Genomic DNA, 61079 nt, shown 5'->3' with positions numbered 1-61079 from the left:
AGAATAACATTTTAACGATATTCAGTAATTCGAAAGTATGAAAAATCATTTTAATTTTAAGATAAAAAAAATCCGAAATAAAAAATTAAAAAATATAATTTATGAATGAAATGAACTGATTGAGTAATAATAATTTTTTGATGGAAGCAAGTCAACATAATCCTAGGAAAGCAGAGGAGATCGTGAGATGAAGAACCAAAGCAGCTGGATGACTCACCGTTCATCATGGTTATAATGTGACAATTACTAACTGCCATATGCAATCAATCTCAGGCTCACTAATGAAAGAGTTACTTTTGAAGAAAACCGTGTTATGTTGAAACGTCAGGGCTTTTTTATAAGAAATTTGATAAGGCATAAAAAAGTTCTTCTTACATTTTCATTTACATTTGAAAATTTCCCATAAAAACGTCATTCAGCGATCGTCGAGTCATTCATTATCAAGATATACAAAAATTCGAAAGTTTTTGGAGGGTCAAATATCATGAGATCAGAGGAGGTCTTCAGAATTCCTCTAGTAAATTCGAAAAAATTGAGAAGAATCGTATCTCGCTCAATTAAGTTCTGATTGCGAAGAGATGCAGATAAAGTCGAGAAAAGCTATGGAAACTTTTTTCCTAACACTTTTCTCCTAGCATTTTGCTACGTAATTTTTCTGGAATAACTATTTTTGCAAAAACCAAATTGATTTTCAATAGAAAGTCGTTAGTTTTAAGAAGATCCAATGAAGATACTCCAATACACGAAAAATTCAGTGGATAAATCTGAAGATTTTCAATTCGAAATACCTAATAACTTCGGCAGAGAATTGCATTAACTGCTGTGAGTAATTTTCATTGTTTTAGAACACTTCTCCAAGTACAAAATTATTTATCCTATCCTCTTTCGGAATCACTTATGACCACGATAATCTTCATGATACTTCCCGTGAATGAAGGGAAGAAATTGCACAACAAAGAAGTAACAGGACTGCAGAATGCTCGTTACTAATTTTCTTACTGTCATCAGCCACAACATTCGGATCTTTTCCACGTTCAGTAAAATCATCATACATTCAATTGTCCAAAAAATGAGACAATAAATTAGGTACCGTGGAGACGTCCCATTGTCTTCACTAAATAAATTGAGATTAACCATTGACATAGCATACCCTAAACGCATTTTTAAAAAATAAGTTTGCTTATCCACAATTTTCTTTGATTTTGAATTCAACAAATGAAAGAATTTCTGGATTGAGTACTTTTACTATTTTCATTGTCGACAATTTTGTATTTTTTCATAATTAATGATTTATGATTGTTCCATTACATTGAGTATTAATTTAGTACTCAGCATAGTAGTGTGTTTAGTATGTACGAAACCATTTAATTGAAAGAGTTCTACTGAACTGTTCGTAGCGTTTCTATCGTAACGTTCAATAGAACAAGACAATAGGTCAGACGGAAGATGGGGTAAAATGGGTAAGATAAAAATTGAGAAAATCCCCAACACCCCATTTGTATTTATAGGAAAAAACTACATGGTGTGGGAGAAATTTTTCCGAGATTAATCAGAGGCTTTAGGGGTATGGAACAAAGACGGTCTTATGCGGGGAACCACCGGAATTAGTAAATAAAAACACGAGAGGTATTGGATCGTGGCGACGCAGTTCGGCACTTGATCGTCAAAACAAATGACGAATACAGCGTCAAAGATCTTCACTAGGAAAAAGATCGAGTCAGTTCGCCCAGCAACGCGGGCGAGAGCACTCCGCACATAAGCTTTCGATTATTCATTGAGATTATTAATTAATGTTTGCTTAAACATAACAATTATTTGTGTAGCAGTTTCCCAATATATCAAGGATTATTCTGAAATGAAGGAATTATTTAGTGAAGTTATTACAATTACTTTCCCACACAATTAAAATATTTACTACAATGGGAACACGATTTCGTTAGTAATGCACGGATTCTCCCACTCTCCTCATGGTCACCAATTAAGAAAAATCACGGGGCAAAATGGCTATGTTAAACATTTAGTAAACTCTCCCTATTTCATTTTTCATCGCAAAAAACGTTGAAAAATGGATTGGTTATTAATTTACGGCTTGCTATGTCCTCCCAGACGTTACCACGAAAACTGCGCCAAAAATTAAAAGGTAGGGATTGTTAGCAACTGAAGTCCGGATGGGCAATCCAACGAAGTCCTTATGTTGAATAGTCTTTTTGCAGAAGCTCAGATGGGTCAACTCCGGAGATTGTAATCCTTTGAATTGTAGCCATTTAACTGATGCGTTGAATAAAACGCTGATAAGGAGTTTTAATTCAAAATGAAGTTTAAAATGAATGAAGTGCATATTTCGGGAAAGGACAAAACTATTCCTTCATCCTCTAATCTAACCAAGGCTACGTGCGAATTTTCCACAATCATCACATCTCAACTAAAACACCTTACCATCTTGACTTAAATTGGAGAGTGGTTAGGTGACGTTGGGACGACCTCACCATTGCCTAATTCCTTGATTTTGTCCTGTAAAACAATTTTGAGTCTTACAAAATACAAAGACCATAAAGGAGCTTCACAACCAGTCACGGAATTTTGGCGAAACCTAAACACATCCAATTTATGATGTTTCTGGGGACGAGAGGAAATTAACAGTCGCCTAGCCTACATTTGGAATAAACAACTGTATCGTGCAGTTGTTTATTCCAAATCTATGAAATACTCGAGAGAATTGATGAATGAAATGCTGTTATAAGTCAAAATGCTGGTGTTTTGCACTCCAACAAAACACGGATTATATGCGGAAGCCGATACACGGCATCCCTAGTTGAGAGACGCTGTTGGGTACTCGCCTTTATCCTCTCTCTCTTGCTCCCTCTAGTAGTCGTCCGTAGTAGAGTGGGGTCACGTGGTCACCAGCCTGCGCGGATATGTCTGCGCCTTTTGTCATAGAGGACCTCTCAGCGGCAAAATTTCAACCGGGATGCCGTGTATCGGCTTCCGCATATAACCCGTGTTTTGTTGGAGTGCAAAACACCAGCATTATATGCTATTGGCCGATACACGGCATCCCTAGATGAGAGTGTTGTTTGATTTCTGCTGGTGACCACTCAACGCTATGTGATTGGAAGAAAGTATTATTTATTCTATGAAGGTGTTTAAACTATTTGAACCTTAGATGAAGGGTTACGACGTTTGTAAAACTTAGTTTTTGGTTAAGAAAATACATATTTGTCAATTTTTCAAATAGGAACAAAATTTTTGGATACTAGACTAGTTCTTTCTATCTTTGGAGTGTCTATCGTCCTGCAGTAATGCCTTCTAAATGTTTCTGCGCATTTCCAATTTCCGCGGGCCAGGATCTCTTCTAGAGGTAGGTTGTCCAGCCAGGCTCTAGATGCGACCGCTGACCGAATGCTTCCCGCAGGGGCTTGTACGCCTGCATTTTTGAGAGCAGAGCAGACCCATCCACCAAACATGGATCTTGAGGCCGGCTGCAGAGGTCTTTTGAGAGAGATGAAGAGTGCGTCGCACTCTCCAGTGCTACGCCGAGGTTCTGAACGCTTCAGCATTGCTCTGATCATGGTCACTGGGCACAACCAACGATTGGGATGTTTTAAGAGGCGCCACCCTGATTGCCTAAATGTGGACCGATCAGTCTTAGATCCGAAAGACGGCCAAAAGATCATTTCTTCACCCATGTTGATAACTGACTCCTTGGCAATTGACAGGAGGGTCAAGTCGTGGAACCTCCGACCTGATGCTAAAAGAAGCAGTGTTGTCGTACGTCTTGAGAGCTCAAACAAGGTTAGGTCTGGCGTTCCACGAGACTACCAGTTCATCACGATCTCCGCGTCCCAGATAGGAGACCTGATCTCCGGAGGTCTTCTGATGTTGATGGCTTTTAGGACCTGCCGTACCAGAAAATGTGAGGTTAAATCTTCAGATGATTTGCCGGCACAGAATGTTGTTACTGCCGAGCGATGCAACAGAATGGTATTGTAAGCCAACTTTTCTCTGAGGAAGAGGCCAGCTAAAAACCTGGCCTGCTGTGGAGCCTTCGGCGAGGTGGGATTAATGTCCGCGCTCTCGCACCATTTTAACCATCTCTGAATAGGGGTACGATAGGTACCGATGGTGGATTGGCGCCAGCTGGTAGACAGTAATTGTCTCTCTGGAGAGGACCAGTCGTTGGTTAGCGAGGTCCAGCCCCAATTTTCCACACTTGAAGACAGATTTTTTCCACCTGTGATGGGGAGAGTCCCGTGGTCAGGTCTAGTAGAGTTTCCTTCAGATTCTGAATTTTTATTGGCGGTGAAATCGCTCTGCTGGCCAGATCTGCCCTGCAGAATGTCTGTTCCCCCTCGGGGGCTATTACTAGATAGGTTCCCTGACACTTGTTGAGGTGTGCTAACGTTCTGGGTAGTAGACTGGGAGGAGGGAAGACCCAGGCTAGATTGAACCGCCATGGCCGACTGAAGGTGTCGTGAATGGATGCGGATTGATCGGTCGAGTTCAGTTAGACGTAGTAAGTGACTACTGCTGACCTTCTGCTTGCGAAGAGGTCGATTTCTGGGACCCACCATTGTTTGAATATCTGTTCGGTGGCTGCTGGAAGGAGGTGCTATTCTGGGAGTGGCTTTCCTCTGGAGAGGCCGTCGGCAATCCCGTTGTACCTTCCGGGGAGATACGACGCGGATAAGTTGATTTGGAAATTGTCGACAAGCTGAAGGAGACGATAGGTTAGCTCTAGGAGATTGAAGGACTTTGTTCCACCTTCTTTCCTTATGTATGGCGCTAGCGACCTGTTGTCTGTTTGTAACATGACGTGCGAGCCCTGAATTTGAAGGGCTATCTCGCGTAACGCTGAGAGAGCTGCAAACATCTCCTTCTTGATGGAGTGCCAGTCTCTCTGCTCGTTTGTCCAGGTCCCTGCCATATGATGAGATCCTAACTGGGCTCCCCAGCCGCTGTCCGCTGCGTCCGTCGTCAATAAGAATTGGACTGGTGGCTTGTGGAGTGGGGAGTTCAGGTGAACTGCCTCCGACCACCATTTTAGCTCGTTTTTGCTGTTGTGGTGATATGGAGTTTTTGGCGAGGTCTCCTCTGGTTGAAGTTCGTTAAAAAGATATGTAGGTAACGAGAGTGGAGGCGCCCTCTGGGTATCACGTAATCGGCGAAGTTGAGATGCCCCAATAGTGTTTTGAGTTGCTTTAGAGAGCAGACTCCACTGGCCTTGAGTTCTTCTGATAAAAGGTGGATCTTGAGTGCCTTTTTTACTGGCAGAGACATGCGGTTCTCCACAGTATTCCAGGTTAAACCTAGGAAATCCAGTTCTTGGCAGGGCTCCAGGATGCATTTCTTTAGGTTGACGTGCGAGGCCAAACACTCTAGTCTTTTCATTGCTTGGATGGCTTGAGAGTATACTGTGGTTCGGTTCTAGGAGGCCAGCAGGAACTCGTCTAGGTAGACGACGACCCTCACACCTTGTGCTCGAAGGGTCTCCGCAACCCAATTCGATACCATCGCAAAGGTGTGAGGGGCAGATGAGAGGCCAAAGGGCAAGTTCGTCATCTGGTAGAGCTCCCCGTTGTAAGACAGACGGAGGAGCGACCGGTGGCTCTGCACCACTGGTATGTGATAATATGCGTTTGATAAATCGATTCTTACCAACCAATCTCCGTCCTGGAGAAAGTCTGGGATCTTGTGATGTGAGATCAACTTGAACTTTTTAGTCCTTACGTGTTGATTTAGTCCCCTCAGGTCGAAAATTGGTCGAAACTCTCCGTTGTTCTTCGTTATTAGGAACATGCGGGAGATGAAGCTTGGACCAGGGTTGTAAGGTCGCTCTAGAACATTCTGAGACAACAATAACTGAATTTGGTTTGACATGGCTGCTGATACCTTTGTTTTGAAGGGAGAGGAGTGCCAATTTGGGGTGAGAGTCTGTTTTGAGCACAGGGGGATTCGTGATGTTGAGATAATCTTTAAAATAGACCGTGGGGCTCCCACCTCCTCCCAACGCTGTACAAAAGCTGACAACTGGCCTCCTGAGAACGGCTGAGCCGTCGGGTAGTCATTTATCCTCTGGCTTACGAAAGGAATCATTTGACCTCGGCCTGGGCTGAACTTTCTTAGTGTCACTGCTTGGTTTAAAGCCCTGGTTACGCGCCACAGGACCCGGCCTCGTGGTGTTACCTGAGGATGTACCTTTCCCTATACCCCTTTGAAATTCACGTTTGAATGTTGGCCTTTTGATTGCGTAAGATGGGGTACCGAGCCAATTCTGAGGTCCTCCTAACGATTGAATCAGGGGATTCAGACTGTCCTTGCCAAAGAGGTAATCCACACTCGGTGGGATTTTCCTCATGGCGCCCTGGACGTTTTTACTCTGGACTTCTGTTAACAGGCGCTCTCGCCTGATCTCCACACGTTCGGCCCTCTTTCCGCAGATGATCTGGAGCATTTGCGTAAAATTTGACGCCATCTTTGATTCCGGGCCGAAGGTTGAAGCCAGTTTATGGAACAGCGCGTTTGGGTTGAACTCAGTAAGGTTGTTGGACGTCCAATTGACCACTTCCCGAAGACCCTCCTGCAATAATTCCTTCTGTTCGAGAACGGCATTTGCCAAACTTGCGAGGACTCGTTCTGTTGGGGCGACTGAATCCTTCCTCTTGTCGAGATGGCAGAGCTCCTCGTTTATTTTCAAGTCGGTAGGCTTGAAAATACCTAAGGGCTTTAAAGAACCTCACCTCCTTCCAAACAGGGGTGTTAAAACGTTGTAGTGAGGCCAATGTCTCGAGACGTTTCGTCACTGCGGGTTTGATTGCCTTGTTTTCATCAACGTCTGTTTTCAACTCACCAAACTCTAGTACTCTGGGTTGCACGGGCCTCGTGAGGAAGTTTTCCTGCGCTAGATAAGGTTCATTTTCTCTTTTCTGTTGATCCTGGGGGAGAACCATTGATGCCAGGAAGTTTATCTGGTTCTGGAGGTCTGACAGTACCTTGTCATCATAACGGCTTCGTTTTGCGGCCGGGAGAATTTGATTGATTGGAGAATTTTCGGGGTTTTCCAAGTCTCTGTCGTCCTGGACCACACTTTCGATATCACAATCACGCTCCTGTGACCTTTCGGGAATGGTTGGGAGCGTAGGAAAGAGAAATAATACACTTCTAAAAATTACGACGATGTCGAGCAAAAGTTTTTTGGCGTGTTAACACGGCGAAAGTACTCAACCCTATGACGAAAGGTGCAGACATATCCGCGCAGGCTGGTGACCACGTGACCCCACTCTACTACGGTTGACGACTAGAGGGAGCAAGAGAGGGAGGATAAAGGCGAGTACCCAACAGCGTCTCTCATCTAGCGATGACGTGTATCGGCCAATAGCATATAATAAAAGAATCTTAAAACTTTCATTTCACATTGAACCGCCAGGTAGACAAAATGCCATCTGGTGGTCAATGGTCATGTCGCGTATGTTATGTCCTAACCAAAGAGGATTACAAAGAGGATTGATTGAAGTAGAGGCTCAGTTTTGGGATTTGGAGTGACGCTAGTGACATCATTGTACCTTACCCCAGAAAAGGCAGGGCGCCACACGCAATGCTGGGGTATTAAGGAATGATTTAGGGAGGTATTGTGAACCTTTGAGGTCGCCGACACGAAAACAGGGGACAAGTACCTCCGGAAAGCCTGCGCAGCGCTGTACACCCTCTTCCCCTCATGCACGTTCCGTCCCCCGCCCCTCGGCAATTTCTGCGGTGGAGCGTTCAAATCTCAGCGAAGGTGCTCAATTTTTTTTGCAGTTTCTTCCAAAAAATGGTTGGCATGCAAATCGGAAAATTATAAAGCAAAACATGGATAAAAAAAAGGATAAATGATGATTTTTTTAAGAATCTATTCATCACTTCATACATTCTCGCTCACAATTTTCCATTTTCGCACGAATAACGTATTTACAGGGAGACTCCTTCCACGTCACCCAAGAGGTAGAGTCATCGACGCGTTTTATTTAAAGTGGTATCCCTCGTACCGGGACGTAAAGCCGGACGGAAGCGTAAAGAAATAAATAACGTGAAAAACATAAACCGATAACTGTCCCTCGATGAGTTTTTAGAATTCACAATTGAACAAGATTTTACCATTTTCACAGATTCAATTCGCACACGATATGTAAATCGATTTCTACAGGTTTCGATAGGATAAAACAATGGGCGATCGCGAATCGTAAACAAATCTTCCCACACTCCAACGCCCCTTCGTGAAAAGACATTTTGATTTGTAGGTGAATCAATGAATTTACTTACATTATTTTGAATTTTACTAGTATCCCATTATTCGTAATCAATAGAAAAATAGACTATATATTAGGGTGGCCCAAAAAAGGAAAACTTTGAAATTTACATTTAAAGTTTTGTCTTCTGATGGGATAGCTGATGAAATATTAGTGTGAATTTTTTCAGGATTTTGAAATTGTTTTTTGAGGCGGCAAAGGGTTCTCGGAATTTCACATAATATAGATACGTAGAGAAACGAAAAAAGTTCATATTTATTATTATACCTGGAAATTATACGAATTTCGCAATTCTCTTCTCCAGCATGCATCACGAGAAGCCTAAGAATATTAGTATTATTTTTTGCAATTTCTATACTTATTTTTCATGGCATAAAAAAGTACGAAATTAGCTGAAAATCAAGGTTTTGGATGGCTTGTAAAAGCGTTCCAAATTATCCGATTTCCTTTCCGATTCGCCTGCATGGTTATCCAACTATTGTACTATCATCTCAACTAGAAAACTAATATTTTTCTACATTGTGAATCAAGGAAAACTGCATTGGAAAATTTTAAAATTTCTGGAAACGGCAGGTGCTCGGATTATCTGGTGCTCCTAATGAGAGCTGTAAAATGAAATGGAGAGGGTCAGGTAACCGTCTGACCCTTCACTGGCACGGGACAAAATCTTTTACTACAGCCAATAAATAAAAGTGTACCCTTCATTGCCCATGAGTGAATTTTTAATTTTTCAATGATTTCGATTAAAAATTTACATAGTGGAATGCTTCATATCATGACGAATCTAATGAAATTTGATTCGTAGGAATAGCTTCATTTGAAGTAAGCTTACTATATTTCAATCCTTATGAAATTTCAATAAATATCGATAATTACAAAGTTTTGTCACTCTATCGGGGAAATATTTCATGATATACGGTAAATGAGAGTTTCTGATCAGTTGAGCCCAATGTTCTAGGTGAAAGACATAAAAAACCAAAATCGTTATGCAAATTGCAATGAAACTTCCTCTGAAATACAATATTGATATTTTTTCGTATTTGTCAATCGGTTGCCAGCCTTTAATATGAAATAATTCATAAAAAAATACTATTAAAAAAATTGAGTCAAAAAAAGACGAATGTATTTTCCATTTGGAAAAAATTGTTATTTCAATTCATTATTAAGTGAATCCGTCACTAACGTTCAAGAAAAAATTCCACAGGGCTCGTTTTACATAGCTTTACCTTATGTTTGTCGAAAATTCAGTGGAATGGATAGGCAAAGGTTTTTTTGGGGTACCTGGAAGATGTCCCGTGCACCGACTGAACACTTTTATGACATACCTAGCGAGAACCGCCATAAAGTAATTTGACTTGTCATCAAACTTAGTGACTGCAAACTGCCAGTAGGTCAAACATTTTCTTCAAACTTTGAATAGCGTTTGCGGTGGTTAAAAACATTTAAAAAATTTTGAAAAAATTCACATAAATGTTTTATAAGCTACCCTATCAGAATAGAACACTGTAAATGCAGATATTTAAACTACACTTTTCATGGGCCACCCTACTATATATATATATTTTCTTTGGTGTTACAGTACAGTTTTACACCTCCCCCTCTCTTACTCCATACTTACACTATATAAAATTTTCTTAAATTGTAATATTGGTATTGTCATATGACTCTTTGAGGTGATTTCTGCTTTATCATAGTATCGTACAATATTTCGGTCCTATACCCTTTTAACACAACATAATATTTTAATGAGTATTGCCCGCGGCCCCCCTCTCCCCAGTTCTTTTTTAATCTTTAAATTTCAGTCTTCTCAGTTGTTCCTCCTGGCACTCACTCCTTTCTTTTTCTCGTTCGATCAGTCTCTTCTCGATTTCCATCAGCCTTGTACAGCCATGCTCCAGACGGATTGTTCTTCAGGATGTCCAACAACGCTTCCAGTCTGATTTCGTCCTCTTTTTCTTTCCCCCAGTTTTTCCACCAATTGCAACTTTCCTCCCCCATTCTCCCCTCAATCCTTTTACAGACTGTTACATGTTCGAGTGTTTCCCTTTCCTTCCAACAACCTCTGCATGGTTGATCTACGAATCCTTTCTTCCCCTCTCTCGTTACATTGCCACATCTACATCTTGCCCACCCTGTCTTTTGCCATACCTTTAGTTTATTATCTCTCCAGTAGCTTTGTAATTCTGTGTCCCCTTTAATCTCGCGATAGTAGTTGCAGAAGCTCGATCGTTCCACGTTCTCCCAATCTGTCTGTATGTCCTGCTGTTTACAGATCTCCGTAATTTGATTCATTCTTTCCAGCCACCTTTTTTCCTCTGTGTTCGTTCTCAGCATCTCCAGCCATTCTCCATTTCCTGCCCCGTGCATCGTCTGTTGTATCATCTTTCCCCAGGCAGTCAGATATGAAGAGTGAAAAGCGAATGGGATTAAACTCTATCTTCACCATCGAATGCAAGAAGTGCGACAAAGTGACAATTGTACCCACTGGAAAAATACATAATACTGACAATTCTCATCAGCACGCTGATGTCAATACCAAAGCAGTTTTGGGTAAGTGATCAACCTTTTTATGATCATTTTTATCTCAGAATACCTGGAAATCTCATCAAAAATTTACTTTCCCAGGTACTCTCCATGCTGGAATGGGATGTCCGGCTCTGAATAATTTACTCGCGTGTATGAATGTACCAACAATTTCGACTGATTTATCCAAACGGTATGAGAGAGAAATAGGCCCTGCGCTCGAACAATGTACCAAGGAAAGCTGTAGAAGTGCTGCCGAAGAGGAAAAACAATTAGTAAGCGACAATATCGATAAACTCTGCAAGGAATTGTGCGATTCAGTTGTTATTAATTTATTTATTCGTATTTCCGTACGAATGAGTTATATAGAATTTTAACGGATCGAAATGGGTCTTCATTGTTCTTTTATTTGTACTTTTCTATGGTTTATGTTGTAATATTGGTAATTACTAGTATTTTGTCATTTTTACGAGATCACTAATTCATTCGTACTTTGATACGAGTTTTTTTCTTAATTGATTGTGTATTCTTAAACCTAGAATCAATTTTTCCTGAAATAGGGTATACACTGTCAGATATATGTTGCAAATTCAGTTATAATTTCACTTGAATTTTCCATGTTAAAAATTCGCAATCAATTTCAGATTCAACTGTCCATATAGTTAGTTTAAACAATATATTACTAGCAGTGTAATCTTTTTTCAAAAATCAATCTATTATGCTATATTAATCTATATTATATATATATATATATTGATTTTATTGACTTTATTGCCGTTAGACGGCCCTCATAAGTCTAGAGGTGTAATCAGCCTTCCGGTCATTTTACACCCTGCCTCTAGGCAGCCGTCTAGTCGCTGGTCTCAAGTATCTGTGCCCTACGCGCTAACTCATAGAGTCCCCTTGATACCGTCCCTGTCGACATGTATATCTATGCATGCAGACCCAAAAACGTCCCATCTGACTTCATCGAGCCCGCTGCATCTTGTGCATAGGTGAAGAGGATCCTCCTCCGTCAACCCGCATCTTTTGCATAGGGGGTCAGTCCCTTTGCCTATCCTCGATAAATACAGAGCCAGGGGCCAGTGTCCAGTGATAAGCCCCACTATAGATCGGAGCTTAGCTCTGTTCAGGCCTAACAAAGCTTCTGCAATCTTCCTAGTGGGTCTTTCCAAGAGGGATTTCGTGTGTCTGGCGCCCGTTTCCGAGCCCCACCTAACCACAATCCTCCTGTCCCCACGCTTCTTGACCAAGTCCTTCACAAAGTCGGTGTGCACGCCTACGCCCTCCACTTCCCCCTGAGAGGCCCTTCCATTCTTAGCTAGCTCATCGGCTTTCTCATTGCCTCTGATGCCAGCGTGGCCCGGAATCCAAGCCACCTCTAGCCGATTGTTGATGGCAATTTCCTCCATCAGCTCTACGCATTCACCCACTAGTTTTGAACAACACTAATATTTGAGTATTGCCCTCAGCGCGCGTCTGCTGTCTGAGTAGATGAAGATCTTCTTACCCTTGTCCCCTCTCTCCAGGATCATCCTGGCGCAGGTCCTCTGGGCAGCCAGCTCTGTCTGGAGCACGGTTGCGTGCGAGTGCAGCCCGATGGCCTTCGCTATTGCGGGCCCCTCAGACCAGACCCCCGCTCGTCCGCTCACCCCAGATCCATCTGTATAACAGACTAACCCCTGGGGCGGCGTCCAGTCCGCGTCCTTTCCTGACGGGGATTCGCCCTATCTAAGGTTGACAGAGAAGTTCCTGTGAAAGTGCCATCTGGGTCTGCAGGCGTCAGCACCGCGCGACAGTAGCCCTTCCAGCTCTCTGTCTGTGCGGAGGACACTAGCATGCCGATTCCTGGCTCCCTTCCACATTCCCTCCAGCCGCAGTCTTGCAGCCGCTTGTGTCGCCTCATCCCTTATAATTAGGTGTGGCGGTTGCATGAAAAGCAGGGCCTCCAATGCTGAGCTCGGGGTCGTTCGAAGGGCCCCTGTTATGCCCAGCATCGCAAGCCTGCCTACTCTGTCCACCGCTTTCCTGGGGCAGGCCTTATTCAAGGCCGACCACCACACTACGGCTGCGTGTGTAAGCTGTAGGGTCATTATGGCCGTGTACATCCATTTGACCATCCTCGGCCTTAGACCCCATGTGCTTCCGAACATTGGCCTGCATGCCCAGTATGTCATACTCACCTTATTGGTTTGCACGGCGATATGCTTTTTCCAGCTGAGCTTCTTGTCGAGCCGGATACCTAGGTATTTGACTTCCCCAGAGAATTTCAGTTCTGTGTTGTAAATGGAGGGGGGTTTGACGGCACCCCTCCTTTTGCTTGTGAAGTGCACCATCTCCGTCTTGCCTGGGTTTACCCTCAGGCCCTTCGATGTGCACCACTGCTGAATATAATTCAGCGCTTTCTGCATTTTGCTATGTAACGTGCTCGCGTTCCTGCTAGTTACCAGCAGTGCCACATCATCTGCATATGGGACTGTCCTTACCCCCAGCTCCTCGAGTCCAGTGAGGAGGCCGTCGATAACGAGGAGCCATAGCAGCAGGGAGTTACCCCCCCCTGCGGGCAGCCCCTCCCCGTCACAGCCCTTACCGCACTGTCCCCAAGGGTGGAGTGGACAACTCTAGTTCCGAGCATGACGGCTATCCATTTGGTGACCGACTCCTCAATCCCAAAAGATGCCGCCGCTCTCTCCATCGTATCAAAGGAGGTGTTCTCGAAGGCCCCTTCGATGTCTATAAAGACACCAAGGGTGTCCTCCCCTCTCTCCTTTGCATTTTCTATTGTGTCTACCAAGTGGTACAGCGCAGTCTCAGTAGATCTGCCAGCTTGGTAAGCATGTTGTGAGGAGCAAATCTGGCTAGACTTCAGTGCCCCCTCCTTAATGTGCCTGTCGACCAGCCTTTCCAGCGTCTTCAACAGGAAGGAGCTTAGACTGATTGGTCTGTAGGCTTTCGCATTGTCATAGCTGCATTTACCCGGTTTGGGGATAAAGACAACCCTGACTTCCCGCCACCTGCCGGGCACATGGCCCAGTGCTAGACAGGCCCTAAATACGGGTATCAGTCTGCGCAGCAGCAATGGACCCCCTCTTCGCAAGAGGGCCGGATGTATTCCATCCGGACCCCGACTCTTGTACATTTCGAAGGAGTTCACCGCCCATTGCAGCCTGTCCAGCGTTACTATTTTTGCGGCTAGCTCCCAGTCGGGTGCGCCGCTTCCTGTTCGCGTCCAGTCTGTCTCAGGGCACTCTCCTGGGTGCTCTATAATAGAGTCCGGAAAGTGCGCGCGAACCAGATGCTCAAGGACCTTTCGCGGCTCTGTGATGGTCTCTCCGCTTGTCAGCGTGATTCCACCCAGCCTTTGTGCAGGGCCCCCCGAGAAGACCCTGCGACGCCTGGAGATGCTTGAAAGCGCCTCCAGTTCCTCACAGTATGTTCTCCAGGTGAGCTCCTTTGATTGTTTTATGAGCCTCTTGTACTCCCTCTGCACATTTCTGTACAGAGTCCAGTCTTCGGCTCTCTTTGCTTTGTGCGCTCGATTCCCGAGTTTCCTGGGCTGGCTTCTCAGCCTGTCCAGCTCGCGACTCCACCAAGGCACTTTGTTTCCTTGTCTGCATCGTTTAGCCGGGCATGCCATCTGGAAGGAGTCGGTTAGGGCAACGTGGATTCTCTCCACCTCGTCCTCCAACCTGTCCCTCCTGCAGGGCCTTACGCGTCCTACCCTGAGCCTTTCCTCCAGGTTCCTCTCAAAGGAATCCCAGTCGGTGGCCGTTGGGTTTCTGCGCAGGCGGTCCTGCTGTAGTTTGGCACAGCCCTTAATGCTCAATCTAATGCGTCAATGGTCGGAGAGTGTGTCCTCCGGGTCCACTCTCCAGTCCCTGCATCGCCCCGCCAGCCGGCGGCTGCACATGGTTACGTCTATGATACACTGACAGCGAGACGTGACAAACGTAGGCCTCGAGCCCCTATTTAGGATCTCCAGGTCCACGTCTGCCATAAATTCCAGGAGAGCAGTGCCCCTGTCATTACATCTTTCACTGCCCCACACCACGTTCTGCGCATTTGCGTCGCACCCTATGATGAGAGGCAGCTTTTTGGCTCTGCAGTGATTCACCAAGTCACGCAGTTCCCTAGTGGGTGGTGGTGTAGGCGAGTCATACGGGAAGTAAGCCGAGCAGAACACAATGTCCTCCGCGTCGTCCTCCCCCCGAAGTCTCACGACAACCGCCACCAAATCTCTGTGGCAGAAGTTAGCCATTCCTCTGGCTCCGCACGCTCTTTTGACAGCAATGCAGGCCCTGGGGCCCAAGTCGCCCCGGGCATAGAATAGCTCCACCTCGCCACCAGATAAGCCTTTAACCGAGCCTGCGTGTTGCCAGGGCTCTTGTTTAAGACATATGTCTCTGTGCTCTACCGCGAGGCTGCGACTCAGCAGGGCAGTCGCAGCCTTGCAGTGCTGCAAGTTAATCTGGGAGCAGTGGACTAGCAGTGAGACAGCCGTCTCCCCGCATCTCGTCCTCTGCTCCTTCTCCCCTCGTCCGCCTGGCCATTGGTAGGCCTTTAGGAAGGTTCGCCCGTAGGCCCCCTTCCCTGCCCCGAGCGAGATGAGCTCGGCAGGGCCCAGTTGAGGGTCCCTTGAGACCCCCTTCCAGTTCCCGCTGGGCCCCCCCTCACCAGAGGCGGCCTTCCTCTACGGCCCTTGGTACGTCCGCACAGCGGAGGTCGTACAACAGCGACGGGGTCCCTCTGTAAGAGGGAGCCTTCCTCGCTCTCCTGCGCCCCACCCTCGCGGCCGCCTTCCCCGGCAGTTACAGGGGCACCCTCCGGACCCTCTGGTCCAGTTGACGCTCCCTCCCGCCCACCCCCACCACCTGCAGTCCCTGACCCACTTTGGTCAGTGACCGCTTTCCCAGAGTCCCGTTGTGCCTGGGGCGCCTTTCCACCCGCCGCTCTCCGCTGGGTCTCGTATAAACAAGCCCGGCCGAGGCAGTAGAAGGGGGCCATCCCCAGACCCTTCAGGACCTCTAGGGACTTAGGGTCCACACCCAACACTAGGTTGAGTCCTTCATACCCGTTTCAGCAGTCCCAGACTCTCCACTTACCAGTGGAGAGGGTCCGGTTCTGCAGTCCGAGCCTCTCAAGGGCCACAGCCGCTCCCACGGGTTTTCCCGGGAGAAAGGCCGTAACCCTAATTAGCTTTTGGAGCGCTTCCTTATACACTCGGATAAGGGAGGCCCCTTCCCAGGGTACCAGGGTGGGCACCACAGTCTTCAGCCAGTCTTTCGACTGACTATCCGTGCATGCCACCCACAGCACGCCATCATCAAACCAGTGGCCATCAAAGCTCGGAAGCTGACCGTCTAGGTCAGCCCCGAACAGTGCTGTCACCAGCGCCTCCTGGACCAGATTGGCCTGCTCCCTTGTCAGGGACAGCTCGGGATGGCCAGTTGGCACTACGGCCACCCTGCCTCCACCCTTCGCCGCCTCTCTGAAGGAAACTGCTCCCAGTCCTTCCATCGCCCGCGCTCTCTTCGCGGGCATGGCCACATCCGTGGGAGTGGAACCGGAGGACCTGGGCCTCTTGGGCCCTGTCCCCTGTTCCTCCTTACCCTCAGACGCGGTCATTACCTGCGGGGATTGCTGATCCCGCGATGCCTCGGTTTTCAGCCTAGCCTGGCGGGCTCTGTGCTTCTCCGCGCCCGTCCTACCCTTTCTTCTCTTCCCCTGGGTAGGGTCAGCGACAGCGGGCCCACCACTGGTAGGCCCCTCTGAGGCTGGCTCCCCCTCTACCTCCATCTGCGCTTGTTCCCTTTCCGGGGCCCTAGCGCAGATCATCAGCTCCTCTGCCCTACAAGCCTCTGTCGTTCCCTCAGAGAGGGCACTGTCATCGGCGTTAAAATTTTTATTAGTATTTGGGTCCATGTTATTCCCACGAGTATCCAGGAAGAGAAAGTCCACCCCCGCAGAGCCTGGATGCGGGAGTAAGGCATGGATACAATGGGGTGCTGCCAGGTTCCCCAAGGGTATCGTTCCAGACACTGTACCCCAGTGCCATTCAGCCCTCGGCACGATTACATCCACCTTTGCTTGGGGAGTCTGGTCCGCGGCGATGCCTTGGGTCTTCCTGACGGGTCTTTACTCCCGTAGGTCGACGTTATAGCCGTCGCTAGCCGGTATCTGAAGTGTGCCCCAGAAATCCAGATTCAGGTGCTCTTTTCAGCCTCCTGTCTCTGGTCCCGAGGTGCCACTCATACTCCGGCTTTCCCCCTATCCGCCACCTGGCGACGCGCTCAGTAGGTGACTCAAACCGTCTCCTTCGTCTCGTTTATAGAGCGGTCCGGGGCTGAGAAAATTAAGATAATTATTGCATTTCGTTATTTCTGCCTTGTTTCATTAATATGTAAGGATATAATATAATATATGTATATATAAACAAATATTTAATTTAATTCGTCATAAAGATCCATTCGGCATCGCCACAAAAACAATATAAATTAAGGCCCGCGCGGACTATCTAACGAACGTCAACTTTTGGAAAAATTTTATCTTTTTAACTTAAAATACATTAACGTTTGGGACTAATTTTGCGTTGTGGGAACCACTTGAATGGACATGAAAAATAATGAAAAAAAAAGAGAAAACTTTATGGAAGGGCGCTAAAGAGCGATATTATTTTAAAGGGATCTACCAAGTTTACTAAACAATTATTAAAAATATGTAGCTTACTACTGCATCCAGTTATCACTCAATCTCCTGGAGAGCATTTCAACCCTGAATCTTCATTATTTTAAAAGGAACACGGCGGGAAACATGCTGACAAGGGTGAAAATCATGGAGATTTCACTCTCCAATCGCCGACTCGCCGTTTACAAATTCATAACTTCTCCCCTAATTTATATGAAGGGATGAAACCAAGGGCATTCGCTGGGGAATGTAATTTCCCGTCGATTGATAGCGATTTCAGCCCCTAATCTTCAGTTTTTCAATAAAAAAACCGCCGCTCATAAATAAATAAGTTCTCCCACAACAAACCTTTTACCCTGCCAAAAAATTTGAAAAATGATAATTAAAAAACCTCGTGTTACACATTTGATAAATTATAATATGAACTTTATTAAAAATAGTATGTTTAACCATTGCTAAAAAAACCTTATTCAGGTCCGTTACTAAATATACTATTTCGTACTGTTTTCAATTTTAATTCTATACATTTGCCATCCATTCCTTCTGGCATAATTTTGGGTCAGCAGAAGCTGAGCCAGGTCATTCGCTGACAGGCATCGGAATAATCTTGCGGCTCCTTTTCTGGCACTTCGAGGGAAATGATTATTGTTGTCTACTGCATGTAGATTGAACAAATAAAAATATTGGCGAGTACAATTGGGATTTTGTGGAGAAATGATATAAGCAACCGTTTTGCCTTCCGAAATATATAAAAACCCTGTCCGCTCAAGTTCGTGCTGAGAAACAGCGGCATTTGACGAGATACTTTCACTGATCTCGTGTAGGGTAGTTTCTGAAGACAGAAACCCTTGAGAATTCAAATAAACACCGATGGTAAACGCGTGACCACATGCCGTGAATCTGTTTTGGAGATCTTCTGGTGATAGAGGTTGATAAACGATGCTTCTCTCAGTTCGTGAGTCAACATAAAGTCTGTCACCATCTATCAAGATCTGATCCAGAAGATCTCGTGTAACATTAACTTGGGATCCAAGTAGCACTGCTATCGCCACCACCGCATTTGGTGTCCACTGGGAATTTCTGCGCTCTACCGGAAAACGTTCGTGGGCCTGGTGAAATCTGGCAGACTGGTGAAGTAATACCCCATTCATCGATGTTGCCAATTCTACAACTCCTTTTCTGTCCATCAATGAGGACCAGTGAGGTCTTCGATCTTTTTCTGGATCTGGTATTCGTACCAGCACAGAATCCGTGATGGCTCTTGACGGCCTGCTGCATTCCATCCCGACTTCATTAACTTTTTGAGATTCCTTGAAACAAAATATATTCACCCTTCCGCTTTAATCGGTATTCCCAAATGTCACTATGTTATAGGCATCAAGGGCCGAAATTTCATTTAAAATCTGAGAGGTTACGCGAGCTCACATAATCTAAACTCCTCGGGGAACAATTTGTCGAATCCGATGGAGGAATCGCAGGTAATACAGAATGGTCTGCGGAATCAGTTTCCATCTGAATACCTGCTACCATGTCTTCATCACTTTGGGGTGGATCTGCCAGCTGAAATAGTGATTTTCATCACAATCACGTGAATGTTTCTCTCACAATATTTCTTTTATTGAATGGATTCCTCGATAGATACCATTTCCGATTCAAACGCAGTTAACAAGGATCGACGAACCGATCCCAGATTCATCTCCAAAGAAGCTGAATTATAAATCCGTGAATCAAGGTCGACGGTCACTTGCATTCCGGTGAAATTATCTGCGTCAGCACCATCTTCACCATCGTCATCACCATTGTCATCGTCATCCTCATCACAAACAATTTGGATCTGATAGGCTTCTCTATTACAGTCATCTGATACCTCTCGAGCATAGTCCTCCAAGATTCTGGTTCCAGTATAACGGCAATAGTTTTCCCATTGCTCTACAGAAACGCATGCCAATGCCTCTGCCCAGATCGTTTCAGCCATTTTGTGTGAATAATCATTGTTGCGACCAATATTCTTATCATAATATCGCTTCATTTGTGACCAAACCATTTCAATCGGATTATAGATTGAATGGTATGGAGGCAAACGAACAATCTCATGATCAGTATATTTCGCAACATAATCATCCAGTTGGTAACGAACTTCAGGCTTGTTGAGTTGAACAATGACCAATAACTCCTTTTTGGTAGTCCCTGGTTCATAACTAATGTTATGATCATCCAACCACTTCTGGATCTGGGCAATTGTCCATTTTTGCGTAGGATTTTGATGTACCTGCAAAGGAAACAAGGAGCGGAAAATAAACAAAATTGTCGCATTCTTTAATCTCGGTAACAAAGGCAGCAATCAATACAGGTTGTCTCAAAACCCAACGTCTAAACTTCGAAACAAAGATGAGGATGGAATTCTGAATCGAAAAGTTATGAGCAACTTGAAGATCAGACTCACCCTCTTCAACTTATTCGGGGTTGAAGTTCAACGAATCAGGGGCGCGGAATCACCAGACGCACGACGGTGAGTTGAATAGGCGGGTGATGCTTCTCCCCTAATTAATATTAAGTGATGAAACCAAAGGCATTCGCTGGGGAATTAAATTCCACATCGATTGATACCCATTTCATCCCCTAATCGTCATTATTTCACAAGAAAAACCACGGGTCACATGCCGACAAGGACGAAAATTGTGGAGATTTCAATCTCCATTCGCCGGCTCGCCACTTAAAAATAGATAACTGCTCCCCTAATTAATATTAAGTAATGACACCAAGGGCATTCGTTGGGGAAGTAAATCCTCCGTCGATCGTCCTTGGTTTTACCCCTTAATATTGATAAAGGGAGGAGGGACACATTCCTGCTGTATTCACCGTCGTGCGTTCTGGTTTCTCGCACTCCTAATTGGTCAAAATCATCCCCCAAAATATTGAAGAGGGCGCGGCTGATCGCAAAGTTGCTCGGGAGCTTTCGATCCAGAACGCCACCCCCAAGTTCGAGGTAACATTTAGACGCTGAATTTCCGGACACCGTGAATAATACATACTGACCTCCGATGATTCGGGCTGGTATTAAAATTGCTCTCTCTCCTTGTAATTATCATGAAGGATTGAACTTAAGCTGCTCTATGGAGAATCAAATTCTCCATCGACCAACACCTGTTCCATTTCTTTATTTCATTATCTACAAAATCTTGCGCGCCGTAAAAATAGACCTACTCGTTGGAAGTGATACGATGCATTGTCCATGACGATTATCGATGGCTCCCGTATGTTGGGGACAAGTCTTTCCTTGAACCATTTCTGGAATAGTCCTCCATTCATGTCACCATGATAATCGTCATCTGGTCTTGGTTTGACAGCTGTACGGTAGAATAGCGAGCATTCCGGAACCAAACCACTCCTCCCGCCAGCATGACAGATCAGGTACCGGTCACCAGTCGAATCATTCCTGACTGAGATTTTTTCATTCCTGGCTCCAGACATCACTGTCCTGCCACTCTTTCGACTTCCCTGTTCCTCGTCGATATGTCCAAGTCTCATCTTGGTAGACAATCGGCTTGCCTTCGTCAATGAGATGCTTCATTTTTGATGTGAAACATCTATAGGCGCACCCCTAAACTGAATCGTTGGCCTGGCGATACTTGCCGTGGCGAGCATTCGCCAGGCTATACTAAGGTATGCCTATCTATATTCTGTGTAGTAGAGTGTACGGCGTGGCTTCTCACTCAGTTCGACGTTGTTGTTTACTACGGTACACATAACCTGCGTTTTATTTAATTTTTCATTTTAATTTTTGACAATAAAATATGTGTGACAGTGATAACTCAGAAGATCAAAGTGATCAACCTTGTGCAAAGAAAGTGAAACTACACTATGGTATACTACCAAGTCATCAGTAAGTAGATCGTATTTTTCAAGTCTCCATAAATGTAATTATTATATTTTTATATTTAATTAATTATATTCATATTAATCATATTAATAATTTATATAAATTATATTAATATTATCTTCAATTAAGGATTCTTTTATTATTCATGAAGGAATTAATATAGAAAAATTTATTAATAAAATTTATACTTGCAAATCTTTAGTCATATATTGCAATAATTAACTAAGATTTGAGTTCATGAGTATATTGAAGCCACACTTAAATTTTTTTTTTTTGTGTATTTCAATATCATATTGTTTTAAATATTTCAGTTCCCAACAATCATCAGAAGGATCACAAAATATTATTATTGAAACTGGACGTCACCCTGATCAGTTAAACACAAGGCATACTATCAATGTTGTGTCAGACTTTATTAATCGAATAGTACCAGACTATTTTAAACTATTGCATCTATTGGAAATGTGTGTTCTTCACATGTTAAACTACAAGACGGAAGTGAATTAATTATGATTGTAATATACATTTCACCTAATAACAAAATGGATCATCTCATTTCATTTTTACATGAAAGGTTATTTCCTTATAGTCAAACAGGTTCAATAATTCTTAAAGCGAATAAACATAAACTACCATTATTTTTAGCTGCATATTTCAGTGTAAATTTTGCAAGAGCTGAATCAATGCCATTAATGACATTTCTTCAAAAAGAATTTCAATGGCAAATCAATAACGATCCAAAAGAATCTACTACCAAATATGGAACAACAATAGATGCTGTATTTGTGAGATATCTTGATGGTGTTTCATCCAATACTTTTGTAACGTACTTTAGTTATCATCGACCAATCGTCACAGTAATACCGGCAGAGGAAAAATCGAATATAACTATTATTGAAGCCACAGATGAAAATATTTAAATTGTGGCAACTTGATACTAATATCGAATTTTTATATCATGTAAATAAATGTTTATTAAATAAAGTTACCATTTACTGTAAGAATCTCGTAATACTTCATTTTTTCATTAGGCTATATTTAATTCCTGTAATAATATTATCTTTTATGCATATTACTTGTACACACACGATGTTTCACATCTGCCAGGCGTCCCATGACGGCTCATTTTTTTTTTGAGGAACTGGATCCTTCTGTAAGCGATGTATGGCTGTTCTTTGAGGTACCTAGTACCATCACGCTTACAGTAGGTGAACCCAATCTGATGAAGGACTTTTTTCAGCGTCATTTTTTCTCCGGTAAAAGCGATTTCCTTCGATCTTGAAAATAAAGTTTATGATACTACTATGCTCATTCAAATTTCAAAAGATCAACTAATAAATGAAGGAGGAACATACGCAATGACCTGCAGCAACTTTTCGATGGTCAATGGTTCACCTGCATAAAAAAGTTAATATATCATTCATCCTTGCATACACAAGATAACGTTGACTCGTTTGATGTCCAACCCCGAAAAAGAAAACGATTAGTTTATAATGAAATGTTCGTGAAGGAGAATTTTCTTTGTACATAAAGTATTTTATAACATTGAATAAATTCTCCCCCTTAAAGTGGTAAAATACGTTCTAGAAAAGTTGAAATGCCTCAGAAGAAATGGGGCGAATCTTCATATAGTTATTGTGTTAAAATAGTACCGAACTTTTGCAATAGGACTACACAAACATTACAAATTCTCTACTCTTACGTTTCTCTGCATGCTCATAAATTACATCACTAATGGTGAGTTTGGGTGCAGTCCGATGCCTGACTTTCCCTGGGGTCGAAAATGGTTCACCTGTCTCAGCATGCTGCATAATTTTCGTAATAGAAGGGAGGGATATTCTCAGCATTTTCGAGGTTCTCTCTCTACAGAATACGTGCGTGCAAACATGCAATAGAAGATTGTGGGAATAGAAAAGGGGATTAGTCAACACTCGGTTAAGCATGCTATACACACAGAAAAGTAAAAAAATTATGTCAGGAAGTATTCGAGGAAAATTCCAATTTTTAATTGTGTTGCATGATCAGACTTCTGGTATTTGCATCGTAATTTCCCGCAAACATCCTAAATTACTTTTTTTCTTCCATAAATCGGAGAAAACGTGAAATACACGATGACTAATTTATCAAGTACTGGATCAATCATCAAATTACTATAGTAATTAGTATATTTTCGACCCCTCACTATTACGGATGCACATACAGTGTTATTACATGTTTCGTATTAGTATAAGTAGTGGAAACAAATGTACAGCTTACATAATAAGATAGAATTAGACTGTACCGTGATTAAGGAAAAATAGGGTTTGAAACTTTTTGAAAAACATGAAAAATATGTATTTTTCAGGAAATTTTTCAAAGGTCGCCTCTGAACTAGGTTTGCAACAGGAGGCAACCATTGTTGAGGACAAAAATGAAGGAACCAGTATTAGTACCTGGGTTGCTGCAAAGGGATTATGCATTGGCCTGGTCGCTGCTCCTCTTCATTAAAACAATAAACAGAGTATACCGCCATTTGGAATTGACTATTGAATGGTCTTCCTCGTTTATTACCCAAAGACATTGACCACGGCTTCCGATTTGAAGACCTCTTCGGAGTAGCATAGGGCCTTTTGTATTTCATTTGGAATCTACAGTTTTTAAGGGTAAAAAATAAAATATATGCCATCAGTATCGCATAGAAAAAAACGGAAAACAATAATTAATAGAAGAGTTGAAATAGGAAAAGCTAACCGATCTTATCCAAGCAAATATTTCGGGGACCGCTCTGCCGTTCAGGCCCACCCATAACACAAACACGCAATGTTGTGAAAGCTACAAGTGTACTAAATTTTAACTCGCTATCTCAATTTTTTGGTCATTTATTTATCATGCATACCAAATCGTTGATGATAAAACCAGAAAGCGGCGGTGTCAAGGAATCTCATGGGAACGAATGCTGATATTTTGATTGGTGTAGATCAGGCCCATTGAGACGAGTATTTTTATTAGAAAAAAAGCGCCATTCGCGCAGTAGTTTTTTTGAGATCCCGCAGGGCGTGTAATGGCGGGTAAAACCGCCCTTACACACGGGGTGTGACGACCCCGCGGACCCTGAGTCGCACTTGGTGTAAGGATTGGAATCCCCCTTTTGGGTGGTCTCAATAATTATACCAAAGGGGGGTTACGGATGCAGGGTGAACCCCTGTGCCCAGAGGGGGGTTCGGTGGGGGAGGGTCGCGGATTGGGTCACGGAGGGGTTGGCTGGACTCCGGGAGTCGCGGGGGATGTCGTAATCGGCGGGTGGAGGGGTGGGTCCACGTGGTGGAGGGCGGAATCGGCGGGTGGAGGGGTGTGAGACCTACCTACTGGGGGGTTCGGAGGGGGAGGGTCGCGGATCGGGTCACGGTGCGGCGGGCCGGACTTCGGGAGTCGCGAGGGAGGGCGAAATCGGCTGGTGGAGGGGTGGTTCGACGTGGTGAAGGGCGGAATCGGTTGGTGGAGGGGTAATTCCACGCGTGGGTGGAGGTTCGGGGGGACAGGCTGCTTCGCAGTGCGAAGGGCATGGACGCTGCGGTTCTCGCAAGTAGTTCCAGCCACGCGTTAGTAGTCGGAACCTCCCGCAACGGTGGAGGCCGGCGAAAACGCGACGCCACACACGTGGGGCTGGGTCTCAGGGGGAGTACGTGGGTATCCCTCGGGAAAGGGACGGGTCGCGGGGTGGGTCGTCGGGTCCAACGGGTGGGTTCCCCCTTTTTGTGGGTCTGCTCCCTCTCTGCTCCTCTTTTGAGGGGAGTCGAGGTGGAGCTCTCCCGCAGCGCCTCCCCCGGGCCCCGATCCGAGCTACCCAGCTCGGCGGGAACCGGAAGGCCCCTCCCAGGGACAGTGCCCAGCATCCCGAGCTACCCAGCTCGGTGCCGCGGGGAACCGCCCCATTTAATCCTTAATCCTCTTATTTTCACTTTCTGTTTTGCTTTTCAGCTTTTCAGCTCTTGCCTTTTGGCACGGCCGGCGACCGTATCGTCTACTTTCAACCATGGCAGAGCATTATTGGAAATCTATTCCGGAGGCTAAACTGCCCCCAATCGGATCTCCGGGGAGGCACAATAATGCGTCCGTCGTGCGGCGAAGTCTGCGCATCGCTTCCCAGCATGCCAGAGGAACACCGTCAGCGACTACAACGAGGGATCCAAGGAGGGTGGTGCCCTCACCGGTTCGTAGTCGCCCGCCGTGCGCCGGGGTATTGCCCTCCCGACGAGGGAAAGGTTCCAGCCTTCGTGCTATCCCAGATGACGTCGCAGAGGACGAAGGATTGACTGCGCAGCCGAGCCAGCCAACGCACGGATCTTCAAGAACATCAATCGGTGAGTCCACTCAATTATTAGGTAGGGTTCGCGAGTGCCACGTTAGTTTAAGTAGGATCGATAGTCATCGCGTCGCGACCGGAGGCTCACCGGTACCCCCCGTTCCAATAAGTCACCCTGGCCGGACCCCCACGATCGAGGGACCGGGCGCGCAACGCGACGTTAGAATACTGCAATTGAACATGTCCCGCTCAATTGCAGTAACCGGGGAGGTCTTCCAGCTAATTCGCAAAGAGCGTCTGGACATATTGTTGCTCCAAGAGCCGTATGCCATTCGTGAGGCGAACACCTAGGCCATCCGCGGCCTAGGACTCGGAATACGTATTGCCGCGTGCTCAACGGAGCGACCGTGGGCGGCCGTCGTTGCGTGTAACTCCATCGTGGAGATTGCTTACGTGTCCCAACTTAGTACAGCACATGGCATCTGTGCTGAAGCCCGCGTCCCCGGTGGATCCTTCTTCGTCGTCTCCAGTTATTTTCAATACTCGGACGACATAGAAATCCACCTGAGGCAGCTTGAAAAGGTTCTCAGCTGTCTCAGGGGTCGCCGCGTTCTGGTGGCGCCCGATTCCAATGCCCAACACTCCCTTTGGAGCCCCAGGACCACTGACCGTGGTGTCCTCCTGGGTGAGCTCATCGAGTCTTTCGGTCTCCGCGTCGCGAATGATGCTAGGCAGGGCCCAACCTTCAGGAGTGCCACAGGTACGTCGTTCATCGACGTCACACTGGCCACTCCTGGCATGTATAAATTCATACGTGCATGGAGGTTGGAGGACGAGTGGTCCACCGGTGACCACACGTCGGTTTTCTTTCGTTTAGCGATCCGGAGTTCCTCACAGCGCGTCAATAACTCGGGAGTCGGCGAGGGCTCTACCATGCGGTTCAACGTTCGTCGGGCCGACTGGGAAACGTTCGAGGCGACCCTCGATGGGGAGGCCCATGAGAAACTCGTTGACCATCCGCTGGATTCCACAGCGGATGTTGAGAGAATGGCAGAAGTACTGGGTGACGTACTCACCAAAGCCTGCCAAGATTCGATGCCGCGCCGCAGACATTACCGTCGCGCGAATCCGTGGTGGACCGAGGAGCTGACCAGCAAACGCAAACTGGTCAGTCGTCTCCGAAACGGCTACCGAAGGGAGACTAACCCTGACGCTCGAAAAATTAAACAGAGCAGGTATCGTGTAGTCCTGCGATCGTATACCAGGCTACTTAGGACATCTAAGGAAAATAGCTGGCGCGGATATATGACGACGGAAAGCTACGCACGAAGGCTGGAACGTTTCCCTCGTCGGGAGGGCAGTACCCCGGCGCACGGCGGGCGACTACGAACCCTTGAGGGCACCACCCTCCTTGGGTCCCTCGATGTCGTCGCTGTAGGTGGTCCTCTGGCATGCTGGGAAGCGATGCGCAGACTTCGCCGCACGACGGACGCATCATTGTGCCCCCCCGGAGATCCGATCGGGGGCAGTTTAGCCTCCGGAATAGATTTACAAAGATGCTCTGCCATGGTTGAAGTGTGACGAGACGGTCGCCGGCCGTGCCAAAAGGCAGGAGCTGAAAAGCTGAAAAGTAAAAACAAAAAGTAAAAATAAGAGGGTTAAGGATTAGATGGGGTGGTTCCCCGCGGCACCGAGCTGGGTAGCTCGGGACGCTGGGCGCCGTCCCTGGGAGGGGGCCTTCCGGTTCCCGCCGAGCTGGGGAGCTCGGATCGGGGCCCGGTGGAGGCGCTGATGGAGTGCTCCGCCTCGACTCCCCTCGAAAGAGGAGCAGAGAGGGAGCAGACCCACAGAAAGGGGGAACCCACCCATTCCACCCGACTACCCACCCCGCGAACCGTCCCTTTCCCAAGGGATACCCACCCACTCCTCCTGAGACCCAGCCCCACGTGTGGCGTCGCGTTTTCGCCGGCCTCCACCGTTGCGGGAGGTTCCGACTACTAACGCGTGGCTGGAACAAGTTGCGAGAACCGCAATGTCCATGCCCTTCGCATTGCGAAGCAGCCAGTCCCCCCTCCCCCGCACCGCCCTGCGAACCGTCCCTTTTCCGAGGGATACCCACCCACTCCCCCTGACCCAACCCCCACGTGTGGCGTCGCGTTTTCGCCGGCCTCCACCGTTGCGGGAGGTTCCGACTACTAGCTCGTGGCTGGAACCACTTGCGAGAACCGCAGTGTCCATGCCCTTCGCACTGCGAAGCATCCTGTCCCCCCGAACCCCCACCCACGCGTGGAACCACCCCTCCCCCATCCGATTTCGCCCTCCACCACGTGGAGCCACCCCTCCACCAGCCGATTTCGCCCTCCCTCGCGTCCCCCGAAGTCCGGCCCACCCCCCCGTGACCCAATCCGCGACCCGCCCCCTCCGAACCCCCCAGTAGGTAGGTCTCCCGCCCCACCACCCGCCGCTTTCGCCCTCCACCACGTGGAACCACCCCTCCACCAGCCGATTTCGCCCTCCCTCGCGTCTCCCGAAGTCCGGCCCACCCCCCCGTGACCCAATCCGCGACCCGCCCCCTCCGAACCCCCCAGTAGGTAGGTCTCCCGCCCCACCACCCGCCGCTTTCGCCCTCCACCACGTGGAACCACCCCTCCACCAGCCGATTTCGCCCTCCCTCGCGTCTCCCAAAGTCCGGCCCACCCCACCCTGACCCAATGCGCGACCCTCCCCCACCGAAACCCCCCTTGGGCACAGGGGTTCACCCGGCACCCGTAACCTCCCTTTGGTATAATTATTGAGACCCCCCAAAAGGGGGATCGCAATCCTTACACCAAGTTCGACTGAGGGTCCGCGAGGTCGTCACACCCCCTGCGGGAGCCTGTTTCTCACACCAGCTTATTAACCTTTTCCCCACATTCCTTGTCGTCTTGTCCTGCGATCTTCTTTCTTTGAACTCGCCTATTTGTTCCATTCCTCCTTCTGCCACTCTCTGCATTTCTCCAATCCTTGCGTTAAAATTTCCCATTATAATTATCCTTTCCTGTTCCTCTTCCCTTTTCTCTAATACTTCCCCCAGCCCCCTCAGCACTTTGTTTACATTTTTCCTATTATTATTATATATGCTTATTATCGCATATCGCCTATCCGTCTTTCTTTCCCTTATTTTCAGCCTTAGCCCATATTCCCACTCTTTTACTTTCCATTCTGCCTCTAGTGATTTCCTCACCCCCATCAGGTGTCCTCCGCTTGCCTTTCCTCGTGCTTTCTCCCTTACTGCTCCTTTCCCGAACCACTCAAAATCTCTATTCAGCCTCTCTATTATTTTCTCCATTCCCTTCTCCTCTTGATGCGTCTCCTGAAATGCCACTACGTCCATTTCTTTCCACCATTCCTCGTTCTTCCCTATATTCCCCATATTTTCTACGTTCCAGTGTGTAATTGAGAGTACTTCGGGAATCTCCCTCCTATCCCTAGCCCATTTTTTAAAAGGGTTTCCCCTCCCTCTCTCTTCCTCTTTCCTCTCTTTGCCTTAGTTCCCCTTCTCTCTCATCCCATTCTAGCCACGAGCCGTCCACACATACATATACCTATGTGTATACTAATAGCAGTACATTATTGTTTTAAGTTTTTTTTTCATTTTTTTTTTTAAATGAACAACATCGAAATATATGCTTGGCGCATTTTTTTCCAAAAACATTTTTTGTTTTTGTGTTTGGGAGATATCAAAGCATTTTTTTCAAAATGGACAGGAGATTTTACACTTCGTTTAGTAAATGTCCACAGGTTACCTGGTCTAACTCTCTCTAGACTAAAATTAAACAGGATCGCCCTCAAGACAATTTCCGCTTCCGCCTGACAGACCGCGTTGCTGCTGTGGTGCTGCTGCTGGTCTCCGTCCTGGTGGCAGTGGTGGTGGTGGTCCTTTTTTTGCTGCTGCTGCTGTCAGTGGCGGCGAAAGCCGAGGGGCGCGGTTTTGGGCCAAAGGCAGCTAAAAAAAACATATAATTAATAATATACTCTAAGCAGTTGGCAATAAGAGTATGCTAGTCGTGTGACAGCAATGAAATTAGAGGGGAAAATACGTTAAAAACACTTCTCTACATTTCATTCTCAAAATTGAATTCTCTAAATTTATTGAAATGATTTAATGACATGAAACGCCCTGAGAAAATGCACAATTAATCCTTTCCAATACGGAATTAGCTCATAGACGTTTCTAATACCCTACACATTAATATATTCATGTATTAGCAACTCCTACGCGCTAAGAATGTAATGACAAAGACTATTTGTGCATTTTCTTGGGTGAAAAATTGTTTTTCTTAATCATTTTCAAAATAATGCATTTTCTTTTCAATTATTTTTGAAACATCTATCGTTTTGGAAAAGTATAGCGTATCTCGATTGTCAAAAATCATTTTATACTTTACAATGCAGTAAAGAGGGTTTTTTTTTTAGAAAATCTGTTTATTTACAAGGATAAATGAAAAAAATAGAAACAAGGTTAGTCGTCAAACGCCATGAAATGCCAAATTATGCATTTCTATTTTTTCCTTTATCACTGATCACTGAAAATAAACAATTTAGAAAAATTGTTTATTTCCAAAGATAAAAGAACAAATTGAAAAAAATAGAAAAAGTGGGGTTAAGTGTCAACCGCGATGAGTATCCGTGAGATAGGAGCGTTTTTCTGGAGGATTGTCTGTCCCATCCTCACAGATGATGTAGGATAGGGAGTCTCCCTCTCTCCACGTGTTGGATGCTGTCTTATTCAACCGCATTGCCAGATCTGCATGTGGAGCGTAGATACCAGTGTGGGCTTGTGGTTCACGAATCAACTTGTGTTCATTCTTGCGATTCCTTGGAGGTAGGTTTTGATATTGGAGAGTTTCTGCTCGCGGGTCTGGTCGCTGAAGACCTCATTCAGGACGTAGTACACAGTGCTTTTGACAAGATCAGAAGAGTACGTATCTTTCAGGAGTTTTCCGTTTGATTCCAAACGGAAACCAGTTGAGCCATCGGAGCGACTGGTGAAGTAAAGACCAGTATGAAGTTTCCTGTTTGCTACGAGAACGTACTTATAGGTCTTCTCATGCTCCAGTTGGATATGGTCATACTGTGTTTGTACGGTGTCCCTGATTCCCTCAGCAATCTTCAGGGCTATGTCCAGATCCTTCTGTTTAGTATCCATCATCATCGAATCTGTGTCACCATAAATGACACCGTAACCTAATGATTCCGCTATGGTGCATGCCATCTTCAGACATTGCCGGCCTGTTTTAGTGATAGTAGCAGCCAAATTGGGAGCGTAATATCGAAAATGAACTGAACCAAGACATCCGTAGAGAGTGTTCACTATGAGTTTGAGGGCTAGTTGTTGGGTTTCATATGCTAGTTTCATTGATTGTGGGATCCATGGCAATTCCATCAGGCGTTTGGTTTCTGCGCGATTCTGGATGATTTTATCAACTAGTTTAGGAATCACTCCCGCCCGTCTCTTAGGGTTGACTTCAACATCTTCCAGTTTCTTGCAGCAAACCCCCGCATTGTCGAGAAGCAGAGGTGGTACTCCCGGATGATACTAGGGTAGAGAGACTTGTAGTCCATCAGGAGGACTGGGTTATCGTAGAATGCGACATTTGCATCCAATACTAAACCACCCGGGATGTCCTTCACAATCTTCTTCTCCTTTCGATCAGGGAGGATGTAGCCTGCCTCGTGGAAGGAGTGCGTCATCATATAATCGTTTCTGTCGTTTCGCAAAAATCTCGGAGTCTTTGATAATACGTAACCCGCGACTTTCGTCATTTCCACCATGAGGGGAATTATATTTAGAAAACGAGTTACCTGCATTATACAGTCTGACTCTATTCTCGTGGTCTGAATGAGTTCAATCATGCCCTTTGCTGAGTTGAAAAACTCAATAACTTTCCAAGGAGCCAGTGGTCTACCAGTTGCAACTGTACTTCTCAAAATGTTTGAACAAACTGTGTCAAACTTGAAGTAAAAAATGATAAGATGTAGCTTGAAAACTTGAATAAAAAATGATATGATGAAGCTGAGGCAGCTTCAAATTTGCACACCCAGCAATGTCCTGCATCGACCCTTGGGCGACATCAAAGTGGTCCTGAAGGAGGTGGACCCCAAGTCACTTTAAGGCGAGTTTGACACAGTTTGTTCAAACATTTTGAGGAGTAAAGTTGCAACTGGTAGACCACTGGCTCCTTGGAAAGTTATTGAGTTTTTCAACTCAGCAAAGGGCATGATTGAACTCATTCAGACCACGAGAATAGAGTCAGACTGTATAATGCAGGTAACTCGTTTTCTAAATATAATTCCCCTCATGGTGGAAATGACGAAAGTCGCGGGTTACGTATTATCAAAGACTCCGAGATTTTTGCGAAACGACAGAAACGATTATATGATGACGCACTCCTTCCACGAGGCAGGCTACATCCTCCCTGATCGAAAGGAGAAGAAGATTGTGAAGGACATCCCGGGTGGTTTAGTATTGGATGCAAATGTCGCATTCTACGATAACCCAGTCCTCCTGATGGACTACAAGTCTCTCTACCCTAGTATCATCCGGGAGTACCACCTCTGCTTCTCGACAATGCGGGGGTTTGCTGCAAGAAACTGGAAGATGTTGAAGTCGACCCTAAGAGACGGGCGGGAGTGATTCCTAAACTAGTTGATAAAATCATCCAGAATCGCGCAGAAACCAAACGCCTGATGGAATCGCCATGGATCCCACAATCAATGAAACTAGCATATGAAACCCAACAACTAGCCCTCAAACTCATAGTGAACACTCTCTACGGATGTCTTGGTTCAGTTCATTTTCGATATTACGCTCCCAATTTGGCTGCTACTATCACTAAAACAGGCCGGCAATGTCTGAAGATGGCATGCACCATAGCGGAATCATTAGGTTACGGTGTCATTTATGGTGACACAGATTCGATGATGATGGATACTAAACAGAAGGATCTGGACATAGCCCTGAAGATTGCTGAGGGAATCAGGGACACCGTACAAACACAGTATGACCATATCCAACTGGAGCATGAGAAGACCTATAAGTACGTTCTCGTAGCAAACAGGAAACTTCATACTGGTCTTTACTTCACCAGTCGCTCCGATGGCTCAACTGGTTTCCGTTTGGAATCAAACGGAAAACTCCTGAAAGATACGTACTCTTCTGATCTTGTCAAAAGCACTGTGTACTACGTCCTGAATGAGGTCTTCAGCGACCAGACCCGCGAGCAGAAACTCTCCAATATCAAAACCTACCTCCAAGGAATCGCAAGAATGAACACAAGTTGATTCGTGAACCACAAGCCCACACTGGTATCTACGCTCCACATGCAGATCTGGCAATGCGGTTGAATAAGACAGCATCCAACACGTGGAGAGAGGGAGACTCCCTATCCTACATCATCTGTGAGGATGGGACAGACAATCCTCCAGAAAAACGCTCCTATCTCACGGATACTCATCGCGGTTGACACTTAACCCCACTTTTTCTATTTTTTTCAATTTGTTCTTTTATCTTTGGAAATAAACAATTTTTCTAAATTGTTTATTTTCAGTGATCAGTGATAAAGGAAAAAATAGAAATGCATAATTTGGCATTTCATGGCGTTTGACGACTAACCTTGTTTCTATTTTTTTCATTTATCCTTGTAAATAAACAGATTTTCTAAAAAAAAAACCCTCTTTACTGCACTGTAAAGTATAAAATGGTTTTTGACAATCGAGATACGCTATACTTTTCCAAAACGATAAATGTTTCAAAAATAATTGAAAAGAAAATGCATTATTTTGAAAACGATTAAGAAAAAAAATTTTTCACCCAAGAAAATGCACAAATAGTCTTTGTCATTACATTCTTAGCGCGTAGGAGTTGCTAATACATGAATATATTAATGTGTAGGGTATTAGAAACGTCTATGAGCTAATTCCGTATTGGAAAGGATTAATTGTGCATTTTCTCGGGGCATTTCATGTCATTAAATCATTTCAATAAATTTAGAGAATTCAATTTTGAGAATGAAATGTAGAGAAGTGTTTTTAACGTATTTTCCCCTCTAATTTCATTGCTGTCACACGACTAGCACACTCTTATTGCCAACTGCTTAGAGTATATTATTAATTATATGTTTTTTTTAGCTGCCTTTGGCCCAAAACCGCGCCCCTCGGCTTTCGCCGCCACTGACAGCAGCAGCAGCAGCAGCAAAAAAAGGACCACCACCACCACCACCACTGCCACCAGGACGGAGACCAGCAGCAGCACCACAGCAGCAACGCGGTCTGTCAGACGGAAGCGGAAATTGTCTTGAGGACGATCCTGTTTAATTTTAGTCTAGAGAGAATTAGACCAGGTAACATGTGGACATTTACTAAAAGAAGTGTAAAATCTCTTGCCCATTTTGAAAAAAATGCTTTGAAATCCCCCCAAACACAAAAACAAAAAATGTTTTTGTAAAAAAATGCGCCAAGCATATATTTCGATGTTGTTCATTTGAAAAAAAAAAATTGAAAATAAAACTTAAAACAACAATGTACTGCTATTAGTATACGCATAGGTATACATATACTATTATATGCCGTCCAGGCCGGCCAGCTTCTCTCCCTCCATTTCCCCGCCTGCTCCTCCAGCCGTCCTTTCACCTTCCTCTGCCTTTCCGTCAGATCATCTGTAATATATACCCCCCACCCCTTTTCTGTCAGTCCTCTTCTCTCTCTCATTATTGCCTTTTTGTCCTCCAACTCGTCCAATCTCACCAGCCACCCCTCCTCTTCCATCCTGCTCATTTTCTCTATTCTGGCTTCCACCCCCACTTCCTTCCTGAAAAATCCTTCCAGCTCGTCCTTTTTTCTCTTTGTTACTAATGTTAGTCCCTTTATCTTTATATTTTTTCTTCTTCCTCTCCTTTCTTCTAATTCTTCCTTCCATTCCTCTTCTGTCAGTGCTGCCGGCGCTGTCCCTATTTTCCTTCCTGTATATCTGCTCTCGTTCTCCTCCCCCTCCCCCCACTCCTTTCTTTCGTAGTCATTTCTCCCCCTCTTTCCTCTCTTCCTCCTTTCCTTCCTGGTGCGCTCCCTCTCTCCTCCTTATCTTCCCCCTTCCCAGTTTCCGCCTCTTCGCCCTCCTCTCTCCCTGGGGCCATCCTCCTTTCTCCCCTTTCTGCTGTTCCTCCTTGTCCTTCGTCCCCTCGCCCTCCTCGCTCCCTCTGTTATCCCTGTTCGTTGTCCCCCCTCGCCCCCCTTTTTCCCTCACGGCTTCTTCCCTTTCGTCTCTTTCTGTCATTTTTTCCTTTCGTCTTTCTCTTCTCCTTCTTTCCTCCTCTTTCCTCTCCTTCTCTCTTGCCTCCGTTTCCCGCTCTCTTTTCCTCCAGTATTCTACCTCTTCCCGTAACTTCTCTCTTTGCTCCTCCCTCTTTTCCAGAATGTATTCCATTGCTTCTAACTTTTTCTTCATTTCTCTATTTTCTCTCCCTTTCCCCGATTTCACATTTGCATTTTTTCTCTCCACTTTCCCTCATTTCCCTTATTATTGCCTCCACGTCCCTCATTCTTTCCTCATTATTCCTTTCTTCCCCCTCTCCCAACCACTTCTCTAGCTCTGATATTTTAAATCTCTCCTCCCTCGGTGTCGTTGGCCCCCTGCTCTCCCTCTCATCATTTGAGTCCTCTCCCTCCTCCACCTGTACTGTCTCTCCTCTCTCCGTCCCTTCCCTCAAGCTTTCCTCCTCCTTTTCCTCCTGTCTTTCTGTTTTCTCCGCTTCTCCCCCCTTTGTTGTTTCATTTTCCCCCTTTTCCCTCCCTGGTTCCTCATCACGTATCTTCCTCTTGTTATTTTCTTTTTCTGTCACTTTTATGCCTTTCGTCCCCTCTTTTTCCCTCCCTGTTCCCTCATCTTTACTTATCCCCCCTCTTTGTCCCCTTCTGCCACTTCCCTCCCTTTCTGTATGCTTCGATTCCCTTCTTGTCTCTGCTCTATCTCCTTACGTTCTGCTTGTGCCATTTCTTCCTTATCTTCTGTTCCTCCTCTCCTTTGCTCCGCTTCCTTCGTTACCGATCCTCTTTTCTTTACCGATTCCTCCGGCTCACCTCTTCCCTTTCCTTGTGGCGTTCTCTCCAGTCGATTGTTTGTCCTGAACCCCTCTTCCCCCCCCCCATCGTTCTTTATTTCCCTCTGTTCATTTCCCTTTTGTTCACTTTTACTTTTTTCCGCCTTGTTTGCCTCCTCCGTTTCCCTGCCCTTCCAATATTTTTCCAGCCCTTCGTCACTCTTCCCCACTTGTTTTTCCCTTGTTTTTTCCTCTCCTTTCCTTGGCCTTCCCCTCCTTTTCATCCTGTCTCCTGATCTCTCTTCCATCTCTCTCTCCATCCTTTCCTTTCCGGCCCCTGCCTCTCTCTCTGTTCCTTCTCGACGACTTCCCCTTCCCGCACTTTCGTCCCTGTCCCAACGGTTTTTTCAGCCTTCCCCCTTCCCGGTCCCTTACTGCTTTTTCTTCTTTTTGCCTCCCTCTCACTTACTTCACCGCGTTTTTTTATCTTCTCACCTGTCGTCACCACTCTCACTTCCTTTTCCAACCACTTTTCACCTTTTTTCCTCTTTTTTTTCCGTACTAATTTGCTTTTTACTTCCGCACTGCTCGTTCACACGTCTGGTCGCTCGCGCGCCTCCTAGCGGTCTCCTTTGACGTAATATAATTGAATACTAAAAAAAAAAATACTTCAATTGAGAAAAAGTTGTTCAGTCTTTAGTTTAGAAGATATATTTGAAAAAACCACTGAAAAGATGAATTAATTTGCCTCGTTCTATGAGAAGTATCAAAAAATGTATGGCAAAAAACATGAGAACAAAAATATGGTAGAGAAACATAGCCTATCCAAAACTATATATTCTCAAGATACAAGGTGGTCCAAAACCCAACGTCCAAACTTCACCCTTAAGTTAGGGGTGGAATTCTGGATCGGAAAGTTTTTTGCAACTTTTCGGCCAGACACAGACGATCGATTGGGAAATTCATCCCCCTTCAATCGCCCTTGGTTTCATCCCTTAAATATAATGGGGGGAGAAGTAATCAATTTTTAAGTGGGGAACGGGCGATTGGAGAATAAAATCTCCAAGATTTTAGTCCTTGTCGGCATGTAGCCCGCGGTTTTTCTTTGAAAATAATGGCGATTAGGGCATGAAATGGGTATCAATCGACGGGAAATTTAATTCCCCAACGAATGCCCTTGGTTTCACCCTTTATGGTATCAATCAATGGGGAATTTAATTCCCCAACGAATTTCCTTCATTTCATCACTTAATATTACTTCGGTTAGGAGTTATCAATTCTGGACCGTGTAGGCCCTTGGGGTGTAGTTTAAACGTTGCCTTTGGGACACCCTGTATATATTTAATTTTTCACAACATAATGCGATTATCATTAAAAACAAGATCCTCATGTTAAAAAACACCTATTTTACCCACATAATTTTTCTAATGATATTCCCCACGTTCCAAGAAACAGACATTATTATTATTATTTTACAATACAATTACAATTTTTACCGATCTATATTTTTTTTTCGCTGTTTCATCTTACCCCGAATCATTGATTGTATATTCAAGTACATTTACCTTTTGTTAACACTGATATCCCAACTCGAAAAATCACACAGGTTAATTATCAAGAAAACCTTAACTTAAAACAGTAAACACACTACCATTAAAATTAACACACAAAATAAATTCAAATTAACACACAAATAAGATGTAAAACGTAATAAATTATTTATTCTTGATTATTTTTCCCACCCAAATTTCAGCCAATAGAATTGCACCATTTGTTGATATTTTGTATAGCCTACCTCGAATATCAGCGATTATTTTTCCCATCCAAATCTTGGCCAATAGGATTGCACCATTCGACGTTATTTTGTATAGTCAACACGGTATTTCAGCGGATATTCTTGGAAATTTCACTGGAAATTTTGCATGTTGATATATATAAAAAAAAACAAATGTTGAAGTAACCCTCAATTGTATCTGACAGATTAATGGCAATTCGTTGAAAATTATGTCTCATGGTGCAATTCTATCGGCCAAGATTTGGATGCAAAAAATAATCCCCCGAATACCACTCGAACTTCGAAATTATCTGATATTTCCCTCAAGGTTCCCTACAAACAAATAAGCTCGTCAAGTTTTCCAGAAAAATCACTCGCGCTTCGCGCTCGTGATTTTTAAACTGGAAAACTTGACACGTTCATTTGTTTGCAACGAACCTATCGGGAAATATCCGATAATTTCGGAGCTCTTGTGGTATTATATGCGATAATTTTTTGAATATTTTGGTAAACAAACGACACTTAACCAAATAAACCTCTTTTCATGTCATGGCACAATTCTCTTGGCCGAAATTTGGATAGGAAAAATAATCCCCTGAATACCACTCGAGCTTCAAAATTATAGAATATTTCCCTCTAGGTTCCCTGCATACAAATGAAGTCATCAAGTTTTTCAGGAAAAATCACTCGTGCTTCGCACTCGTGATTTTTTAGCCTGAAAAACTTGACTCCTTCATTTGTTTGCAACGAATCTATCGGGAAATATTCGATAATTTTGAACCACTTGTGGTATTATATGTGATTATTTTTTTCATCCCAATTTCAACCAATCAAATGGTGGCATTTTCCGTCACGTGGTACAAGTAAGAGAGTTTTACTTCGGATATTTTTCGGATATTTCCCTGTTTGTTGCTAAGCAATGAAAATATCCGATAAACTACTTGTACGCGTTTTAAACCTCAAAACTGTCATTACAAAAAATCAAGTTCAAAGACTTTACCGCGACATGAGCAGATTTGGAGGAGAATCCTTGGAGATTATTGATCAAAAAATTAAAAAAAATCTGTCTGAGTTGTTGGTCGCTCGCTACGCCCGCTCCCAATGTTGTTGCGATTCGTAACACGATTTTTTATTTTATTCGGCCCTTGACGAGCCTCGTAACCAACTTCCCGATAGGCTGAAATTTTAACTTAGACATTTGGACACCCTCGTTCATGAGTTTTATGAAGGGTGAGAGGATTTCACTTTAAAAAAAACGGAAAATGGGTGGGGGGAATTTACTCCCGTCCTAATGGGATCTAGACAAGGTCAATGCCTATCGATCGCGATCAAAATCAATTCGATCGGGGGACGCGTCTGCGCGGGAGCGTGAACGAAAGAAATCCAAAATTACCCCTTCTTTTCTAAAAAAAACTCAAAATGAGGTGGAGGGAATTCGCTCCCAACCTAATCAGATCCGAATAAGATCGGGATAAGATTCGCAGAAAAACGCTCGCGCTTCGCGCTCGGGTTTTTTAACCTGCGAGCCTTATCCCTCTCGTTGCTACGCAACGAAACTCTCGGGAAATATCCGATAATTTTGAAGGTCTTGGGGTATTACTACTGATAATTTTTTTTGCTGCACAGAGAACGCTTGGTCTTGTCTAACAATTAATAGCCAGATTTTCAATTGTTTTTTAAATATATTTAATTTCAGGAAGTAACTAGTTTCCGCGTAGGAAACTAATGCACGTGTGGGTAACGCGGTAATATCCTGAAATTACGCATGCGCGAAGAAGGGAGGGGAGACTTCGGGTTATACGCGATGTTAAAACTTATGCTGACTTTAGTATACCAGCAGTGCCACATCGTCCGCATATGCAACTGTCCTTACCCCCAGCTTCTCGAGACCAGTGAGGAGACCATCGACAACGAGGAGTCACAGCAAAGGGGAGATACCCCCCCCCCCCCACCGCGGGCAGCGCCTCCCCCCCACAGCCCTTACCGCACTGTTCCCGAGGGTGGAGTGGACAACTCTGGTGCGGAGCATGGCGGCTATCCATTTGGTGAACGACGTCTCGATCCCAAATGATGCCGCCGCTTTCTCCATCATGTCAACGGAAGTATTGTCGAAGGCTCCCTCTATGTCTATAAAGACACCGAGGGTGTCCTCCTTCCTTTCCTTTGCGTTTTCTATTATGCCTAGCAAGTGGTGCAACGCAGTCTCCGTTGATCTGCCAGCTTGGTATGCATGTTGTGAGGAGCATGTCTGGTTTGACCGCAGTGCCCCCTCCTTGATGTGCCAGTCGACCAGTCTTTCCAGCGTCTTCAGCAAGAAGGAGCTCAGACTGATCGCCTGGTAGGCTTTTGCATTGTCATAGCTGCATTTACCCGGCTTGGGGATAAAGGCAACTCGGACTTTCCGTCACCTGCTGGGCACATAGCCCGATGCTAAGCAGCCCCTCAGTGCCGGTAGCAGTCTGCGCAGGAGCAATGGACCCCCTCTTCGCAAGAGGGCCGGATATATCCCATCCGGACCCGGGCTCTTGTACATTTCGAAGGAGTCCACCGCCCACCGCAGCCTGTCCAGCGTTACTATTCTTGCCGCTAGCCCCCAGTCGGGATCGCCGCTTCCTGTTCGCGTCCAGTCTGTCTCAGGGCACTCTCCTGGGTGCTCTATAATAGAGTCCGGAAAGTGCGCGCAAACCAGATGCTCAAGGACCTCTCGCGGTTCTGTGATGGTCTCTGCGCTTGTCAGCGTGATTCCACCCAGCCTTTGTGCAGGGCCCCCCGAGAAGACCCTGCGACGCCTGGAGATGCTTGAAAGCGCCTCCAGTTCCTCACAGTATGTTCTCCAGGTGAGCTCCTTTGATTGTTTTATGAGCCTCTTGTACTCCCTCTGCACATTTCTGTACAGAGTCCAGTCTTCGGCTCTCTTTGATTTGTGCGCTCGATTCCCAAGTCTCCTGGACTGGCTTCTCAGCCTGTCCAGTTCTTGACTCCACCAAGGCACTTTGTTCCCTTGCCTGCATCGTTTAGCCGGGCATGCTATCTGGAAGGACTCGATTAGGGCGACGTGGATTCTCTCTACCTCGTCCTCCAACCTGTCCTCCCTGCAGGGCCTTACGCGTCCTACCCTGAGCCTTTCTTCCAGGTTCCTCTCAAACGAGTCCTAGTCGGTGGCCCTTGGGTTTCCGCGCAGGCGATCCTACTGTAGCTTGGTACAGCCCTCAATGCTAAATCTAATGCGTCGATGGTCGGAGAGTGTGTCCTTCCGGTCCACCCTCCAGTCCATGCATTGCTCCACCAGTCGGCGGGTGCACACGGTTATGTCAATGAGACATTGACAGCGCGAGGTGACAAATGTAGGCCTCGAGCCCCTCTTTAGGATCTCCAGGTCCACGTCTGCCATAAATTCCAAGAGAGCAGTGCCTCTGTCACTGCATCTCTCACTGCCCCACACCACGTTCTGCGCGTTTGCTTCGCATCCTATGATGAGTGGCAGCTTTTTGGCTCTGCAGTGATTCACCAGATCACGCAGTTCCTTGGTAGGTGGTGGTGTCGGTGAGTCATGCGGGAAGTAAGCCGAGCAGAACACAATGTCCTCCGCCCCTGCCTCCCCCCGAAGCCTCATGACAACCGCCACCAGGTCTCTGTAGCAGAAGTTTGCCATTCCCTTGGCTCCGCACGCTTTTTTGACAGCAATGCAGGCCCTGGGGTCCAGGTCGCCCCGGGCATAGAATAGCTCCTCCTCGCTTCCAGATAAGCCTTTAACCGAGCCTCCGTGATGCCAGGGCTCCTGTATAAGGTATATGTCTGTGTGCTCCACCACAAGGCTGCGACTCAGCAGGGCAGTCGCAGCCCTGCAGTACTGCAAGTTAATCTGGGAGCAGTGGACTAGCAGTGAGACTAAGCCGTCTCCCTGCATCTCGTCCTCTGCTCATCCTCGCCTCGCCAACCGGGCCATTGGTAGGCCTTTAGGCTGGGTCGCCTGTTGGCCCCCTTACCTGCCCCTGGTGAGATGAGCTCGGCAGGGCCCAGTCGAGGGTCCCATGAGACCCCCTTCCAGTCCCCGCTGAGCCCCCCCTCACCAGAGGTGGCCTTCCCCTACGGCCCTTTGTGCGTCCGATCGGCGGAGGGCGTGCGACAGCAAGGGGGTCCCTCTGTAAGAGGGAGCCTTCCTCGCCCTTTCGCGCCCGACCTTTGCTAACGCCTTCCTCGGCAGTTTCGGGGGCACCCTTCGGGCCATCTGGTCCAGTTGGCGCTCCCTTCCGCCCGCCCTTGTCACCTGCAGCTCCTGACCCACTCTGGTCAGTGGCCGCATTCCCAGGGTCCCGCTGGGTATGGAGCGCCCCTCCTCCCCCCGCTCTCCGCTGGGTCTCGTAAAAACGACGCCGGCTGAGGCAGCAGAACGGGGTCAACCCCTTCAAGACCTCCAGGGACTTGGGGTCCACCACCAGCACCAGGTTTAACCCCCCCTCCCCGCTTCGGCAGTCCCAGATGCTCCCCTTTCCAGCGGTGGCCCCTTTCCAAGAACCACCGCTGCTCCTACGGGTTTTCCCGGGAGAAAGGCCGTCACACTGATTAGCTTGTGGAGCGCTTCCTTATCCATTTGGATAAAGGAGGCCTCTTCCCAGGGTGCCAGGGTGGGCACCACGGCCTTTAGCCAGTCCTTCGACCGACCATCCGTGCATGCCACCCACAGCACACCGTCCTCATACCGGTGGCCCTCAAAGCTCGGGAGCTGACCGTCTAGGTCTGTCCCGAACAGTGCCACCACCAGCGCCTCCTGGACCTGGTCGGCCTGCTCTCTCGTCAGGGACAGCTCTGGGTAGCCAGTTGGCACTACGGCCACCCTGCCTCCACCCTTCGCCGCCTCCCTGAAGGACGCTGGCCCCAGTCCTTTCACCGCCCGCATCCTTTTCGCGGGCATGGCCACATCTGGGGGAGTGGAACCAGAGGACCTGGGCCTCTTGGACCCCGTGGCCTGTTCCACCTTCCCTTTTGATGCAGTCGCTTCCTGCGGGGATTGGAGATCCCGCGAGGCCTCGGCTTTCAAACTAGCCTGGCCGGCCCTGCGTTTCTCCGCACCCGTCCGCCCCTTCTTTCTTTTGCCCTGGGTGGGGTCAGCGACAGCGGGCCCACCAATGGTAGGCCCCTCTGAGGCTGGCTCCCCCTCTACCACCATCCGCGCTTTCTCCCCGTCTGGGGCCCTAGCGCCGATCATCTCCTCCTCTGCCGTTCTCTCAGGGAGGGCACCGTCATCGGCCCTAAAATTTGTATTAATCAATGGTTCCATATAAGTCCGACGTGAAACCTAGGAAAATAAAGTCCACCCCTGCAGAGCCTGGATACGAGGGTAAGGCATAAATACAATGGGGCGCTGCCTGGTTCCCCAAGGGTATCGTTAAAGACACTGTTCCCCAGTGCCATTCAGCCCTCGGCACGATCACTTCCACCTTGGCTTGGGGAGTCTGGTCCGCGGCGATGCCTTGGGTCTTCCTGACGGGTCTTTACTCCCGTAGGTCAACATTATAGCTATCGCTGGTCTGGTTCCGAAGTGGCCCCCAGGATCCTGGATTCAGGTGCTGTTACCCAGCCTCCTGTCTCCGTCCCCGCGGTACCACCCATTCTCCGGCCTTCCCCCTATCCGCCACCTGGGGACGCGCTCAGTCGGTGACTCAACCGTCCCCTTCGTCTCGTCTATAGAGCACGTCAGGGGTGAGTATTATATATATATTATTTTATAATTGATTTTGAGTATGAACAATCGATTTTTTATTTTTATTTGTAATAAAACTTTCCAAACATCCCTTTCGGAAAATCCTGATAATCCTGGATTCTCTAACAAACCTCAAAATGGATTTTACATTGTTCTAGGAAGTATCATTAATATTATCATTTCTTATGATATGGGATGGTCCACTCGAGGAATAGGTAGGAAATACGACAGTTTGAATGGATACGGCACTATCACTGTGTTGGAAGAATGTTCTGGATCGGAGGGGATCGGTGTGGGTGGGTGCGAACAGCCCCAAAAAAAAGAAGAATTACACTGCACGTGTCACTCAAAGTCACGTTTATTTTTAACAACCGCAATTTATCTATTTTGATAATGTCAGTAATTAATAGTTTGAATAATGAGCGGTGCTTTATAATTTAATTATAAATGTTTGAGCGGTCAAGAATAATTTTTAATGAATATCCGAAAAACAGTTAGACACGTGTTGCTTCTAATGAATCCCGAACGAAAAGTGAACGAGCGAGGCTGCCCGATCGCTCAATCGGACGATTTCGGGGGGCCTCGTGGTCGGTGGTGGGGCATCCCCCTTATGCCGGATGGCTGAGAGCGGTCCAGAAAGTGGCGCCCCATCACCCAAAAAATGCGAAGTAGGCCCCTAGTAACAACTGGGTTGTTATGATGTTGCCTGACGGTGAGCAGGCGTTAGTGTTAGTAATGGAATCCTGTCGGCTTCCAGGAATTCCAACATCCTCCCCAGCCGTCAGCAACTTGAGAGTAGCTGTCGATGAACAATATGACCTAAAACAAAAATTTGGGAATCAAAAGTATTCACAGAGCGTATGCTGGGTGGATCACCCTGTAGCTGTCCGAAGAGCTGGTCCTTGGTGTGCTGGCTAAGCTTGGAATCATCCGAGACGTTGGGGGGGGTCGTAAATCCCGTCCAATCCGGGTGCTTCCATCTTCACGGTGGACCTCGCTGATCGTGCCGGGTCGTAAATCCGTCAGGGTTGACGAAGTCCAGGTGAAGGCCAATGAGCTGACGAGCTGTAGCGCTGATATGGTTCTAGGTCCTTGACGTTGGTACTGGCAGGAGTACGAGCTTAACGATGGGGCGCGTTAACGCCGCCGGAGCGTGACTACTCGCGTAAGCCCATCCTTGCCAGGGTGTAGAGCGGTCACTCGGGCGAGAGGCCACTTTGATGGAGGAAACCTCTCGTCCGTGAGTAAGACTAAGGAGCCGACGTTGATGTCGTGAGTCGGGTGGTACCACTTGGATATGGCCTGTAGACGTTGGAGATATCCTGTGGACCATCTCTTCCAGAACCCTTGGAGATTTCGTTGGATGAGCTGCCATCGGGAGAGTCTAGAGATGTTAAGATTCTCTAATGATGGTTCTGGAAGAGTCGTAGGAGCCTGGCCCATGAGGAAATGCCCGGGGGTCAGAGCCGAGCAGTCATCAGGATCATCAGTGAGCGGTTCAAGCGGCCGTGAGTTGAGAACTGCCTCAACATGGGTGAGCAAGGTGGTGAGTTCCTCGAAGGTGAGCAGATCCTCCCCAATAGTCCGGGTGAGATGATATTTCACCGACTTCACTGCCGCCTCCCATTTGCCTCCGAAGTGTGGTGCGCTTGGAGGGTTGAAGGACCATTGAGTCCCATCTTGAATGAGGAGCTGGGCGAGCTGTCGAGATTCGGATGATCCTGCTAAGAATAGCCTCCGGAGCTCCTCATCAGCGCCGAGAAAGGTGGTACCGCAGTCGCTAAATAAGGTGTGAGCGATCCCGCGCCGACTGGAGAAACGTCTGTATGCCGCTAGGAATGCATCAGCTGAGTAGTCTGATACTACCTCGAGATGCACGGCTGAGGTGGTCATACAGACAAAGATAGCCAACCAGCCCTTGTATGACTTGTGGCCCCGTCCCTTCCATGACCGGAGCGATATGGGGCCGGCGTAATCAACCCCCGTGTTGAGGAAGGCGCGAGCGGGGGTGAGTCGGGCTGGTGGCAGCTGTCCCATGAGCTGTTGAGCACGTATCCCACGTTGTCGAGCGCACTTCACGCATTTAAGGATGAAGGAGCGCACTGGAGCTCGGCCTCCGAGGATCCAGTAAGCTGTCCTGAGCTGACGAAGAGTGAGCTGTGTCCCGCCGTGAAGTGTCCTTAGGTGAGCTTGGCTTATCAGTAAGCGAGCCAGTTGCGATTCCTTTGGGATGATTGCTTGATTTTTGCTCTCGGGGTCGAGCTGTGCGAACCTGAGCCGTCCACCAACACGCAGGATCCCTTGACGATCGATAAACGGGGTGAGCTTGGTGAGCGGATGGGACCTGGTGAATTTCTCCCCGCGAGAGATGATCCGTAGTTCCTCCCTGAAATGAGCTGTCTGGGTGAGCTTGATCCAAAGGAGCCGTGCGTCTTCCAGTTCGCTGAGCGTGAGCGGATAATGGAGTGACGTATTAGGAACCCTCCTAAGCCGAGCGATGAACCTTGAGCAGATTGCGGTGATCCGAAGTAGTCGGTTGAACGAAGAGAACCTATCGATGAGATCCCAGATAGCTATTTGCTGAGCGGCGCCGTAGTAAATCTGCCCCGGTTTCTCTTCGAGGTCCACATTGAGGTCCCTTTCTAGAACGTGAGTTGGCCAAGATGAGCTGTCCTGTTGTAGCCATGGTGGGCCTGTCCACCACAGCTTATGTGCTACTAACTGTTGCGCGGTGAGACCTCGAGAAGCACAATCTGCTGGATTCTCCTTGCCAGGCACCAGCCTCCAGTGAGTTGGCTGAGTTAGCTCTTGGATAAGAGCGACACGATTCCTCACGAATTCTTTCCATCGTGATGGGTGGGAGCTGATCCATGTGAGCGTTACGGAGGAATCCATCCAGAGGTAGGTGGGCGCAGCTCTGAGGTTGAGCTGATCCTGAACGTAACGTATGAGCTTGGCTAGGAGCAGGGCAGCCGTAAGTTCCAGGCGTGGGATGGTCAGCCGTTTGAGCGGGGCTACTTTAGTCTTGGAGCAGACGAGCGTGATACCATTTCCAGGTAGGTGCGGAACCTTCAGGTAAATGACAGCTGCCATAGCCACCTGGGATGCGTCGGAAAATCCATGGACTTCCACGTCGAAGCCCTTGAGCAGTCCAAGCCATCGTGGCACGGTGACCTCCGACAACTGGTTGAGCTCATCCCTGAACTGTCGCCATCGATGTGCTGTTGTCGGGGAAACTGGGTCGTCCCATCCCAGTTTCTCTATCCAGAGCGCCTGTAGTAGTATTTTCGCTCGTACCACCACTGGCGCGAGGAAGCCAAGTGGGTCGAAGAGCTGAGCGGTTTCCGACAGAATGATTCGTTTTGAGATGGAGTTGGTTCCAGGCCGAGCGATGGAGAACGTGAAGCTGTCCGTTCCTGGGTGCCATGAGACCCCTAAGATCTTGGTGAGCGAGTCCTCGATCACCTTTTGATCGTGGGAGGTGCTGTCCAACCTGAGTGTGCTGAGCAGACCTGCACTGTTGGAGTGCCATTTCACCAGCGGAAAGCCGCCTGATTGGCAAAGTTGAGTCACGTGATGAGCGGTCTTGAGTAACTCCTCCTCCGAGTCAGCACCTCCGCAAATATCGTCCACATATCGTCCTTTCGTGAGCGGCTCCACGGCGAGAGGATAGTTACTGCCCTCGTCCTCCACGAGCTGGTTCAAGACACGTATGGAAAGGAATGGAGCGGATCTAGTTCCATACGTGACGGTGGTGAGCTGATATGTGGTGACGTCCCCATTTGCATCGGCCCAAAGTATCTGTTGGAGCGGCCAATCATCCTGATGTACTCCGATTTGGCGGAACATCTTGGTGATGTCCGTCATGAAGATGAGCTTATGCCGTCGAGTGAAGAGCCTCTCTGGAGTTTGGCTCCAGTATGCATAATCTCGTTGAGCGTTTGCCCCGAGCTGGTCTTATGGGAGCCGTTGAACACGACTCTGAGCTTCGTCGTCTCGCTGCTGGTTCGGACGACACCGTGGTGAGGAAAGAAATATTTCGGAGAAGTGACAGCCTGAGCGGAGTACGAGCTATTCGGGACCCTCAACCCTCCTGAAGCCGGAGCTTCATGTGCTAAGGTCGTCCCGAGAGCTGTGCACTCCCCCATACGCTGTCGCAGAGCTGTCTGAGTGAGCTGTCCGGAGACCCGGCGCATGTGGCCAAGGGCTTCATATTCCTTGAGGAAGTTTGTATAGAGTTGATGGTATTCCTCATCACGGGAGAACTTCCTGAGCAGTCGGTGAAGGCATGCGAGCGCGGACGCTCGTGAATCCCCAAGCACTGAGGGCGGAGCCTTGAGCGGTAACCGGACAATATAACGTCCGGAGCAGTCCCTGGTGTGTGTCCGCCGAAAGCGTTCCTCGCATTGACCTTCCTCGTCGGTGAGCTGTACCTCTGAGGTCTCAGGAACCTCTTCCTGGACCCAGAACCTGGTGAGTAAGCCATCGAGGTCCTCATTGGATACCGAAAGGTGAGCTGTGGCCGTGTGAGCTAACACAACACTTTCAGTGGGCCCGAAGATGACCCATCCGAGTCGAGTGAGCTGAGCAGATGGTGAACCTGGGTCACGCGTGATGACCTCTGGCAGGATGAGCTGACCGTAGACGTCAGCACCAAGTAGGACGTCAATTGGTGCTGGTGCCAGGAAGCTGGGATCAGCGAGTTGTAACCCTTCATGATGATCCCACTTGAGCTGTCCGGGTGTAAACGTCGGTAATGACGTGGTGAGCTGGCTGAGAGCATAAGCCGTGACTCTCAGCTGAAATGAAGAATGAGTGGACTGTATGGTGAGCGGTACCTTGCCTAGTGCCGGCCCAGATGCCGAGTTTCCGATTCCGGAAATGAGTAGCGAAGTCTTGGACCTAGTAAGCCCCAAACGACGCACAATCTGGTCCCCAATAAGAGATATTTCTGATCCTGGGTCGATGAGCAGGCGAATGCGGTGAGCGACCCCATCTGGACACACGAGATAAGCTAGACTCGTGGCCAGAAGTACCCCAGGACGGCAACCAGGAATTCCAGAATCGAGCTGACGAGCTGAGCACGAAACGGCAATCTGTCCGGATGACCTTCATTCCGCAGATGTTGAAGGCCTTGGCTCAGAGGTCTTCACAGTAGTGACCCCATCCCCGTAGGTGTACGTGACCATTGGTACCCCAGATGGTCGAGCTGATGACGATGCAGCTTGGTTTTGAGCAGTACCTTGAGCGGTCCTAAAAGATGGCCCGTGACTGGGCTTAGGTGGAGCTGTGGTCGAGGTGGAGTGTAGCATCGTGTGATGGAGACCTCCACAGAGCTGGCATCTCGTCTGCGATCTGCAGTCCTTGACTGAATGACGACCGAGACAGTTGTAGCAGAGATAGTACCGTTCCACTATCTCCCGACGAGCTGATGGGTGTAGAGCGCGTCCGAAATTCAAAAACAAACCCAAAAAAAAACCAGTTAAAGGAAAAGAACCTCCGCAAAAAATAATAACACCTTGGACGTGATTGATGCCGGACGGATCAAAAAGAAAAGGGTTGAAAATACCTGTTGACTGAGCGGTGCCAATGGGAATGATTCCCAAAAAATTACCAGAACGTGTGGTTTTGATGACGATGATCCGGAAAAGTATTCCAGATGAGCGGACCCCTATGAGCGAACGGCAGAAGCGGGCCCTCGATGATGGAGGGTCAGCACTGTTGAACGGTAGGAGCGGGCCCTCGATGTGGTGAGACGGCACTATCAAGTGCCGGTGGCGCTCGGCGGGGTTGGGGCGACACTGTCGAACGGCAGGGGCGGGCCCTCGTTGATGGTGGGGCGGCACTGCCAATGCCGCTACGCTTCCCGCGCTGAGCCGATTTTCCCACGTACACACTCACACAATTATCACAAAATGTTCCTCCGATCCGGCTCGAAGGACCAGAAAATGTTGGAAGAATGTTCTGGATCGGAGGGGATCGGTGTGGGTGGGTGCGAACAGCCCCAAAAAAAAGAAGAATTACACTGCACGTGTCACTCAAAGTCACGTTTATTTTTAACAACCACAATTTATCTATTTTGATAATGTCAGTAATTAATAGTTTGAATAATGAGCGGTGCTTTATAATTTAATTATAAATGTTTGAGCGGTCAAGAATAATTTTTAATGAATATCCGAAAAACAGTTAGACACGTGTTGCTTCTAATGAATCCCGAACGAAAAGTGAACGAGCGAGGCTGCCCGATCGCTCAATCGGACGATTTCGGGGGGCCTCGTGGTCGGTGGTGGGGCATCCCCCTTATGCCGGATGGCTGAGAGCGGTCCAGAAAGTGGCGCCCCATCACCCAAAAAATGCGAAGTAGGCCCCTAGTAACAACTGGGTTGTTATGATGTTGCCTGACGGTGAGCAGGCGTTAGTGTTAGTAATGGAATCCTGTCGGCTTCCAGGAATTCCAACACACTGGTTGCCTGAGTGGAAAAACTCTGGATTTTGCAACAAGAAATCGTAAGTGCAAGCTCTGTGACATTGGTGTGAACAAGGACGATCACGATTGTCGTAAAAATTTTGAGGGCAGTGCTAAGGCAATGGAGGCTGATGTTGGGGCTCAGTTAGTAAATGAAAGTGAAATTTTGAAAGAAGTTGGACTTCAACCTAGGATGATTATAGGGGATGAAGACAGCTCAACGATTCCCAGTGTACGTCGTGGTATTAATTTACAAATGTTCAAGCTGTTTGATAAAAACCATTTACATAAACATTTTGTAAATGATTTGTATGAATTATCAAAACATTTCAAAGAGTTAAGAGACAAAAAAGCATCCCACATCTAAAAAAGTGTTTGTCTACGCTGTGCAAGCAAATAAAAGTAAACCAGCTGAACTGGCAGCTACACTTCTTGTCATCCCTAATCATGTCTTCGGTCGCCACGAGAATTGTGGACTGTGGTGCTCGCATGTTAATCCTCAGAAGGAGGAAAAATCAACAATTCTCCTCAAAGATCCTGAATTACATGAAGCGTTGCTAACTTTATTCGCAAAATATTCGAAGAATTCCAACAAACTCGCTATGGCTGCTTCGAGTCAAGGAAATGAGAATGTGAACGCGATGATGTCCCATAAAGCTCCTAAAAATCGATATTACAGCAGAACTGAGTCAGCTGATTTCCGATTTGCAAGCACCATCTGTCATAAAAATGATGGGGACATGCATTTGGTCACTGTCACCAATAAGTTACATCTTTCACCTAGTAAACATATGGAAAAATTTTGTGAAAGGAAAGACAAGTTTAGGTATCAAAGGGCTGAAAGAGTGAAGACCAGTGCAGCCAAGGCCCGGAGAAATTTCCTAGCTCAGTAAAGAGATAAACTACGAAAGAAGACGGAATCAAGAGAGGGAATAAAATATCAGTCAAACTGTGGACTGACGATTGATTCGGATCAATCCAATGACTGGCCTTTCGATGCAGATGGTTTACAGGAACTTCGAACTACCGAACGCATCTTCTCCGGTTCAAACGATTTTGTTATTATATATTTTGATATCGAAACATCAGGATTAGATAAGACATGTGAAATTCTCCAGATAGCAGCTAAATCGAATGATACTTCATTCAATATTTATGTAACAGCCACGAAGAAAATCAATCGTAATGCATCAGAAGTTACAGGTTTAACTGAGAAACGAGGCAAGTTATGCTATAATAACAATCCAGTAATATCTAGTCCACTGAGTGATGCTCTCGTCGCATTCAATGATTTTTTGAAATTGTTTCGAAAGCTGTGTATTTTGGTTGCTCATAATGCTCCATTCGACACCAGGAATTTGATTCGAGCCATCATTAGAAACTCAATGATTTCTAATTTCAGAAATATTTTTGGTTTCACTGACTCTCTAGCAATATTAAGAAAAAAGTTCCCAGAAAGGAAGGGTCCTGGCATGATGAACTTGGGGAAATTAGCCGAAGATGTACTGGAAATCACTGGGAATTTTCATGAAGCGTTATTCGATGTTGAAATTCTGCAAAAATTGTCTGAAAAATTCATATCTAATGAACAATTATTGCTGTCAAAAAAGTCGTACTTGGACTGTGTCATTACAGAAGTTAGGAACGAAAATGCATTGACATTATTACCTGTACTAATGACTTTGAAGAGCAATGTTTCTGAGGGCATGTTAAAAAAATTGCAAATACGGGAATTTCATTTTATATGTTATCGGAAGCGAGTAAGCGAAAAGGAGCATTAATGCAATTATGAGCAGAACGAGATGAGATGAGCAAACTACGCGTTACCAAAAATAAAAGAATTATTGATAAAATAATTTCTTTCTTCAACAGTCATGATTCTAAGAAGAAATACATTTTCATTATTTTATTATTCTATTCTCAATTGTTGTTTAATTTCAGTGTTTATTCATAGTCAACAAAATATATGAATTAATTACTGCATTTTTTATTTATGAATCGTCCTTTTGATTCGTCATTGATTATTCTGAATAGATTCGCGCCACTCGAGCAGAAAGCGTTGTTGCCGCGTCGCGCGCAACAAACCCATGCGCTCCGCCCACTGGGACAAATAATGCTACTTTGAAAATTTATTGCTCTACTACGAAACTGACGATCACATTCTTTTTTTTTCAGCATATTGGTGGTCACTATTTCTACGTTCTGTGTAAATTTCATCAAAAAATGTCGAGTGGTTTTTTTTTTTAAATAAAGACGGTGAAATGCATTTGAACCCATGTTAATTCAAAAAATCATATCTCAGCTCAGAAACTGACGATTGGTTTTTTGTTGTGCTCATTTTGGAGGGAATTTTAAGAGCTATCTATAGCAAAAATTTTAAAAAAATCTGTCGAAAAACGGGTTTACACGACAACAACCTTAAAGAGAACCGGGAAGTGATCCGATCCCTCCTGTTCTAATACCTGTAAGCTCGTGACCCAGCGCGGGATTCCTTCTTCCTCTTCCAGGTCCACTAACACCAAGTCGAAAACGCTGCCCAGACCTTGGCTGTCACCTAGACATGTGATCTTCCCCTCCTTGTCTCTTTCTACTCTCCCGTTCAGTATTATATTTGCCTTCGTCGCACACCAATCCAACAGCTGTTTACCTTCCCCTCTCCATTTCTTATCTTGTGAGTTCTTCTCTGGCATTCTGTTTGCTTCCATGCCGTACGCTGCTACCCCCTGCTCCTCTCCAATCCTGGCATTCTGATCATCTATTATTATTACCCTATTTCTTGTTTCTGAGAGTTCCATCCCCTCTTCGATTTTCCTCAAAACGTTCTTCAAATTCCCTCCTTGGTTGTTATACACTGTCCATATTTCGTATCGGGTCTCTCCTCTTGTCTGCCAATCTCTCCCGATAATCAGGCCATACTCCCATTCCGATACGTTCCAACAGCCACCGCACCTCCTCTTGACTCCTATTATTTGTCCACCAGCCGCTCTTCCTCTCCGGTGTTTTTTATTTGCCGCCTTTCCGTGCCATATAAAGTTGCTGTCTAGTTTTTCCATCGTTATTATTATTCGTTTCTGCTCTAGATATGTTTCCTGCAGCATCACCATGTCCGCTTTTTCCCATATCTCCTTGTTTCTCCCCACATTCTCTATCCCTTGTGTGTTCCATTGCATAATCCCCAGTTCACGCGGAGCATCTTCTCGTATCTCCTTCAAGAAATCTCTCCTCTCGCTTCCCCTTTTTCATAGCCTCATTCCATATTGCTCCTCGTCCCAAGTTAGACAGCCCTTTCACATTTAGTTTTTGAAAGCCTATGCTAGTGGCTTTTCCCATTTGACCGATTGTTTCGCTATCCATGACTGGATGGTCTTCTGCCTCTCTGTCATGTCGTCAAAGATCCAAACCGACAAACGGAGGTCTTTCAGTTCTCATTTCTTCTTCAGGATCCTTATCTTGCTCTCAATTTCTTCTAGCTTTATTCTCCACTCGTTCTTTTCCTCTATCCCCTCTATTCTGTCTATCTTGTCGACTCTCACCTTTTCTTGCAGGTTCTCTAGGAACCAGTCCTCCATTGCTTCTTTCTTCTGCTTCGTTCTCAGTTCTAATCCTCTTATTTTAATCCATTTACGCCTTTCACTCCTCTCCTTTTTCTCCTCATCCCATTCATCAGGTTCCAGTTTGCTTGGGAATCCTTCCGGGTCCTCTTTCGTCTGTTCATCCTGCCCTTCATCGTGCTGAGTTCTGTGCTCTGCCCCTCTCATGCCCTCTTCATCGTGACCTGTTTGTGATATGTCGCCCGCTCTCCCATCCCCCGCCGACTTCTCCAAGTCCCTCGACCCTCCTGACCACTCCGTGTCGTGTGCTAAGGTCAACTCTTCATTGGGGTCGGACTCTTCGGGACTATCTACTTTACCCCCCCCCTCCCTTCTGTTCCTCCCGTTGCCTCTCTCTTCTCTTTCGGTTTCCTGCCCTATTTTATTCATCGTCGTCTGTGCTCTTCTTTGCCAGCCAAGCGCCTCATTTTTCCTGAAGTTTACCTGTGTCTCACTTTTCATTAGCTCCGCTTGGGCCTCCTCCAATATGCTTCCCAGTTAATCCCAGTTTAGACATTTCGTGTACTGTCGCTCTGTGTGTTTCCGTTCTCTATTAAACTCCCTTCTAAACATTTCTTCCAAGGTCACGAAGACATTTTCCCGTTTCTCTTCCTCTATTTCCTTTTGTTTTTCGGTCCATTTCTCCCACTTTTTCTCCATGCGCCATTCCAGCTCTTCCCAGAGCTCCATCTCGTTTGACTTATTCTCGCCTATCTCCGTGTTTCTATTCTTGATAAATTTTACCCCGTCCTTTTCATTTCCGCTCTCCAACCAGTTCGAGTTTTCCAGTACCGTCTTCACAGATCCTACACTCTCTTCATCCTGCGACCAAGACTGTGTGTCCTCCTTTTCCTCCCTCGATGCTTCTTTTCCTTGTTCTATCTCCTTTCTCTTCCCCTCTCCCTCTGCGTCCTCCTGTATCACCACATCTTTTGTTTTCACCGGGGTTCTAGCCAGCTGTTTCCCACTCGTAATTTCTCCATTTATCATCGGTGTGTCGCTCTGTATTTGCGTCCCTCCTCCCGTCTCACCAGTCCTTTCCACCACTTCTCCTTCTTTATCGTCTTTCTGTGTCCCGTCTGTGATCTTTCTCGCTCTCTCCTCCTATGTCTGTTGGTTTTTCCTTTTTTTCTTTATTGGTATTCTTTCTCCCTAGAGGTCTGCTGCACCCTCTCTTTGCACCAACTGATTCTCCATTGGAGCCGTCGGTGCCGTCCTGCATCTTATCTCTACGCCACTTCCTCTGTTATCCTTCTTTAAACACTCTCTCACTCCCTCCCAACGCCTTGTATCTTAACCTCCAAGGCAAATCACTTGGACTTTCTCCTCACTTTTTTCGTTATACTTACCACTACCTTCGTAAAATTCACTTTGTGTCCCTGCGGCTTGGTTTCTTCCTTACTCTATCCCTTTTCCGGCTCGAATCTTTTAATTTACTTCAACAATGTTTTAAATGTCGACCAATCCGTCGCCCGCCCAAACGCACTCTACCGCGTTCCAACCGCCACCCCCAATAGAAAAATAGATTATTCTATATTTCATTATCAAATAGTTCACTAATTCGTGGGAATGAGTGGGAAAATCATGGGGAAAGGAATACTAAATTAAACAAAAAATAGAATCGTTTTCCACCCCGAAGGGACGAAAACGTATATTTTAGGTCTTGCCGAGGCTTGACCCTTTGGAGATTACCTCGCCCCCCCCCACGCATGTGTGTGTGCCACAACATATACCAAATCCATAACTTGAGAGCCTCTATGAGGGAAAAGGGTACCCTGAAGTGAGTTTCGAGTGCGGCTAGTGCGGATGGTCCGTGATTTCTTCAGTATTTCCTCCGAATCATGAAGAATCGGCAAGGCATTCTCATGGTTCCGGTGACGGCTAGCCCTCACTTTGGGGTGGAAAACGATTCTATTTTATGTCTGTGCTTTCGGCTTGACCCTTTGGAGAACTGTTTATAATCTGCCGGCACTTGAAAGTGTACTGTGACTAATAGTATTCAAGAATAAAACTTTTAATTCTTAAACTCAAAGTAAAATGCACAAACTCCAGATTCAGACTGGTTTTAAACTGTTAATTAAAGAAATTTGTGGTTTGGAAATTTTAGACTTATCTACTTGTTTGTAATAATGCTTAAAGAAATTTTTTAGCTATATATATTTTTATATATTTTTTTAGGCGTCATTATGCTGTGCCAATCAAGGGTGAAGGAAGCAAACGTTTCAGCTGAAACAATAGGCTCGTGGAGCCCCGAAAATGATAATTTTAGAAGAAGAGGAATAATAAAAATGTCGCCACGGCAATTTACCGACAGGGGGGGCCTACCACGCGGTTGATCCGGGTTTGATTCCCTGCAAATACTTATTATTGAATTTAATTTTTTTCTCATCAGTTACGATGAATATTTTTAATATTTGGGGGCGAGTCGAGTGTCAGAAGACTCGTTCGGGTGAGGGCTGAAGTTGGTGGAGGTTAAATGGTCATGAAAGTAGACTCGGGAGAATAAAACATTACGAAAGTTACTGAGGAGAGGGTTAAATGTCCTCACAGTCGATTGGGGTAGGACAAAAAGTCGCAAGAGTCACTGGGGGAGGGTTGGCTATCATGAGAGGGAACTGCCTCATGACCTTTAATTCTCTCTTCCCCCGGGCCAACATTTTATCCTACCCCAATAGATGCTGAGGCCAGTCAATCCTCCCCAATTGACTCTCGCGATATTTAATTTTTCCCCAATGGACTTTGAGGACATTTAACCCTCCAGTAACTCTTGCGACGTTTTGGTCTCCCCCAATGGGGAGTCAGAAGCCCTCACAACTACTTCGTCAGGTACAACTGCTGACACGAAACTGAGCCACAGAAGACACACTACGGGTAAAATAGCTCTCGCTGTTACCTGCTTATGTGAGAAGGATTCTCTAGATCACTAAGACGTTGCCGCTGAAGGACCTGACCGTTGTCCGGGGTGACCTGCTGGAGGAGTCCTCCAAAGCATCGGTCATGGTTATTGCCAACCACGCGAGGCAATCCATCCAGGAATACACGAGCCCGATGGCTTCAGAACTCACTGAGCTCAGACAAGTGATGATCTTCTTGATCACCGTGAACTAGAGCATGGTCAGTTCCACTGAGAGACTTACTCATGCTGTTCACAGAGACAGGTCCACGTCACGTCATCCCTCTACATCTCGACCAACTCACCAGTTCCAAGAGGTATGTGAACGTACCACGCAAGTTTTGAAGACCAGGCACGTAGTTGTCACAAGTCTTCTAACTAAGTATCCTCCACCCTTGGCTAACCCTTAGATCACGGGAACTAAAACTGCTGTTGTCAGTCATGGCGGTAGGCCACAGCGACCTCAACAATAATAACGCGGACATCAGGGAATATCGCCTGTTCCTCATCGACCTACCTCCGATGTCGTTCCTCGTGGATTCTGGATCAGTTACATTCATAATTGCACGAGAGAACTGGCAGTAGAGTGAAAAACTGACAGATTTTCAACTATATGCACCCAACGGAACCATCATTCACACATACGGACACCGAGTGCTCAATATAAACGTCGATTTCCGCCGTGCCCTTAAGTGGCCCTTCATCATCACTGACGTGACAACAGCGATTATCGATTTAGACCTACTGGCCTGCTACGGTCTGGTCATTCACCTTCAAGGTTGCCGCTTGGTTGACCAAGTGACCAACCTTAGTATCACAGACATCTCGCTTGAAACCTCGATTCTTCATGATTCTCCAGCCGACAAGGCCCTGCCGTAGCCTCCATTCTATACACGACTACTCCAAAAGTACATTGACGTGGACTGGACTGCTTCCCACGATCAGTCTCAATAATCCACTCGCCCACTACCTCCTCACTAGAGGCCCATCTGAAATTCCAGTCTGCCAAGGAGAATGTCAACCTGCTCCTATAGTTCGATATCATTAGACCTTCTAGCAGCCAGTGAGTCAGCCCCATACATATGGTGACTAAGAAAGATGGCTCATGGCGAGCAACCGGAACTGAGCAAAGGATGTGATCCTGTATCAAGAGGATGTTATCCAGCACTGTCCAATGCGATCCAGCTGAAGGGGACATACCCGAGACTGCGGTAACTACTACCTTCGGCCTTTTTGAGTTTTGCGGCATGTCACTTGGATCGTGCAATACCGCACAAACCTTCCAAAGGCACATAGACAATGGTTTCCGAGACTGTAAATTTGCGGCGTGCTATTTTGATGACATCATTATCTACTTCAGGACTCCCGAGTAATATCAACTCCATGTCGAACCCATCATCACGCAGCTTTCCAACAACCACCTAAAAATCAATCCTAACAAGTGCTGATTCGCTCACGAGGAGGTCCAATACCTGGGGTATACCATCAACAGGCATAGCTACCATCCGCCAGCGAATATCGTAGAAGGAACCTTGACCTACGCCAAGCCAGAGACCCTCGGGGATCTGCGGAGATTCCTCGGTATGGTAAATTACTATGGCCGTTGCATTCCGCTAGCCGCAGCCATCCAGTCCCCCTGAAATTGCACCTGAAGCAGGCGAAAAAGAAACCCAAGCGCAAAGTTCCGTGAACCTCGGACTCAGAAGCCGCTCTGGCGAGTTGCAAGCAGAGCGTGGTCCAGTCTACCAAACCGTTTTTCTTGTCACCATCAGCCCCTCTATCTTTCCGCATCGACGCCTTCGACTCAGCTATCGGTGGTGTCCTAGAGCAGCTCGTCAATAATACTTGGCAACTATTGGACTTTTTCTTTAGGAAATTAAGCTCCGCTGAGGAACGTTATAGCACATATGACCGTGAGCTACTCACCATCTTCTCTGGCATCAAGTACTTTAACCACACAGTTGAAGTTTATGAGTTCATCGTGAAAATGGACCATAAATCTCTCGTCTATGCACTCCACCAGCGATGCAAAAAAGCATCACCCAGGTGGCCTATCAACTGAGCTTTATCTCTCAATTCACGATCGCCAGTCCACGTAAAGGGGAGGACCACATTGTCGCCGATGCTCTGCCGTGATTGTGTACCAGTGACATGCTCAAAGACCTCAGCATTGACATCATCTACGAGGCTCAACGAAACGACCAGGAGCTGGCACGACTCGTCAGCAACCCCAACAGTTTGCTGAGGCTTCAACCTCTGACCGTCAAAGGGCTCGAGATCTATTGCGACATTTCAACTCGACGAGTTCGCCCCTTCATATCGAAAGTTTACCGCGAGTGTCTCACCTGTCAGCGTTCCAAGGTGCAGAGGCACAACCGGTTAGACCTTATCCACATCGACGTGCCCAGATATAGTTTCGGCTACGTCCACCTGGATATAATCGAACTCCCTCGAGTGAACGGACTGCACGACTATGTAATCATCATGGACAGGTTTACCAGGTGGCCCGTGGCAGTCCCACTCTCCAACAGACGATTGCCCCAGCCTTTTCCGCGCACTAGTTGACACAGTTTGGCACTCCCTTCACTCTCACCACAAAGGAGGGAATCCAATTTGAATCGAGGCTGTTTACAGCTCTTGCCCGGATGATAGGAACCAATAGTATCCACACGTCTCCTTATCACCCTCAGTCAAACGGAATATTGAAGAGGTGGTACTGAACGATCAAGGCTGCACTTATGTGCAACGCCTCTACACCATGGCCACATTTACTGCGAACGGGCACACTATGACTTTAATGCCTCTACAACTCAACTTCTGTTCGGTATCGAGCTCAGAATCCGAGGCGATTTTTTATCACCGCCGACATGCAAGCAGAGCCAACTATCTTCCTGGCGAAGTGTAGGGAGCATATGCGCAAAGTGCGGCCCATCCTCACGGCTCACCACACCAAGAGGACATGTTTCGTCCTGAAACCTGTGCACTTGTTCACACGTTTTCGATCGAATCGACGCCGTGAAGAAGCCACTCGATCCACCCTACTCCGGATCTCGCCGAGTCATTAGACGTATGGACGATCGAAACTTCATCATCGACGTCGACGGGGGTCGGAAAAAACCGCATTCATTGCGAAGGAGTCGCACTCATCACTAACATCACCACCGGAGCCAGTTGTTCCTACTGTTGCTGTTCCTACTTCTATATATTTATATATTTCCAGCTCGTCGCATTTCAAGATTCATCCGGTACGATAATTACAGATGATGATCACTCGATGATTTGAGTAGATATCCATGTGTTCCTTTGTCTCACCTTCTGTGTCCTACTTCACCATTCTCAGTGTCTGATCCCCTGCCATCAACTAATCTGGGCAACCCAGTGAGAATGTATACTAGAAAAAAGGTATCGTTCCCTTCTCTTTCGGGCGAGGACACTGGTGGGAGAGTAGATGTGGCGTACCCACCGTTACCAGTAGTGAGCTCACTAGCTGGCTTACCGATGGATCATCAGTAGCGCCACGGGTGCAAGCAAAGACTTGCCTGTAGGTGCGATGACGACTGAGAAACGCAGTATTATTACTAGACATGTAACGCGCCACAGCGTTGACCGATTTTGAATTTGTACCGAAAGTAATAGTTTATTAAATTACGATTCAACTCACCAGATATAACAGCCTTACCTTCTTTGGCTACTCGAGACGACGCAGAAGAATCCACCGGGGACGCGGGCTTCAGCACAAACGCAATGCGCTGTACTCAGTTGGTACACGCAAGCAATCTCCACGATGGAGTTGCACGCAACTACGGCCGCCACGGTCGTTCTACTGCAGTATCCTAATGTCACGTTGCGCGCCCGGCTCTTCGACCGTGGAGGTCCCGGGAGGGTGACTTGCTGGAACGGGGGTACCGGTGAGCCTCCGGTCGCGACGCGATCCCTAACGATCCTACCTACGCTAACGTGGCACTCGCGAATCGTATCTAATAAATGAGTGGACTCACCAGTTGAAGATCTTGAAGATCCTGGCATTGCCTGGCTCTGCTGCACAGTCAATCCTTCGTCCTCATCTGCGCCGTCATCGTACACAACGCAATGGCTGGAAGCTTTCTCTCGTCGGGAGGTCAGTACCCCGGCGCACGGCGGGCAACTACAAACCCTTGAGGGCACCACTCTCCTCGGGTCCCTCGTTGTAGTCATTGGAGATGTGGCTCTGGCACGCTGGGAGGCGATGCGCAGACTTCGTCGCACGGCGGACGCATAATTTTGCCCCCCTGGACATCCGATAGGAGGCAGTTTAGACTCCGGAATAGCATTGCAATCATGCCCTGCCATGGTTGAAGGTTGACGATACGGTCACCAGCCGTACCAAAAAGCAAAATCTGAACAATAAAAAGGATTAAAGAGAGCAGTTCCCTGCGGTACCGAGCTGGGTAGCTCGAGACGCCGAACACCGTCTCTGGGAGGGGCCCTCCGGTTCCCGCCGAGCTGGGTAGCCCAGATCGGGGCCCGCTGAAGGCGCTGAGGGAATGCTTAACTTCCCTCGAAGGGGGAGTGCAGGAGGAGCAGATCCTCAGAAAGGGGGAACCCACCCATTTCACCCGCCGACCTACCCCGGCTCCGACTATTAACGCGTGGCTGAAGATAGTTGTGAGAACTGCAACATCCATGCCCTTCGCTCTGGGAAGCAGCCTGTCTCCCCTCCTCCCGCACCCCCACCCGCGCGTTTTCCACCCCAAATGCGACGGATTCACCCTCCCTCGCGTCTACAGAATGATCGCGACCCCCTCCCAAATATTACCGAACCCCCTGGAAGATTCCCAAACGATTTCACCAGCTAACCCCTCCGACGGGTTTCCAAGCACCGCGACCCACCTACCAAACTTTTCTAAACAGTTAGGAGTCCTACCCATCAGTTCCCAATCCATTCCGCGACC

General features: G+C 46.9%; 6 protein-coding genes across 6 annotated transcripts; 2 read left to right on the top strand and 4 right to left on the bottom strand.

Moving 5' to 3' along the window:
- Positions 1-10604: 10604 nt before the first annotated feature.
- LOC135163636 (uncharacterized) lies at positions 10605-23945 on the top strand. Its single transcript, XM_064123229.1, has 3 exons — positions 10605-10832; positions 10908-11080; positions 23714-23945. The coding sequence occupies exons 1-3, from the start codon at positions 10685-10687 to the stop codon at positions 23741-23743; spliced, it is 351 nt and encodes a 116-aa protein (XP_063979299.1). The 5' UTR covers positions 10605-10684; the 3' UTR covers positions 23744-23945.
- LOC135163454 (uncharacterized) lies at positions 17841-19976 on the bottom strand. Its single transcript, XM_064122904.1, has 5 exons — positions 19132-19976; positions 18915-19049; positions 18295-18799; positions 17992-18144; positions 17841-17845 (listed from the first exon to the last, which is right to left on the bottom strand). Exons 1-5 carry the CDS (start codon positions 19531-19533, stop codon positions 17841-17843), a joined length of 1200 nt encoding a protein of 399 aa, XP_063978974.1. The 5' UTR covers positions 19534-19976.
- Positions 23946-35136: 11191 nt separating the features above from the next.
- Positions 35137-36044, bottom strand: LOC135163957 (cilia- and flagella-associated protein 251-like). The gene is made up of 2 exons (XM_064123863.1): positions 35663-36044; positions 35137-35618 (listed from the first exon to the last, which is right to left on the bottom strand). The coding sequence occupies exons 1-2, from the start codon at positions 36042-36044 to the stop codon at positions 35137-35139; spliced, it is 864 nt and encodes a 287-aa protein (XP_063979933.1).
- Positions 36045-39591: 3547 nt separating this feature from the next.
- Positions 39592-41405, bottom strand: LOC135163956 (uncharacterized). Its single transcript, XM_064123862.1, has 3 exons — positions 40690-41405; positions 39907-40590; positions 39592-39841 (listed from the first exon to the last, which is right to left on the bottom strand). The coding sequence occupies exons 1-3, from the start codon at positions 41403-41405 to the stop codon at positions 39592-39594; spliced, it is 1650 nt and encodes a 549-aa protein (XP_063979932.1).
- A 2523-nt stretch (positions 41406-43928) lies between these two features.
- Positions 43929-47066, bottom strand: LOC135163955 (uncharacterized). Its single transcript, XM_064123861.1, has 3 exons — positions 44361-47066; positions 44076-44303; positions 43929-44018 (listed from the first exon to the last, which is right to left on the bottom strand). The coding sequence occupies exons 1-3, from the start codon at positions 47064-47066 to the stop codon at positions 43929-43931; spliced, it is 3024 nt and encodes a 1007-aa protein (XP_063979931.1).
- A 2442-nt stretch (positions 47067-49508) lies between these two features.
- LOC135163954 (uncharacterized) lies at positions 49509-51543 on the top strand. The gene is made up of 5 exons (XM_064123860.1): positions 49509-49559; positions 49649-49907; positions 50008-50510; positions 50679-51425; positions 51538-51543. Exons 1-5 carry the CDS (start codon positions 49509-49511, stop codon positions 51541-51543), a joined length of 1566 nt encoding a protein of 521 aa, XP_063979930.1.
- The last annotated feature ends 9536 nt before the right edge of the window (positions 51544-61079 follow it).

This window comes from Diachasmimorpha longicaudata, chromosome 6, assembly GCF_034640455.1.
Source record: "Diachasmimorpha longicaudata isolate KC_UGA_2023 chromosome 6, iyDiaLong2, whole genome shotgun sequence".
NCBI classification, from domain to species: Eukaryota; Metazoa; Arthropoda; class Insecta; order Hymenoptera; family Braconidae; genus Diachasmimorpha; species Diachasmimorpha longicaudata.
Note: the sequence above shows the minus strand (reverse complement) of the source record. Positions and strands in the feature narration are given on the sequence as shown.

Excerpts from the sequence above, each read along its gene's own strand:
- LOC135163636 (XM_064123229.1), top strand. The coding sequence starts at position 10,685 with ATGAAGAGTGAAAAGCGAATGGGATTAAACTCTATCTTCACCATCGAA. Across the intron at positions 10,833-10,907 it reads CAATACCAAAGCAGTTTTGG|GTACTCTCCATGCTGGAATG; the intron begins GTAAGTGATCAA and ends TTACTTTCCCAG. Across the intron at positions 11,081-23,713 it reads CCGAAGAGGAAAAACAATTA|GAAATTTTTCAAAGGTCGCC; the intron begins GTAAGCGACAAT and ends TGTATTTTTCAG.
- LOC135163454 (XM_064122904.1), bottom strand. The coding sequence starts at position 19,533 with ATGGTTTGGTCACAAATGAAGCGATATTATGATAAGAATATTGGTCGC. Across the intron at positions 19,050-19,131 it reads CTGCGTTTGAATCGGAAATG|CTGGCAGATCCACCCCAAAG; the intron begins GTATCTATCGAG and ends TCACTATTTCAG. Across the intron at positions 18,145-18,294 it reads CCTACACGAGATCAGTGAAA|TAGACAACAATAATCATTTC; the intron begins GTATCTCGTCAA and ends ATCTACATGCAG.
- LOC135163957 (XM_064123863.1), bottom strand. The coding sequence starts at position 36,044 with ATGGAGAGAGAGATGGAAGAGAGATCAGGAGACAGGATGAAAAGGAGG. Across the intron at positions 35,619-35,662 it reads AGAAATGGCACAAGCAGAAC|AAAGGGAGGGAAGTGGCAGA; the intron begins GTAAGGAGATAG and ends CGAAGCATACAG.
- LOC135163956 (XM_064123862.1), bottom strand. The coding sequence starts at position 41,405 with ATGCAGGGAGACGGCTTAGTCTCACTGCTAGTCCACTGCTCCCAGATT. Across the intron at positions 40,591-40,689 it reads GAGGGCTGTACCAAGCTACA|GGAGGACAGGTTGGAGGACG; the intron begins GTAGGATCGCCT and ends AAGGCCCTGCAG. Across the intron at positions 39,842-39,906 it reads TCGGGCTATGTGCCCAGCAG|CCTACCAGGCGATCAGTCTG; the intron begins GTGACGGAAAGT and ends ACAATGCAAAAG.
- LOC135163955 (XM_064123861.1), bottom strand. The coding sequence starts at position 47,066 with ATGACGGACATCACCAAGATGTTCCGCCAAATCGGAGTACATCAGGAT. Across the intron at positions 44,304-44,360 it reads GCAAGGATGGGCTTACGCGA|TACCAACGTCAAGGACCTAG; the intron begins GTAGTCACGCTC and ends TACTCCTGCCAG. Across the intron at positions 44,019-44,075 it reads GCTCTTCGGACAGCTACAGG|GTCATATTGTTCATCGACAG; the intron begins GTGATCCACCCA and ends TTTTTGTTTTAG.
- LOC135163954 (XM_064123860.1), top strand. The coding sequence starts at position 49,509 with ATGGCTGAGAGCGGTCCAGAAAGTGGCGCCCCATCACCCAAAAAATGC. Across the intron at positions 49,560-49,648 it reads CATCACCCAAAAAATGCGAA|GAATTCCAACACACTGGTTG; the intron begins GTAGGCCCCTAG and ends GTCGGCTTCCAG. Across the intron at positions 50,511-50,678 it reads GGTATCAAAGGGCTGAAAGA|GAACTTCGAACTACCGAACG; the intron begins GTGAAGACCAGT and ends GATGGTTTACAG.